General features: G+C 46.8%; 2 protein-coding genes across 3 annotated transcripts in view; both read right to left on the bottom strand.

Annotated features, from left to right (window-relative positions):
• The window catches only part of SASH3 (SAM and SH3 domain containing 3), a 13,546-nt gene extending 12,321 nt beyond the window's left edge, over positions 1-1,225 (bottom strand). For both annotated transcript variants that reach the window (XM_038588269.1, XM_038588270.1), the window contains exon 1: positions 958-1,225. In XM_038588269.1, the coding sequence (XP_038444197.1) occupies positions 958-1,014 (57 nt within the window). In that variant the 5' untranslated portion in view covers positions 1,015-1,225. The remainder of the gene's footprint in view (positions 1-957) is intronic.
• A 9,940-nt stretch (positions 1,226-11,165) lies between these two features.
• XPNPEP2 (X-prolyl aminopeptidase 2) lies at positions 11,166-39,170 on the bottom strand. Its single transcript, XM_038588268.1, has 21 exons — positions 38,907-39,170; positions 36,353-36,429; positions 34,741-34,851; positions 33,529-33,592; positions 32,484-32,588; positions 32,149-32,235; positions 31,084-31,230; positions 27,922-28,023; positions 27,141-27,222; positions 26,645-26,840; positions 25,838-25,927; positions 23,860-23,969; positions 23,024-23,101; positions 21,816-21,887; positions 19,543-19,603; positions 18,203-18,272; positions 17,598-17,702; positions 17,100-17,159; positions 16,546-16,622; positions 13,194-13,283; positions 11,166-12,581 (listed from the first exon to the last, which is right to left on the bottom strand). Exons 1-21 carry the CDS (start codon positions 38,953-38,955, stop codon positions 12,387-12,389), a joined length of 2,028 nt encoding a protein of 675 aa, XP_038444196.1. The 5' UTR covers positions 38,956-39,170; the 3' UTR covers positions 11,166-12,386.
• Between the last annotated feature and the right edge of the window lie 31,964 nt (positions 39,171-71,134).

The raw sequence follows: 71,134 nt of genomic DNA, 5'->3' as shown, positions 1-71,134 counted from the left end.
GGACTTGGTTCAAGCCTGCCTGGGGATGGTCCTAGGATCCTGTTGGATGTGTGGAATGTATTTTTTGATTGCCTGGGAGAGACCCATAATCAAATAAAAGAATAAGTCTAGAAATCCTCAAATCCAACTAGAGAAACCTAGATCTGGCAGTCTTCAATAAATCTTCTGGTTTGGCCTCTGCCCTCTGCTCCAGGACAGCTGCTTTTCCTCTTGGCCTTTAGAATCCCTCCACTGAATCTGTCCTCCTCAGCCCTCACTCTTCCTTCCCATCTCACCAGCTTTATTTCTCATTTTTCACAAGTAACTTCTCCTTGCCTGGACAGAACCTGCATGCCCCCTGCATCCCACTGTTTTTTCGGAGACCCGTTTCTTGAGTCTAGAAATCACAAGGGGCCCCCTCTCCAGGTTGTCCACCTCTCCCATGGGCCTGGGGTGCTGCAACAGAGCGGAAGCAAGTGGGCAGAGTCTGGCCGTGGCCAGAGGGCTGGGGCCCCAGGAGCATCATGGCGCCTATCTGGGTGGCCTAGCAGGGCCCCTTGAGCGAGATGGCTCCTGAGAGGCGGTGCTTGAGCAGAAGCAGTGGCAGGACCAGCGCAAGGGAGACAGAATGAAATAGTCCTATGATGCAACTTGAGAAGTGTATTTTGTGATTCTTGAATTCTAGTCTAGGATTCTAGCTCCTGATTTTAGGTCTCTGTACCATCATTGTAGGGTTGAATTCTGTAACTCTAGACTTCTAAGTGTCTATAACCCTGATTCTCTAGATTTTGAAAGTCTCTTCTATACTTTTGTTACTATGGTAACCTTGGGGACCCTAACCCATTGCCCTTGGGAGAATGCCCTTGCCTACAGACTCAACACTCCCCCTTTGGCTCTTCCCACTTCTGAGAGTCCTGGAGGGAATGGGTTGAGAGAGCAGAGGGAAGGGGAAAGTGAGTTTCCAGAGATGCTCCTCACCTTTCTCTTCTGAGTGGGCTCCTTCTCACTGGCGTTGGAGGGTTTGCGGCGCAACATGGTCCTTTACTCTGGTGACACTCCGTCCTTGCAATCCTAAATGTTGAGATGCCAAGTCCTCTTGCTCAGCCTCGCAAGCACCGTCCAGGGGGCACGGCATGGACCGAGCCTCTGGCTGCCACTCTGAGTGCTGCAGAGGCAGCCTCAGGGGTACAGGCCATGGACACCCAGCGGCAGCAAGCATACAGGAAGCCCTGCCACGTGACGTGCTCTTACGGCAATCGCAGCCCCTGCCGGCCCCTAGGGAGGAAGGAAGTCCTAGCTTCAGTCTCCAGAGATTCTGATACAGATGGCTCTTAGGTTGAACAAGCAGAGAAAAGTCCCTACCCTGATGTCTCATGTCAATCAGCACCAGTCCTTCTCATCTCCCTGGAGGTGACCAATCCACTTGACATAATATGGCCTATTCAAGCCTCTTATCTTGCTGACCAGAATCCAGAAGCCAGAAGTTGGGCTATCTCTCTCTGCCTGTTGGACCAATGCTCCTGGTCACCTGACATTGCTAAGTTGTCACTACCACCACTACCACCCCTATAGCCATGACCCTACAGTCATCCCCATTGTCACCAGCATACCTACAGTGAACACACTTGGCCGTCACCCCCACAGTCATCTCCATTGCAACTAGCACCCTCACCATCGTCAGCCTCATGGCTGTCACCCTCATGGGCATTCCAGCCAGTCACAATGATCTGACCCCCACAATGATCTGACCCCTCCAACCATCATCCTTACAATCATTACTCTTGTAGCCACCACGATACGTCCGTAGGGGTCACTGTGGCAGTCATCCCCACTTCTATCACCACCACTTGCTAGAGCAGCCACTCCTGCAGCCAACACCCCTCAGCCATCCGCCTCTATATACCCCCTCTGCTGTCACTGTCATGGCCATCTCCCTACAGGTACCATCCCCACTTACACCACCTATAGCCATCCTGGCCAGACAGTCAAGCCTGGGGTCAAAACCCCTTGGCTCTCCCCTCCCCGTATATTTATCATCACAACAGCCATCGCCATGAAAAAGACATTCTTTCACAAGCAGTTTCATACCATCAGCAATGTCCCAGGCAAGAGGCATTTCTTCAATGTGTGTGTGGTTTAGAATGTTCACTCCATGGGTTACCTGTGGCAGATATTTTAATAACTTCAATGATTTTCTTCTTATTACAGAAGCTATTCATGTTCTTCACATGTAATTGAGTGAATACAAATACACAAAAAGAAGAAAACTTTAAAATTCTCCATAATGATCTTCCATACTATTTGGATAAATATCTTTTTCTGTTTTTGAGCATTTAACTACCTCTCTGTCTCTGTCTCTATTTTACAAATATCATACTGCACAGAAAGCAGATCTGTTGTTTGAAGGGATGGGAAGCAGAGGGAGAGTTCAGAAAGGGCACAAGGATCCTTTTGGGGGTGATAAGTTCACTATCTTGGTTGTGGTGATGGTTTCATGCGTGTATACATATGCCAAAACAAATCACACATTTAAAAAATGTGCAGTTTATTGCAGGTTGATTATACCCAAACAGAGCCATTTGTAAAGTTTTAAAAATGAAAAAATTAAACACCCAAACTGTGTTGGTATCTGCTTGTCATCCTGAACACAGTATCACTGAGATTTTCTCAACCTATAAAATATTCAATTATGCCATTCATAATGGGTGCCCAGCAGCCCATGGTCTGAACCTACCATGATTATTTCAGTAGGCCCCCACCCATGAGCTCCGCTTGGCTTCATTTTTCTTTTTTAACTCTTCGTGGTATATGCTTAAGGTAAATATTCACAGCCACAATTTTTTCCTTTGGATAGACTTCTGCAGGGGGACACTGGGGTATAAGGTGTGCATCTTTTTAAGGCTTTCCATGGTGCGGGGCTTGTGAAATCCTGGGCTGGCCCTCCCCTGTTCCCAAGATGTTCTTGTGACTTCCTCCCCGCTGTGCCCCAGCCTGCCCCACGCCCTTTGACCATCCAGCCATCGAGGGTGAGCTCAGGGAAGCCACAGTCCTTCTCCCCCAAGCTGAAACCATACTTCCTTGGCTCCGTCCTCAGCCTGCCAGGCCGACTCTCAACTAGATCCTGCAGTCCAGCTCGCCCCCCGCCCCCCCCCACGGGCGGCCCAGGAAGGAGCCCCCCCTGCGGGGTAGAGGGAATAGGTGGGGGCAGGGGCGGTGATCCCGCGGGGCGCGGGGCGGGCTAGGGCCGCAGGGGCTCAGGGAGGGCACCCCGGGGCTTGGGCGGCGGGAGCGGTCAGAGCCGGAGGCCCCCCCCAGAACCTTCCGGGCCTGCACCACGACGGCGGCGGCTTGTCCCCCAACCGGCGTGCAGGATGTGCCCCGCTTCCTGTTTGCTCAGCACGGCCGCTAGCCGAGCTCACACACTAACCGCAGAGCCTTCAAAGGCAGCCAGCTAACAGGGTGCTGGGTGGCTGCCTCCCTGGGCCTGGGAAAAGGCGGCAGGGGTGGAGAGGAACCTCTAGCGAAGCAGAGAGGTGACGAACTCCCCAGGACAGAAGGGAGCAAGTGTGTTCAGCGCTGACCTTTTCAGATGTGCCTCCTCTGGCAGCAGCTACCCCCACCCACTCTAGGGGCCCAGGGCTCCTCCATCTGGACTCCCCTTCCCACAACTTATCCCCCAGTAGATTGCCCTGGCCCCAGTCCCCTGAGGTCAGTCTCCAGCTGGTTAATGGGCCCTAAACACCTTTTAAACAGGTTTCCCTTCTGGGCAATACATTAACATTTTATAGATTACTTTCCAGGTACACAGAGCCCTCAGCTAAAGAAGTGATCCAGATCAGTAGTGCAGTGAACAAGGCAGCCTCAAACTCGATAATGGGCTGGCAGAAAGGACAGGCACTTTGAAGACATGCAAAATAAATAGTTGTCAAAATCCCTTGCACCTGGGAGCTTAGGGCTAGGTGGGGGGGCAAGCTTACATTTGCTCAGCACTTGTTCTTTGCCAAGCACTACGTTAATCCCAATACAACCCTCTGAGGTTAGCAGTTTAAATTGGGATTATTGTTGCAAAGATGTGCTCAGTATAAGTATGGGGCAGGAAAGCCTTGATTTGGCAGCAATATTAAAGGATGTGTGTGTTTTGGGGTGGGAGGGTCCACAGAGAGTGCGATCCATCTGAACCCTCAGAGAGTAGGTAACAGGATTGCTAAAGACACAAAGGTTATTGTAGGCTGCATTCACATAGAGCAGCTCCCTACCTGCACCCCTGAACAGATTCTGATTTGGTAGAAGATCATGGGTGGCATGTTTGATGCATTTGGCACCCAGATATGTGTGTAAATGTCCCTTACTCTCTGAATGGGTACAATTCTAGTTTGACAGAATAAGAGTTTGGGTATTGAAGGATATCTATATTTGGATAAACCTCCCAAATGATTCTTATTCTCACCTCTCCCAACCACACACACACACACACACACACACACAAACACACACACCTAGTGGAAAATAATACTCTGTGTCAGGCAGTAGGAGTGAAGAGAAAGTGGAAGGCATCGGGAAGTCTGATTCCATGCATAAAAGCTGAATAGCTAATGCCGTTTAAGTGTGTTTGTGAGATCTATAGGAAGCCCCGTCAACCTGGGGAGTACCCAACCCCTGTAATATTTGGCTTAGAGGGTTGGGGTGGGGAAGCAAGTTGATTTTTAACAGCTGTCATGTAGAGGAAGGGTTGTATTCTGGGTGGCCAGGAATGATGGGAAACAGAGAAATGGAAGGTTTGGGTTCCTTCTGAGGAAGACATTTTCTTTTTTTTTTTTTTTTTTTATTGGTGTTCAATTTACTAACATACAGAATAACACCCAGTGCCCGTCACCCATTCACTCTGAGGAAGACATTTTCAATACTTATTGATATGTTTTGAGAGAGAGCAGAGAGCGAATGGGAGAGGAAGAGGGAGGGGGAAAGGCAGAGCGACAGAGAGAGAGAATGTTAGGCAGGCTCTACCCCCAGTGTGGAGCCACATACCGGCTCGACTTCACAACCCCCAGATCATGACCTGAGCCAATATCAAGAGTTGGAGGCTTAACAGACTGAGCCACCCAGGTGCCCAGACATTCTCAATATTTAGATGGTACTAGTTCAGCCCTGGGTAGGTAGTAGAGCTTCTTGTCTCTGGATATGTTCAAGCAGAGACCACACAGTCGCTTGGAAATACTCGGGCATTTCCAAGACCTTGGAAAGGCCAGCCCACGAGCAGAGTTCATGATAGTAATCTTAGGCGGGGAGGGTGAGAAGAGTAAAAGCACAGGTAGGGGAAGGGCAGAGGAGGGGATGAGCCTGGGCAGGAAGCATCCATTCCTCAGGCACACGGACATACATGCAGAGCTTGCAGCTCTAGGAGCATTGAGGAGTCCCTGGCAGCAGGGGCTGATGGGAGAGAAAGTCATCTCTGAATCTCTGAACTCCTGATAAGGTCTCGGTTTAAAAACAAAGAACACCTGCAGGCAGCTGTGGCAATGACCGCAAAGAAGAGGCTGGGCTTTGGTGCTCAGATAAAAACACAGACACTACTCACTGCAGGGCCTTTCTATGGGATACTAGGAGGGACCAGACTGTTCTGCCTAGGACTGTGTCCAAAGTTTACAAGGACTAAGGTCGCTGAGCAGTCTAAGGGACAATTGTCTAGGGAAGAGGAAGGAGCAGAAGTCACCGCTCAGAAGTGGGGTCAGGTAGAACTGGATTCAAATCACAGTATATCACTTACAGGCTGCATGACCTTGGGCGAGTGACCTTGGGCAAGGCGCTCTTATGGAGACAGTGATAAGGTGGGCCTTGTTTGGGGAGTGTGTGTGTGTGTGTGTGTGTGTGTGTGCATGTGTGTATGTGTAACCAGAGTTACCCAGATGACGGGTATAGGGAGAATACTGTCAGTTCAGTGCACAGTTCATGCAAAATGCTTGGTACCTGGTGGGGGACTGTATCACTTCACTTCAGGCCCCACCCACAGTTTCTCCTCTTGCCATGGCACCTGCTTTGACACTTCATCTGGACCCCACCTGAATCTCTGCTAGGTGACTCTGGCCCCTATTCCATGTGCCTCTACCTTGTCAAGGGCAGGGTCCCTCAGGCCAAGCCACTGTAGAACACAGAAGGTATGACAAGCGAGGGAATCCAGAACTCCTTGGGACCCCTGGGAGGGAAATGAGCTTTCCAGCTTCATGGCCTTGCCAAGGACCACTGGGGTTTTCTCAACCAGCCATCCTTCCGACTCGAGCTGCTCACTCAGTTCCTGTTTCACAAAGAAACGAGGAAGTGAGGAGGTGGGCCGGCCAGGGGCAAGGGCTGGCTGGGCATGGTCCGGAGCGCCTCCCACTCCTAGCTCCCAGTGCCTAGGACTGACGGAGGGCCCAGAATGGACTCGGGGAAGGCAGTTGCTATTGATTCTTTCAAATTTCCATATGTTTTTGGGAACCAGAAGCACTCAACCACTGATTTGAGGAAGTGCACAGTGAGTTGGTAAAATTCACTGCTGACGTGGTTTAGCTGGGTGAAGGCGGCCAGCTCCACCCCTTCCGTGGTCCCAGCTCAGGAACTCGAGCCAGCTGGCTGGCAAATGAGGTGAACTGACTGGCTTAGTTATTATTTTAAAAGTGAACCACTGAGACTGTGTATATATATAAGTATGTATGTATGTATGACCTCACCGAGGCTCTTTCCTATTCCAAAAAGGATTTATAGCATCACAAAATGTAGCTCAAACCATCATCACCACTGTTATCACCGCTGTGTGACCTGAAACAGGTCTCTTTTGGCTTCAGTTTTCTCCTTAGAGGCAGTAGGGAGTGACAGAAGAACATACTGAAAGCAAGAGATGAGCCAGCAGAATTGAGTCAGGATGCTGGGAATTTCATCCCTGCTGTGGCCACAGTTGGCTGTGTGACCTTGGGCAAGTCCTTCTCTCTCTGGGCTGCTGTTGCATTTCCCTATCTGTACATCAAAGGGATGAAACCCGCTTTTTCTTTTCTTTTTTTTTCCCAAGACTTTATTTATTTATTTATGAGAGACACGGAGAGAGAGAGGCAGAGACACAGGCAGAGGGAGAAGCAGGCTTCCTGTGGGGAGCTCGATGAGGGACTGGATCCCAGAATCCTGGATCACGCCCTGAGCCAAAGACAAACACTCAACCACTGAACCACTCAGGCATCCCAAAACACGCTTTTTCTTAGTCTTTGTTTTCTTTTTCCCCCCCACAAGAAAATGTAAAGTTTATTTCAAGAGTACTTATTATATTTCACTTACTTAAAGGCTAGGGGGATAAGTACCCTTTTCTCATAAAATCACACATCATGGGATTTCTACTGTTAAAAGTTACAAAACTCACCGGCCACACACCATTTGAGGACATGGTAATCTCTTATTATTTATAAGGCATAACTATAACAATAATTATGGTTTTTTACACTAATATGCCAAATCCATCTTACTCTTCTGCCATTTTGCTTGAGATAAAGGAACCCAAATACTTCTTTTTTTATATATATTTTTATTGGAGTTCAATTTGCCAACATATAGCATAACACCCAGTGCTTATCCCATCAAGTGCCTCCTCAGTGCCCGTTACCCGGTCACCCCCATCCTGCCGCCTGCTCCCCCCTTCCACTACCCCTTGTTCGTTTCCCAGAGTTAGGAGTCTTTCATGTTTTGTCACCCTCTCTAACTTTTCCCACTCATTTTCCCTCCTTTTCCCCTATAATCCCTTTCACTATTTCTTATATTCTCCATATGAGTGAAACCATATAATGATTGTCCTCCGATTGACTGCTTCACTCAGCATAATACCCTCCAGTTCTATCCACATTAAGGCAAATGGTGGGTATTCGTCCTTTCTAATGGCTGAATAATATTCCATTGTGTATGTGTAAATGTATGTGTGTGTGTATATATATATAAAACATCTTCTTTATCCATTCATCTTTCTTTTTTTTTAATTTTTATTTATTTATTCATGATAGACACAGAGAGAGAGAGGCAGAGACACAGGCAGAGAGAGAAGCAGGCTCCATGCACCGGGAGCCCGACGTGGGACTCGATCCCGGGTCTCCAGGATCGCGCCCTGGGTCAAAGGCAGGCGCTAAACCGCTGCGCCACCCAGGGATCCCTCCATTCATCTTTCGATGGACACCGAGGCTCCTTCCACAGTTGGGCTATTGTGGACATTGCTGCTAGAAACATCGGGGTGCAGGTGTCCTGGCGTTTCACTGCATCTGTATCTTTGGGGCAAATCCCCAGCAGTGCAATTGCTGGGTCGTAGGGCAGGTCTATTTTTAACTCTTTGAGGAACCTCCACACAGTTTTCCAGAGGGGCTGCACCAGTTCACATTCCCACCAACAGTGCAAGAGGGTTCCCCTATCTCCACATCCTCTCCAACATTTGTTGTTTCTGGTCTTGTTAATTTTCCCCATTCTCACTGGTGTGAGGTGGCATCTCATTGTGGTTTTGATTTGTATTTCCCTGATGGCAGGTGATGCAGAGCATTTTCTCATGTGCGTGTTGGCCATGTCGATGTTTTCTTTGGTGAAATGTCTGTTCATGTCTTCTGCCCATTTCATGATTGGATTGTTTGCTTGTGCTGAGTTTAATATGTTCTTTATAGATCTTGGAAACTAGCCCTTTATCTGATACGTCATTTGCAAATATCTTCTCCCATTCTGTAGGTTGTTTCTTAGTTTTGTTGACTGTTGCTTTTGCTGTGTAGAAGCTTTTTATCTTGATTAAGTCCCAATAGTTCAGTTTTGCTTTTGTTTCCCTTGCCTTCACAGATGTATCTTGCAGGAAGTTGCTTTGGTCATGGAGCTCCTAGTCCAGACTGGCTATGGAATTTGTAGGACCTGGTACAAGGTGAAAACGCAGGACGTCTTGTTCAAAAATTCAAAAGAAATTTCAAGATGGTGATAGCGGAAAACAGGGCCCTTCCGTTTTCTTTTAAGATTTTATTTATTTATTTATTTATTTATTTATTTATTTATTTATTTGAGACAGCAAGTGAGCACGAGTTGGGGGAGGAGCGGTGTTGGGGGCAGAGGGGGAGGGAGAAGCAGACTCCCTGATGAGCAGGGAGCCTGAGATTGTGGGACTCAATCCCTGGGCCCTGAGATCATGACCTGAGCCAAAGGCAGCCCCCCCAGGTGCCCCTGGACAGGGCTCTTCTAAGCACAAGGCCTTAAGTGACTACACAGGTCAATCCCCCAGAAGTTGGCTTTGCAACAATTTCCAACACAATTTTATAGGAAGCCCACGCAGGCTGCTTTTGGCTGGGGCTCTGTTTTCTGTGGCTGTCCTTGTAGCATGTCTAAGGCACTTTAGGCTCTCAGAAGCTGGAAAAACACAAATTAGATACTTGGTCAAAAGCCTGTCTGGTTTTGATGATTTATGTATAAAATTTGGATCCTGTTTTTTTTTCCTTACCTACCTCCAAAGGTGAGGCAAGAGTTGAACTCATGCTGAGCAAAGAATATCATTATCATCTCCTGTCTGCGTGGCTTCCTGTCTCAGAGTGCTGTCATATCCGGATCTTATAAGCCTCTCTCACCTCTACCATAACCTCATATGGAAGGTGGTATAGGTAGTTTACAGAAGAGATGACTGAAGACCAGAGAGGTGAAGGGGCTTTTCTGAGGGGGGCATTTATTTATCTTCAATTCCCAATGATGTCTCAAGTGCTCCTGTGGGCATTAGCCTTGCTGTATGCGTCCTGAATGTGTCCCTGCCTGGTGCCGAGGGAAGCCCTCCCAGCAGGCTGCTCAGTGTGCTGGCCATCTGGGGTCCAGGGAGGGAGGAGCTGGGGTGGCAGCAGCCCCCTCTGCCGTCGTGCTTCTGATGCCAGGGCTCCTAACCTCATGACGGTGAATTGGAAGGGGTGGTTAAGGGGAGAGATGTCACAGAATGCTGAGTTTTGCACTGAAGGGAGGAAAGGGGAGTACGTGAGCTACCCTGGGCTGAGAGCATGTGAGTGGGTCCCTGGGCCACCTGCTGTCTATGGCCCGCCTGAAGCCCAGGAGCGGGTATCAGGGATCAAAGGGAAAGATCTGGGTGGGCAGGCCCTGGGGAGGCAGGATGGTATGCAGAACAACAGTTGGGTCTGAATCCCAACTCACCGGCTGTGTGGTCCTGGCTGAGCCTCAGTTTTCTGAGGCATGTGAATGCCATATCACCTGGCCTTTTCTGAGAGAGTGGGTTCTGGAGTCATTTGACTGGTGTGAGTCCTGCTTTTATCATTTTCTTGCAGAGTGACCTGGAACGAGTTGGTTAATCTCTATGAGCCTTACTCATTTTCTTCACTTGTAAAATGGGAACAGTAAAAGTACCTTCTCAGAGGTTGTGGAGATTGAGTGGGAAAATACAATAATGTATTGGACACTTAACGATGTATTAAGAGGATAGATCTCATGTTTACTGTTCTTATCACAATAAAATTTAAAAAGAATTTAAAGTGCGTATACAGCACTGTGTCTCGTATAAACGAAACACTCAGTGAATGGTAGCATTGATGATGATCATGATCATGGTGGTGATAACTTTAATTTTTATTATTAGTAACTGTCTTTGTGTGGTGACCAGTGGGAGAGTAAATGAATCAGCAAGTTGAGGCCCACTGTTGGGTGCTGTAGGGTCTCAGTGAGGATGGCTCCCAGATGGGACCTTTGGATATAAGCATCCATGGTGATAACAGTCACAGGTCACCCTCACTCAGCAAACTAGGCCTAGTGGCCCCAGGTGGGGGCCTCCTCTGCCTGGCACCTTTACCCGGCACTCAGCCCTGGATACTTGATTCTCTCCTCCCCCTGATGGTGCCCAGTGGAGCATGGGTGCTGCATCCAACTTTCCTGGACTACATTTGACAAGACTCACAGCATGAGGCCCCCTTCCAGCCTCTCCAGAAGGCTGTGACTTTTAGCATGGGAGGTGGTTGGCTGGGCGTGGCATGCATGCTAATGAGTGTTCACACACGTATGTGCACGCATGCTCACACACACATTCTCAAGCACATGCTCTCCAGCTGAGCTTCTTGGAGCCTCACATCCCTCCCCCAACCTCATCCCCTCCCCTTCCTCCCCCACCACAAAAGCCACAGGTAACAGCAGTCCCCAGCAATACAGAAGACGCAATGCAAAACCCAGAGGCAGGCTTCGTTGCCATGCTGTTTTAAGCATCTAGCAGGATGTGAGCCCAGGTGGCTAACGGCAGGGCTGACCAAAGAAAACTCTCCCTCCCTCCCCTCTGCCCTGCCCCCAACAGCAGGCTCAGTGACTTTGGGAAGGGCTGGGAGGTATGCTAAAGGATTTTACATGGTGCTCCACCAGGTCCCAACCAAATACTGTGTGTCCTTGGAGACGTCCCACCCATCTGGAGCTCAGTCTTCCTGGAAAATGGGGAAAGTCTTTCTGGAAAATGGGGAAAGCAGACTCACACAGGTTCAGCCAGCCCACACAGGTTCAAGACCATCCAAGGATGCTGGAGGATTTGACAGCCTTGTCACTGTTAGCTGCATTTTGGATACTTAAAAGAGTTCCGCATGTGCTGGCAAGTCAGGGATAGTGACTGGGCCCTGCTGCTGAGGTTGTTATCAACTTTGGGTAGGGTCATGTTCCAGAATCCTCCCCATACTCCCTCCTACCCCATGGCCAAATTGTTATGGTTTCACTCCCTGTCCTGTCAATTGGCATGGAGCCCACCCAGGGTTTAGAAGTGATGAGCTCACATGTAGGGCAGGTTGCTGTCCATGCCCCTTGTCTGGCTGGCCTTCCTGGTGGCAGTATGCAACTAGAAGACTCAGCCACCTTCCCTTCCTCTCCCTCTCCAGTCACAGCAAGGAGCCTAAAGGCAGCCCTTGCTCTTTCAGCCTGTGGACTGCAGCCAGGAGGGCACTGGAGGGCCAAGGGCAGGTTGGGATGGTCAGAAGCAGCTTCAAGGGTGTGGAAAGACCAGCAAGTCGGGAGCCGGTAGGGGTAGGAATAGCTCTGACTATATCCAGCAGGTGGCGATAGGGTGGGGCTCTTCAAGGCCATGGAGTCCCTGAGAGTAGGGTACTGCCTTAGATTGGTTTTGCGTGGGGGTGGTGGTAAGACCCTCTGCTAGGTTATAGGTTGGGCTTACTGGGCTCACAGGAGGAAAGCAACTAGCCGGCTCTCCTATCCCAGGGCTGGGGGTCGGGAGCCCAGGGTGAGGTGTACAAGCCTGGAGGGGGCTTGCCTGGGGCCAAGAAGCCCTGTGTCCCTGGGGCTTAGTTCCGGAAAAGGAGGCTGAAGGCAGTGGTTTCCTGGGCAATGGGCTGGTGGGGGCTCTTGGGGCGTGAGTGGTGCTGGCTGAGGGTTGCTGAGCTAGAGGTTTGGCCAGCCAGTCTGAGCCTCTAGACACTCCAGCCGAGGATGATAAGAGAGGAGACCACCAACAGAGGAGCCAAAGAGGTAGTGCGCAGGGCCCTGGCAGACAGGGGCTCCGTGTGTCGCTGCAACCACTGGAACTCCTCCTGCAGCTGGCGCCGCTGCAGCTCTGGGCCCACCTTCTCGCGGATGGTCTGGTAATAGTGGTTCAGGTACTGGAGCTGCAAAGGGAAGGAGGGGTGAGGGCCTCCCCAGGCCGAGCTGCCAAGAGATGAGGTCTTGGTGCCAGCCAGTCCTGCCCTATGGTTCTCCGGCTGCCCACCCTGGCCCAGGTGCCCACAGGGAGTGCACAGATCACCATGGGTCACCAGCCGTCGTCAGGTCACAGGCATTCTCTGGGGCTTTTCAGAGGCAATTCACCACAGTGGCTGTTTAGTGTCACAGTGACCCTCGTGGTGTGGGTGTGGGTGGGAGTGACTTTCAGGCCCAGGAATGAAAGTTGGGCAAGCATTATTAATTCCATTTTACAGAAGAAGGGACCAAGGCTTATTTTAGGACTTGAGGAGGCAGAGTCCAGAGATTCAGTCTCAGATTCCCCAGGAGTTCACCACCTGGCAGGTTGGTATGACCAGAGAGTTCTAGAAGCTTTGGGGTCTCTGGTGGGTAGAGGAGGGATGACTCAGTGTGTGCCAACAGTGTGGATCCTCCCAGGGGAGGAGAAGTGGCAGAAAGTCTTGGGGTAGAGGGAGCAGAGGCAAGAGAGGTGCAGGGTTGGGAAGAAGGCAGTCAGGAGCTTATGGGCTGAAAGACGGCCAGTGCTGAATGTCACTTACGTGCTCGGGAGACAGCAGGCTGATATCAATGAGGTTCCGGTCATAGGGCACCAAAGACACCACTTCAAAGGTCAGGTAGGACCCTGGATACTGGGGTGCCACAGGGGAGGTGGCAAAGCAGGAGACTGAGTGAGTAGAACATGCTTGGCTGAAGGGAAGGAGGGAGTGCTCCACTCAGAAGCCATGGGCACAGGGAACTGACCCTTGTCAAGCCTGAGACTCCAGGTAGGTCTGAACCTACCATCCCCTCATCCACCTCCCCCCACCCGGGTCTGCCACTCAGCACCTCACCTCTGGTGCTTTTTAGGCTTGTCTATCTCTAAGTGTGTGCGTGTATAGCACCACAGGGGTTTGTTAAATACAGAGATTACAGGGTCCACCCCCCCAGACCACTGGAATGACAACCTTCTAGTACAGGCCTGGGGACCTACATTTAAAAGATAAGTTATTAGGTTTTCATATCCATTTAACCTATGTCCTTATCTATTTCTCTCTCTCTATCCAAACTGCTTTGTGTCTGTCAACTGATGTATCTATAGAGAGAAGTATAAAGAAGAATAGGCCATAATTCCCATTTCCCAGAGATCCCTTGCATGTTTGTGCTTTGAAAGTTCAAACTACAAAAAGATACCCAATAAAAATGGCAAGTCCCCTCCCTGCCCGGTTTCCTTCCTGAAAACATTTAAGACATATGTGGTAATTAACCATTAATTAACTGTTTCAATCCACACAAAACGGATCCTACCACATGCTTTTCTGCACCTTCTCTACACCCTGTTAATAGTAAATGTAGGAGAGCGCTGCATATTAGCACAGGGATAGCTACCTCACTCTTTTTTCTTTAGGATTTTATTTATGTATTCATGAGAGACGCAGAGAGAGAGAGAGGCAGAGACATAGGCAGAAGGAAAAGCAGGTTCCCTGTGGGGAGCCCAATGCGGGACTCGATCCCAGGACTCCAGGATCATACCCTGAGCCGAAGGCAGAGGCTCAACGGCTCAACCGCAGAGCCACCCAGGCGTCCCTACTTCACTCTTTTTTTTTAAGGGCTGCGTAAGGGCCCATAGTATGCAGATGATGATTTATTTCATCAGTGGTGGATACTTAAGCTGTTTCCACTTCATTTTTTACTATGACCATCGATGCTACAATCCACATCAATGTATCTTGATGGGACCTTCTGGGACTAGATCCAGAAGACACATATCTGGCAGAGGGATTGTTGGGACGAAAGGTGCAGGCATTTTAAATAGATATTTTGATGGATGTTGTCAAATTGCCCTCTAGAAAGATTGTATCAATTTGTACTTCCTCCAGCAGTACGGTGAGAGGGTGAGAGGGCCTGTTTCCTCATAGATTCACCAGTCTTGGGAATCATCAAAATCTCTCATTGTTTGCCAATCAGGTGAAACATGGTCATCTATTGTTGACTTGATTTGTGTTTCTTTAAGAATAAAGTCGAGCATCTTTGCATGCTTATGGGTCACTTGTATTGATCTTAGTGAGTTGCCTCTTCATGTCCTTTGCCTGTTTCTAATTCTGTTTTCCCTGCTTTTGTCTTACTGATTTGTAAAAAGCTCATGGTAAAAGAAGGAAATGCATGTTTTCCCTGTTGTGCATGCTCTATTTGTCATACATCTTTTGACTTTGTTTGTGGTATAGCTTCCATGTAAACATTTTTTAAAAAAGATTTTACTGGGGATCCCTGGGTGGCTCAGCGGTTTGGCGCCTGCCTTTGGCCCAGGACGCGATCCTGGAGTCCCGGGATCGAGTCCCACATCGGGCTCCCGGCATGGAGCCTGCTTCTCCCTCCTCCTGTGTCTCTGCGCCTCTCTGTCTCTCTCTCTATGTCTATCATAAATAAATAAATAAATCTTTAAAAAAAAAAAGATTTTACTTTATTTATTTGAGAGAAAGAGAGCCTGCGCACATGAGTGGAGGAGGAAGCAGCAGAGGGAGAGGGAGAAGCAGACTCCCCGCTGAGCAGGGAACCCCACGAAGGACTCCATCTCAGGACCCCGGGATCATGACCTGAGCTGAAGGCAGACGCTTAACTGACTGAGCCACCCAGGCGCCCTTCTATATAGACAGTTTCGCATTTAATTTATTAATCTTTTTCTTCACGGCTTCTGGGGTTTGGATAGAAAGGCCCATTTCCACCCTGCGATTATAAATGAATTAATATAGATTTTCTTCCAGATCTTTGATGGTTTTACCTTTAAATCTTGATCTATTTAGAATTTTATTTTGGGGTACCAGTCAGGTTCTTCACTTTATTTATTTATTTTTCACTTTAGTAGCCCCCCCCCAACGATTGGCCATTTGTTCCCCCTGCCCATTTATTAATCTTTCTTGTCTTCACTGTTTTGAAACACCAACTTTATTATGAATTAAATTCCCATTTTGTTTATAGAAATTGGGGAGGTGCCTGGGTGGCTCAGTTGGCTAAGCATCCAACTCTTGATTTGGGCTCAGGTCACGATCTCAGGGCTGTGGGATCAAGCCCTGCATCAGGCTCCACCTTCAGTGTGGAGCCTGGATAGGATTCTCTTTTTTCCTCTCCCTCTGCCCCTCTGTCACCTCTTAAAAAAAGAAATTAGAGGATGTATTTCTGGATTAGCTATTCTGTTCCACTGTTATATCCGTCTCTCCCATCTCTAGTGCCATACTGTTTTTGTTACAGCAGCTTCAAAGTGTGGGGTGATATCTGAAAAGGCTAGTTTCCCTTATTGATCTTCTTTTGCAGAGTTTTCATAACTACCTAGCTATTTTTGCATGCTTATTTTTGCAAGTAAACTTTGCCATCATTTTGTGAAATTACAAAAGCATCCATTTAGCACTGAAATTGAGGTTGTCTTGAATTTACAGATTAATTTTGGGAGAAATGACATCTCCATAATATTGAGGTGTCTCTTCCAGAGAGCACCATTTACTTAAATCTTTTTTATACCCCTCTGTAGCAATTTTCTCCACATAAGTCTTTTAAAGTTTATATGCAGATATTTTATCCTGTTGGTTGCTAATATAGGGCATCTTTATATCTAACAAGCTCTTCTGGTGATTACTCTGCACCTTGAGAACCAATGACTTAGGGCAGGGATACTGATTCATTTGGTCTAGAGTGGGACCTGGGCATTGGCATTAAAACCAAAAAGCTCTTCCGCTGATGCTGATATTATAATGTACAAACAGGTTTGAAAAACTCTGAGTTATGGGGTTTTTCTGGAGTGGAGGAAACTCCAAATAAATTCATGTCCATCAATAAAATGCCTCTTTCCTTTGACCTTCCAAAGTCACTGCCATGCAGTCACTGCCATGTCTACAGCTCTAGCCTGTCTCAGAAGCACTTTACCTTGGTCTTTGCTTCTACCACGACAGCCACATCTTCAATACGTATCCCAAATTCTCCATCCTGATAGTAGCCAGGTTCTAAGAGACACAGAGATGTTGGTGGTATTAAGCAGGAGGGGGATTCAAGCCCGTGTTTCCTGTACCAATCGAGGAGTGGCTGGAGGACCCAGCTGCCTGGCTGCCCCTGGCTCAGGCAGGCCCACCACGGACCACGCGGAGGTAACTTGCTAGGCCTTGTAGCCCAGCAGGGAAGACTTAAGAGCTTACTTCAATTGTCGAGGCACTCCCATCTCCTGGTGTGCTACTGTCCTGTTACCCCAGCATTTGACTGGAGACTCCAGAGTTTGGACTGCCAGGAACCAACTCCCAAGGGCAAAATAAGGTGTTTGAGCTGAAGGGTTTTAGGGTTTGGGTGGGACAATGTGCTTGGGGCTGGGAGTGCTGGACCCCAGAGGGTCCATGCTTGGCAAGCTCCCTGAAGGCTGGTGCTCCCTAGACTGCAGTTCTGGGCCAGTCTTAGGGTGGAGAGGGGGTAGAAGAACCCAAGAGCCGTACCAATGGAAGTGAACATGCCCTTGGCCATGGGGATGTTGCCAGACTGGAATCCCACTGGCCCTGGAAAAGGAGATGTAAGCATGGTATCAATTCTCCCATACTCACCAGCTTGGAAACTAGCAGGCTCTGGGGAGGACCAGATAACTGGGGAACCCTAGGGCATCTCTAGCAGCACTTGTCCACCACATCATTGTCTACCTGGGGCTGCTATGGGGACCAGACTGGCTCTGCTTTTTATTTCTCTGCCATCTATGCCAGCTAGCCCCTAGGCCTTGACCTGCCACTCCTATCTGAGGCCCTCCTGGATACCAAGCAGGCAGCAGGAAGGGCCAGTTGCTACCATTTCTCACTTACCCTGTGGAGCATCACCTCCTACCAGCTGGATAACCCTGGGTGAGTCACTGCATCTTTGTGGGTCTTAGTCATTACCATACCTGTGAAATGTTCTACGTCCTTCATGGGGGGGGGGACCCAGAGAAGCGTAGAAGAGACACCTACACTCGTGCACACACAGGAAGTTGCCAATGCCATGGCCTGTTCCATGACCATAATTAAGCCCAACATCCCACAAAGCTCTTCGGGCAAATATCTCCATCATTCGCCCTGGAAGAGAGATGGCCCCAGTCAGTTGGTTGAACCCTAGACTATCTGCTTTGCCCTTTCCTGCTCTCTTGTCCCAGAGCTAACTACCAAGATGGTACTTTTGGAGAATCACTCCTGGGAGGCAGTTTAGCATGTGCTTTTTCCAGCACATCCTACATTGTACCTAATTACCTGGACTGATGACTCTACTAGAGTTTCTCCCCATCTATCAAGAAATCTGCTTCCTCTAAGAATCCTTCCATGACTGTTGTAACCCACAGTGACCTCTCCCTCCCCTCTGAGGAGGCCATATGCCTGGGTTCAAGACGTGGCTCTCCCAACAACAACCCTCTGTGTGACCTTAGACAAGTTACTTTCACTCTCTGGGCTGGATTTTCTCATCTATACAATGGATGCAATGATAATAAAATTCCTGCCATGCTAGCCTTCCCAGGTGGCAGTCTGGGTCCAGTGAAATCAGGGTGTGAGTCTCTGGGTCCAGCCTGGTTTCCAAAACCCACCTGATGTACTAGCAGGAAAGACGAGTCTGGACAGATCAATATTTCCTATCAACACGCGGGTGTATGCCTCCTGATGAGGAGAGAGAGAGGTAACGTGGTGCGTAAGAGGAGAATCCTGGGAGTTTCCAGCTATGTGTGGGCCTAGGCCTACGGGGGGGCTGTGTTGGGGGAGGTGCAGGCTCACGTGTGGTCACCCCGGTTCTGGAAAATAGCCAGAGGCAGCTGAGGGGAACCCATCAAAAAGCTGGAGCTTGGTCCATATGATTCTCTTTGGCTGGTTCCCAAGGGACGCTTATAAATGGTGGTGGACTGAGAGCCAAACTCCTCAAGCTAGAATCCTGACTTGGCCGCTCACAAACTCTGAGACCTTGGGCAAGTTTCCTTATTTGTAACAGAATGATCACAGTACCAGCTCATGAGGTTGTTGAGAGGAGTTAGGTAGACTCATGGCATACAAGGTGCTTCAAATAGAGTAAATGTTCAAATACGGGTCAGAGCTATTATCACTATTATGATTACCCTTTGGTTTGCTTAAGGCCTTATGTTTGGGTTGGGGCTTCATAATCTGGCAGGTCAGCCTTGCTTGGCTGGGCTGGTTTACCTTGTGGATAAGGGGAGGGAAGTGGGCTGCCAGTGACCTCTTTGCTCCTTGGGGCAATGTGATAAATCCCTTTCACCACACACACACACACACACACACACACACACACACACACAGGCTTGTCATCTTGTGTACAACAGCCTGGGGCAGTGGACGCAACCCACTAAACTGTGAGCTCCTTGAGGCCTGGCCAGCTCTGGTTTTTTTCTCTCTTGCCAGCACCATGTCTGAGCCACAGTCTGCTTGCTGAATGCACGAATGTGGCCCCCTGTTCCCCACCCACCCAAAGGTCCCCGGGGCACATAGAGGATGTCCCAGCCTCTGCTCCAGGTGGGCCAGCCCTCACTGCTTTCTGAAAACCTCCAGCCTCTTTCTACCTCCACCTCTGAGACTGCCTGTGCTATTTCTCAGTGCCTGGAATGCCTTTTCCCCCTCCTTTCTGCTGCGTACAGGGCTAGGCACACAGACAGCACTAAGTAAATATTTGTTCACTGATTTACTGAAATGGAATGATGATGAACTGGGGCTGAGGCCCTGCTGGTGGCTTGAACTATCTATGGGTAAGTAGCTAGGAGCCCTGGGTTTTCTGGTTCTAACTTGCTGTGTGACCCCGGGCAAACTACTTAACCTCTCTGGGCCTCAGTTTCAGCCTCTGTAAAATGAAGGGCTCTTGCTGGAGTGATTGCTTGGATGTCCCTTGGGGAAAGGTGGGTAGGGGAATTCTGGGTCCAATGCTTACCTTTTGGAAAGCCGAGGGGGTCCCCCAGTGGACTGTTCTGGTGATGTCTGTGGTTCCATCCCTGCAGAGAAGGAAAAATCAACATATATAGCTCTGCTGAACACTTGAGGGTAGGGATTGTGGTCCTGTGCTTCCCATGTGTTTTCCACTGCGGTTCAAGTGGCAGGAGTGGAGTTGGGGGGAGGTGAGTTAGGGATAAAGGAAGAACACAGATGCCATTCTCAAGCTCCCATCTTCAGCATCTGTGCATAAAGGGACTCTGCACAGCTATTAAGTTCAAAATTGCTATGTTGTCTGAAAATCCTGATCTGCAACATACATAATCTGCCCCCAAACCTATTTTGGCCATTTTATAAAGCAGAGTTTCTTGGGTCAGTCTGGCTTTATTTATTTATTTTTTTAAAGATTTTGTTTATTCATGAGAGACACAGAGAGAGGCAGAGACATAGGCAGAGGGAGAAGCAGGCTCCATGCAGGGAGCCTGATGTGGGACTCAATCTTGGGACAAGGGATCATGCCCTGAGCCAAAGACAGACCCTCAACTGCTGAGTGTCAGTCTGGCTTTCAAAGGAATCTTTCTTCTAGGCTTTCAGAGAGGCAGGAGGGAGGGGAAGTCCCATTTTTACCAGCGGAGAAACTGAGGTTCAGAGAGATCATTATATTCTTTCTTACACATTCGCACGGTTATTTACCATTTCTAGAACACTCCTGCAGCTCCCTGGGAAGGGTAGCAGAGCAGGCCGCGTTATCCTTATTTCCCAGATGAGGCAATCGAGGCCATGAGCCATCTCCTTTCCTGAACCTCAGTGAAGCCAGGCCTGGAACAAATGCTGACTCTCTACACAGTCCTCTCCTTGTAAACATGGATCTGATCCAAGGACTTGCTTAGAGTCCCAGGGAACTGAAGCCAGAAACCAAAAAGTCTGACTTTCAACCACCAGCGGCAGCTGTGCCCTCAGATGGCCCCTGTGGCCACCACCAGGGAAGGGGAGGGGAAATATGGCCCCAGGGCCCTGGGGATTCCTCCTTGGGAGCAGGTCACAAGGCGTGGCAGACTTCTTTAGAAGGAGAGAAGAGGAAGTGAGGTGACCAGTTCCCCAGCCTCACCCTGATCTGAGCATGCCCCAATCCAGCAACGCCCCACAAATCCACTTCCTCTTTGCACGTTGGCCGTCTCAAGTACATAGTACATGCAATGCCAAGCTGGTGACGCTGTGCTCAGAACAAGAGCCATTCTCATTAGCACATTCACCATTTCCACAGGATAGAGAATGGGAATCAGTTTGAAATGACTCCTTGGTCCTCCATCAGTTCAGTACACTCCTTCCTCCCTGCACCAACCCTGTCCAAGCTTTCCATAATCCACTTGCTTCCTAGATGAGAAAGGGGAAAATAATCTATTGGTTCATCTTATCTCAACTTCTGTGTGAATGATTGGTCACACTTTTGGGAAAACTGGGGTTAGTCTATTTTGCATGGTTGTTCTGTCTGGGTGTTCAGGTTGTTCATTGTACAAGGGTAACACATCTAAAGTTGGGTCCCAGGCACTTTATGGTTATATACGAATTTCAATGAGAGCACACAGGTGGATATACAGATTGTGGAATGCTGGAGCAGGGGGACAGGGTCCTCCTACGTAGTTCTGCATGGTCATGTGCACACTCAGAAGAGCACTCACACATATCTACTCGCACACACATACCCATGCTGATAAGTGTGCCCTGTTTCCTGTGCTCCAGGCATTCCCTGAAATTGCTCTTCTTACCTGCCTGCTGCTCTTGGAGGCCTAATCTCACCCCCCCCACTCCAGCCAGACATGGTTACCTCATCTGTGCAGTGTGGGGAGAAGTGACTGAGGAGAATGCATGCTGCTGGTGGCATGGGGCCTGTGTCTGGGGTGTGCACAAGTAGGTGAGAATATGGGTGCGGTGTTTGTGCAGCCAGGCAGGGCTGCTAAGCATGGCTGTTCAGACTGTGTCATAATATGCTGGCTTCAAAAACATTTTACTTGAGCAAGGAGAGATGTTTTCTGATTCTCACAGAGGTGCTGCGTGGGCAGCCCCACTGTTTTGGCTTGTGTGTGTTTCCCACTGTGCAGGGGTCCCCAAGTGTGAAGATGGGAATGATGCTCAGGCTCATTCAATCATTCAATCCAGGGCTCTCCTTTTTCTCAGAGGACTCACACTTGGGAAGGGAAAGCTGCAGCCGGCTCTTGGGGGGCCTTGGGTGCCTAAGCTGAGGTAGTTGGCCAGGGCAGTGTGGGGAATACATACCAGTATTGCCCCCCGGAATCCAGCAGGTACATCTCATCTGAAGACAGCTTCCGGTGCTGCTCCTTGGTCGGACTAGGAAAGGGAGAACCACTGAGAAGTGAGCAGCCTAAGCCTGCACTGGGCAGGGTGGGGGTCCTGAGTGGAAGCAGGGGCACCCCCTCACCCCTTACTTCCCCACGGGCCCTGGGGGAGTGTTTGATGGATGCCACTAATGTCCTCAGTGCACATCTGTTGATCTGGTACCTCACCAATTAAGGTCCTGGTCCCCAGGAAAGAGCCCAGAATGCGGGAGCCTAGAGAGCTTCGGAGAGCATCCAGTGCCGCCATCTCCTTCTACACAAGGGACACAGGCCTGCAGAGTCTCAGGGGCTTGCAGGAGGCCATGTGGCTAAAGCTGAGAAGGAGCTGGGACTGGACCCAGATGCTTAGCCCCATTCTCTCTGTTTCTCTCTTTCTCTCTCTCTTCCTCTAACTTTCTGCAGCCTCTGGGAGCAGAGGGCCCTAAGAAGCCAAGACACAGGACGGGGTGGGGGTGGGGGTCCTCGAGGGTGGGGCTGGAGAGCAAGAATTGGTAGGGCCAAGGAGTTCCTCCCCTGTTACTCTCTAGTGGAGGAGAAGGGGCTGGGCCAAGGCAGCTGCAGGCTTGGGAGACTCCAGGGAGGGAATTCTAGGATAGAGCAGACTGGCCCATGGAGGGCATCTGATCTCTTCCTGCTGTGCCCGTGCCAGGCTAAGGCATTCTGGTCTGCTTGGGCCCCCAAATTCCATGAGGCAGTCCTGCAGGTGTCTGTTTTCTATGGAGCTAAACATCTGGTTAGCCTGCCTCTGGGCCCACCTTCGTTGGCTCAGGCTGAGTAAACAGGCCTTTTTGCCTGTGTATTTGAGAGCTTTAAGAATTAGCTAATATAAATAACTCACAGGAAGCCAAGGAAAAGCATTCAGCAGCAGCCCTAACTCCCTTCCAGATCCCTCAGCACTGTGTGCTCACAAAGTCTCAGTCTTTTGTGGTGAACAACCGTTTGGCCTTTCAATTTCAAGAAGACTCTGGGTCTCTGACTGAGCTCCGCTGCCCACCCGGAGCCTCCACAATACCCATGGCCTCAAACCGTAAATGTGGACCTGGGTCCCAGAGCACTCCGTCCTTCACACCGCCCCCCAGCCCCCCAGGATCCCACCGCACAAGCTCTAGAAAATTGCTTCTGAAGTACCTGTAGTGAGCCAAGGCAGCATTCAGGCCACTAGCAGAGATGGTTTCGAAACTGGGTCCAGAGGAGAAGTCTTCCTCTCTGCAAAGTACACGGCGGGAATGGTCAACAGACGGGTTCAGAAACTAGGCTGGGCCCAGGGTATCTGATCAGGGCAAATGATGCATGGCTGCCTCTTCCTCAGCCAGACTCCATTTGGCTCTCCTAGCCCCACCTCCTGGCACCATCTTCCCAGGCTCCAGTCTGTCAGCTACAGAGCATTCACGGTCAGACAAGGAGGGATTGTAGGCATTAATTATTCCCCCTCCACCTCCATTTTACAGATGGGACAATCAAGGCCCGTTGTCCCACAGTGAGTTTGTGGTAAAGCAAGAATGAAGAAGAAACCTAGCTCCTTATGTCTGAAAGCTTCCCCAGCCCCAGAGCAGCATCCTGCACCTCAAACCTACAGTTTGCTTACAGCCTGGGCCAAGCATGCCCTTAGGGGACTTCACTCCCCAACTGGATATTTTCAAGTGGTCCAGGAGCCCCACCTGGCCTGACCCAGCCTCCACCCTCCCTAGCCTTACTCCTGGGGTCTGGGGGAGAGGGTCTGTGCCCGAAGCAGACACTAGGGGGCAACTGATGGGTGGTGGCCCTTCAAGTTGTCCCGCTTTAAGCTGGGCCTGGGGACTGTCATCAAACAGGCCCTGCCCAGCTCAACTCCTTGTTCCAGAGAGGCCCCCAAATACAAGGAGTGCCTGACTTCCCCCCGAAGTAAGGAGACCAAGTCCTCCTCCTTGCCCCCGCCCCCCACTCTTAAAGATAGTCCGTCCGGAAGGTCGGAGGTGGTTCTTCACCCGCGGAACTTGTCCAGCAGCTCTGCCCCTGAGAACTCATCCACCGTGCCTTTGGGCACATTCTTCTCCAGCCAGACCAGGTAACGGATCACAGCCACGGCATCCCGCACCTGGGGCAGCAAGCAGAGAAGCCGGCTGACAAGTGCTCGCAGCCGGGGCTCTGGGAGCAGGAGATCAGGTGGCTGCCCTGGGAGCTGAGCTCTACACACGTGAGGCTTTCCCTGACTATTTGATAATATTAAAGGATTTTTGTTAAAATTTATATATGATCATAGTGTGGTTATGTTTTGAAAAGAGTTCTTATCTTTCAGAGATACTTACTGAAGTGCTATCATTTAGAGATACTAGTGTTGACAGAAGAAACTGTATGATATCTGGGATTTGCTTTAAAACCAGCCAGTGGGGATGCTTGGGTGGCTCAGTGGTTGAGCTTCCGCCTTTGGCTCAGGACGTGATCCCAGGGTCCTGGGATCCAGTTCCACATCAGGCTCCCAGCAGGGAGCCTGCTTCTCCCTCTGCCTGTGTCTCTGCATCTCTCTCGAATAAATAAAATCTTTAAATAAATAAATAAATAAATAAATAAATAAATAAATAAATAAGCCATCATGAAATAGGCAATATGGATGGACCTTGAGGGCATTATTCTGCCTCCCTCTCTCTGTCTCTTGTGAATAGATAAATAAAATCATCTAAAAAAATAATAAATAAAACCAGCCAGTGGCAGAGGGTAGGAGTGCGTAGGCAAGGAATGCAGTGTAGTAAACTAAATGGCCACAAGCTGCAAAGTGTTGAAGCCAAGGGAGGGTGGCTGGCGGTTATCATGCTATTTTCTCTATTTTTGTATATGCTTAAAATTTTCTCTAAGAAAAAGTTTTGTAAAATTAGGCGATTTCTTCTCATTTGAACAGAAATATCCAAAAGCCATCCTCTTGCCCTGGTGGGGAAATCAGGATAGCTAACACTTAATTTAACATTTGGGAATGTGCCAGGCAGTGATCAAAGATCTATCTATCTATCTACCTATGATTCAGTATAATTATATTTATTATATGTTATTGATATAATTATATAATTCTGTTTATATGTGTATAATCATTTATTTATTTTTATAATTTATTTATTTATTTTTTATTTTTTTATTGGAGTTCAATTTGCCAACATATAGCATAACACCCAGTGCTCATCCCATCAAGTACCCCCTCAGTGCCAGTCACCCAGTCACCCCCATCCCCCGCCCACCTCCCTTTCCACCACCCCTTGTTCATTTCCCAGAGTTAGGAGTCTCTCATGTTCTGTCTCCCTCTCTGATATTTCCCACTCATTTTCTCTCCTTTCCCCTTTATTTCCTTTCACTATTTTTTATATTCCCCAAATGAATGAGACCATATAATGTTTGTCCTTCTCCGATTGACTTATTTCACTCAGTATAATACCCTCATATATTTATATAATTTATATACTCACTATACATTTATATAAGTCCACATTTCTATTTATATGTCTATACTTATTATATGTATGTGAATGTATATATGTACACATATTTATATCTGATTATAAATTATATATTATAATTAAAATGTTAATTACATTTTACTTGTATAATTTATATATATTATCTATTATATAACATATATGTTAATTTGTCTATTTAATCCTCACCACAACCCTATGCTGTAGATTTTTGTTATGATATTCATTTCGCAGATGAAGTAACTGATGCCCAGAGAGGTAAAGTAACTAGCCAGGAGGTGGGTAGATGAGCTGGGATTTGAACTCAGACCTCTAGCCCCAGGGCCCAGGCTCTAGACCACAGTACCAGGCTTGGAATAAGGGAGTGAAGCACAGGTGGGTGTCCAGGAGCCTGGTGTCCACTTTTATGTTTCATTGAGCTTCTTCAGGTTTGTTGGCAGGGTCTCCTTCCTAACTCATCAGGCAAGGAGTTCCCAAAAGGCTGGACTGCCTGCCTGTGACTTACGTGGCTGGCCCTGAGGAGGGCCTGCTCCTTGCTGTTTTTCACTGCCTTGGTCACCATCACTGGGGAGTAGGTATCTTCTATGAGTTTCTCCTGTCATGGGCAGAGAGGAAGAGATCTGGGAGCATCTCCAGAGTACAGTGGGGTTTGGAAAGGTTTGGCAGGAAAGCCCAGCTAAGGGGAGACTAGATTGCCAGTAACTTTTCTTTCCTGTGCTTTCTGGCTCCCTAGGTCTCTCCCAGTCTTCTGTGTCCAGCTTAACCTTCCCTCCCTGCCTCCCTGCCCCTGGATCCTGGTAGCGCTCTGGGATGGATCAGAGCCTAGCCTCTGCTAGTCAATGGGCTATTCTAACAATGCGAGTTTTGTGCATGTGTATCACAACAAATACACATTTACTGAGTGCCTGCTGTGTGCTAGACACTGGGCTTTACATGTACTATCTCCTCTAATATCTTTGGAGCAACTCCTCTGAGGTCAGGACTCTTATGACCATTTTACAGATGAGGAAACAGAGGTCCAGACTGGCTAAGTCACTCGTCCAAGTTCATTACATAGTTCAGGACAGAACCAGGATTCAGTCTCAGGTTTGGTGACCTCAAAGCCTCTGCTCTACCAGGCTGTACTCTGTCTAGTCTCCTCGGTAATCTTTCTGTGGATAGACATCTGCTCCCTCTCTTTCCATCCGTTCCCAGGGAGCCCTAGCAAGGGGACTGAGCAACTGCCTCAATGGCTGGGAGGCTGTGGCCCCACTTTAGGTTGAGAATTATCAGGGCTGGAGTGGGAGACAGGGGGTGAGCTCAGCAAACCGACCAGAGGTATCACTTCATAGAGCCCATATGTAGTATAGCTGGTCCCGATCCAGATCTTCACGTCTCCAGAGGCATAGGTCTGGACACTGCCACGGACTTGGCTGTAATTTTCAATTTGCACACACATGGAGCCCGAGCAGCTGGAGTTCAGGTACTTCAGGGTCTCGGAGTCAAGGCAACTCTTGTTTACAAATAGCCTGCATGAGGAGGGAGGACCAGGAGGGTCCTGAGGGACAGGACAACGCGAAGGACAAGAGTCCTTTTGTTCCTGGAGGTCAGAGGAACCGCACCAAGGAGCCAAGCAGACCAAATTTGGAGTAGGTGGGAATTCAGGTCAAGGGGTCAGGAATAGCTGACTGGAGGCTTCCTAGAGGATCCTGTTGGGGCAGGCAGCAGGCTCTTGGGAAGGCTGCACATTAGAGCAGGGTAGGTGGGGTGGCAGGAGAGGGGTGGCAATTGGAAGAAGTCCCAGAGAGCAAGCCAAGGAAAAGCCGTACCTGATGGAGGAGTCTGTAAGCAGTGTGTAGGAATAGAAGAAGGGGTTATAAGGGATGTCACTGCCTCGAAGGTTGAAGAGCCCTGGGAAAGAAAATTGATGGAGACTTTTTGAGGCTGATCTGCCTGAGGCAAGTATATGTCACACCTTTGTCTCACAGTTTGCTTTGCCCACCCCCTCTCCCTCCCACCAAAGATTCCCAGCAGTCTGCCTGCACATCTGCCTTGAAATGTTTCTCAGGTTTTATTTTTTTTGGGGGGGGGCAGCGTCTTTGAGGCACTGATGAGAGCTGTGGACCCTTTGTCCCAGAAAAACGAAGATATCCAGCCAGCAATCAGCATAGTTTCGGTGGATTCCCAGTGGAATCTGAAGCTCAGAAACGGGGTCAGGTAAGAAGCCCTGAGCCACATTGGGATAGAATCGGGCTGCACTGGGTGCCAAAGCCGGGAGAATATGGATGCCCTGGCTGGGTGGCCAGGCTGATGGCAGGTGTTAGCTGGGCCTCTTTCTCTTTGTGAGAGAGCCTTTGCCTCTGTGCTCAGCCCATTCCTCTGATGGCCTGTGGGCTGGCTCCAGCTGGCTCTGGGCCTCCTGGTTTTCTTCTTCAGCAGACATGATCTCCTGCCCCCTTATTCTCCTAGTTCCCACAGGTCATGGCCATGGAATTCACGGACCCCATGGTTATATGGTGATTGAGGGGAGGAGTCCTGTGCTGCAGGGCCATGAGGCTTGGGGATTGGGGATACTCAAGTGCCCACCCGTGTCCACAAGTCCATACTCACAGGCTGTCTCATCGAGTGCCGACAGAAGGACGGCTGTTGGGCCCTTGCGATGCTTCTGCATCTGGCTGCGGATGTCAGATACCTTCTCCTTCCAGGTGCTCCCTAGAAGTAAAGGAGCCCAAAGAAAGCATAAGTGACAGACTTTCCCTCTGGCACTCTGTTCCTGATAGTGCTCCCTGGGGGCAATCGTTTTCCATTTCTTTCAAAGCAATAGAAAACTTTCTCCAAACAAACTCTGACTGTGTAGCACGACTCTTTGAACCTACTGTCTGGGTTCAAATTCTGTCCCTGCTATTACTAGTTGTGTGACCTTGGACAAATTACTTAACCCCTCTGTGTCTTATTTGGCATACCTATAAAATGAGGATGGATTATCATAAGAGTATCTATGTCTATAGGGTTGTTATGGGGATCAAATGAATTACTCTTTGTAATGCACATAGGATGGTGTCTTGGTGTATGGTAAGTCTGCTGTAACTTTCTGATCAATAAATAGGTGTGCAGAACACAGCTCCAAGAGAGCAGCCTTAGTCGAAGGGCAAAGGGTTGGTCATGTTCAAGCCTCTTTTTTTGAAATAACCTGGTGCCTAATTAACCACAGGTCCTTGAACATTGTCTTAATCCTTATTTAACCCATTTTACAGATATTGAGACTTCAGGGAGGAAAAGTGACCTGTGTAGGATTTCACAGCTAGTGAAGTGTAGAGCTGAGATTTCTACCCAGGTCTGTTTGATCACACAGCTCACCCTCTTACTTGATATGGACCCTGGACTATCTTGCTAACATGTCAGTCCACAGACTTGTCCTTAAACTCTGTGCCTCAGAGCTGTCCTTCCCAGGATGCTTGTACCTTGGCTCTAGTTTTCATCTTTTATCCCTACTCTCTGTAATGCACATGAAGAGTCTGTCCCTAGGCACGGCTCAGAATTTGCTGGCAGAAGGTACTAAACATTAAGGATCCCGGTTGGGCTCAGAGATTAGGCATGAGTAACTTAATGCTATTTAAAAAAACTTCATGCAAACAGGTAAAAACTATCCAACAAGAGCCAGAGATTTGGGTATGATACTGTTTAAGGATTATTTTATTTTATTGTAGTAAAATATACATACCATAAACTGTATCATTTTAATCACTTTAAAATGCACAATTCAGTAGCTTTAAGAACATTCACATGATTGTGCAACCACTACCACTATCTAACTCCAGAACTAATTCCAGAACATTCTTATCATCCCATAAGGAAACTCTGTAGTCATAAGGCAGCCATTCCCCATTCCCCTCAGACCCTTGGAAACCATTAGTCAGCTTTCTGTCTCCATCTCTATGGATTTGCCTCTACTGGATATTTCATACAAATGGTACCATGCACTATGGGGCCTTTTCTGGCTTCTTTCTTTTTTTTAATTTTTATTTATTTATGATAGTCACAGAGAGAGAGAGAGAGAGAGAGAGAGAGAGAGAGAGAGAGGCAGAGACACAGGCAGAGGGAGAAGCAGGCTCCATGCACCGGGAGCCCGACGTGGGATTCGATCCTGGGTCTCCAGGATCGCGCCCTGGGCCAAAGGCAGGCGCTAAACCGCTGCGCCACCCAGGGATCCCTCTGGCTTCTTTCACTTAGAATTATGTTATCAAGTTTTATGAACGTGATACATTTGCATGACAACAAGCAAAGGCAAATTTAAATTGTCTGATGCATACAGATATCTTTGATTAACTTTGCACAGTCTTCTCTTTGCCCTTTGCCCCCTTTAAAGACTATCTGTTGCTGGAGAGAATGTCTCTCTTGTCTCTGTAAGCTTAGGGACTCAAGAAGTCTTCTTGGACTTCCAATCCCAGTTTTGGCTCTTTCTTGAAGACTAGCCATCAATAAAGGCTCAGCATTCCATCACTTGTGGGCCATAAGGAATCCCACGTGAATTCTCCCTTGGTCCCTGGAAGCTTTCCCTTCTCTATCTCCTCTCCCTCCCAACATAACTGCGCCCTTCTTTATCTGAGAGGGATGTGTTTTATTTATGATGGCAGAGTCCTGGATAGCAAGTTTCCTTAAAAACTTTTTTGAGATGCCAAATGATTCTACGAGCTATATCAGAATGGATAAAGAAAATTGGGCACGATTTTAGCTTGTTTCATCAGCCTTGCTATTTTGAAATTCCCCTCTTGCTTTCTTGACTCCTTTTCAAACAAGAAATGTGCATGGACCTGCGTGCGGAGACGGGCCTCTTGGATTGCCCAATATTCTTAGGAATCCACATCCATTGGCTCTTTCAGAAATCCTAGGGAGGTAGGGGTGGTGGTGGCCAAGACAGTGATTCATCATCAGTAGCCTGGTCCAGTCAGGATTTTAGATACTACTTACCAGAATTGTAGAGAATGCTGTTCTTTTATGACATTTTTAGATGGTATCGATGACATCAATGAACATTATCGGTGTTAGAATTTTGGGTGGGGGGGGGGTCAGTTAACTTTCTTTTGTGGTCTGGCCAAAATCTGAACCCTAATTTGTACCATGGACTGACCTTGAATTTAGTTATATACTTCCTTTGTCAGCCTGGCTCACCTGACCCCAGTCATACCACAGGAGGGCCAGAAGTCAACAACCAGACAGACAATTCATATCATGTTTTTTCCTTCTCTTCAAAGGGGTAGGGTTCTTTTTTTTCTTTTCATCTTGCTCTGACTCCTTTGTTTCCTCTCTTCCTGTTCCCTCTTGCTTCAAATCCTAACACTACTTATTCCAGCATTTTCTAAATACGGTCTGAGGACCTTTGATTCAGGCTCTTTGAGATGAGGGGCCCCAGACATCTGCTTTTTATTTTTATTTTATTTTTTTTATTTATTTATGATAGTCACAGAGAAAGAGAGAGAGAGAGGCAGAGACACAGGCAGAGGGAGAAGCAGGCTCCATGCACCGGGAGCCTGACGTGGGATTCGATCCAGGGTCTCCAGGATCACGCCCTGGGCCAAAGGCAGGCGCCAAACCGCTGCGCCACCCAGGGATCCCGACATCTGCTTTTTAAATAAGCATCCCAGACTATTTGGGTGCACAGGAAGGTTTGAGAACCATTGCTCTGGTAATTCCCAGGACAAAATTTTCAGCCAAAGGAGCAGCAGTGGGGACCTGTGTACCTTCAAGCTGGGAAGAACGAGCTCAGGGAATCACCTGTGAATGCCTCCTTCAGGGCATAAATGGGCTGGCTTGGAAACAGAGGCTTCTCTGACCCCCATGCCAGGTCCACAAGATTGTCTGTGATGGACACCAGTTGTATGTTAGAGTTTTTGAGGGCCGTGTAATAACTCTTCCAGGAACCTGCAGAGACAGGAAGCCGTCACTTGTACCCTGCCTGTTTACACCTCCGCAAACACTGTGACTCAGGCAGAATTAGTCCTTGTCTCCTTGCCTCCCACTGTATTCCTGCAGCTTCTGCTGCCCAGAGCAGGTCCAAGCAGTCTGGTCCTCCTGGGGTATGTCCTCTCAGCCTCCTCTTTCTGCTTTTGAAGCCTGATTGCCCCGGGGCCCACCCAACACTGCCCATGGCCAACTGGCTAGGCTTATCTTTTTAATTGCCAGTGGCCAGGGGGCCCTCTTCTCAGGACTCTCCATTTTAAATGAGTATCAATACCATATCCCGAAGGAATGGTGATGTTCATGCCATTGGAAAGGCTGGTAAAGAAGCCAGTTCTGGGGGGGGGTCGTTTTTTGGTTCATGTTCATGAAGACTCCACCCTTAGGGGCAGGCTGGCCAGCTGGCTGGGGCCCCAGAGCTCAGGGAGCTGTATTCTTGGCAGGGGTAGGGGGACTATGCTTCTTTGCTCAGAAACCCACTGGTCTCCTTTGACCTTCCAAGCTGCCTTCTAGAAGAGGGCTACCAAATGATTCTACAGCCACAACTGGCAGAGAGCCCCAGAGTATAGAAGCTGGTTCTGGGTTCAAGAACATCCTGGTCTATTGTCTGCTAGATCTTAATTATTCCCTGAGTCTTCTAGGTTGGCTCTCTGTACTCATGACTTTTTTTTTTAAATCTGCATTCATTTTTTAAAATATATCTTCATTTCACAATCCATGAATCAATCTTTGTTGCAAAATATCCTGCAACTACAACTTCAGACACGCTATCTTTAGGGTCATCCTGCCTCTCCTTCTACCAAGGTATGCTTCTTTACATCCCAGAGGGGCTGAGTCACCCTCATGGGTGTGAACAAATACAGGAATGAGGGAATAACATACCAATGGAGAAGAGAAAGGGGTCGAAACCCACATGCCCTCCAGCGGGAACCTCAGCGAGGAGCCAGGTGACTATGGAAGTTATGTCAACTGAGAGGGAGACAAGAAGGAATGCGGAGTCACCTCTAGGGCCAGCACCAGGCCCTACAGTCAGACTTCTGTCTGTGACAGTCCCATCTTATCTGTCCTCCTTGATGTTAGCTTCAAAGTTTAGGGACAGCTTCAGATTTTCAGAGTCCCCCACAGAGGCCCACCATGGCTTTGCATGCATACTCTTACCTGTGCCTTCTAGAACCTAGTCCAGGCTTCAGAGCTTGGGGGATGTGCGCCCCTTTTACCTTCTTTATGCAGCTCCCAGTTGCAGTCCATTTGTCGCTCAGCCTGGGTCCAGTAGCGACTGTCGGTCCAGAGACCTGCTTTCCCCATGCTCACTACTGCTGTGCCTGGGACAGAACAGAGAAACTTGGAGGCATGGATGAAGGTGAGGAAGGTGGCCTTAGGGGTTGCATAGGTGAGATGGTGCTGACTCTGAGGATGTCCCAAGGGGCCTTTGGAAAGAACTGCTCTCCTTCACTGCAAGGGAGTGAGGTGGGAGACATTAAGGAGAGCATTGAGGGAAGCCAGCGTGGGCATCTCTGCTTTGTGTTGAGGGCCTCTCCTAAGGAGGGACAAATGGAGTTCACTTCTGGCAGTCAATGCTGCAGGTAGGCTCTCTCAGGAAAGATGGTGTGGTAGCCATCTAGACTATAGCATCAAGACTCAGTGGCCGATAGGGACATGAAACCAGGAGCTTAGCTGAAGACGCAGAGAAGCCAAACCCAGTGATTGTGGCCAGAATGGGTAAGGCAAGGGAGCTTGGAGCCCAGGAAAGGAATGTTTAAGGACCAGTGAGGGAAGCTTGGATTTCACTCAAGGGCCAAGATCAGGGTGTGAGGCCTCTTCAGAAACAGAGATCCCATAAAGGGCCTCTATTTGGTGTCTCATTTGGCTCACTGAGGTGACATCTGAGAAAGGACCAGCTAAGTAAAACTTGGTCCCCAAGTGAGAGCATGTGAAGGGAATTAGTGGGCCCCCAGTTGCTAGATGTGGAAGTAGCAGCTGTTCCGGAATTGAGGCCCAGAGTGTGCTAAGCTAGGCCTGGCTGCCGCAGGGGCCACAAGCACAGCAACAAAGCCAGGAGGGCCATCCGCCTCAGGCAGAAGTGTGACTGATGGGCTATGATGTGTGCCCTGGTGACCCTTTTCAGAGTAGTAGAGGGGAAGCAGAGCCTCTGGACACTAGGTCCTAGGGTCCTGGCTTCAGAGAACTGGCCATATCAGAGCCTCTGTGACCATGTCTGGGTCTCCCAACAGAAACAATAAAGAGCTGGGTAATGGCTCTCACCTGCAGACCCTGTAAAGCCTGTGATCCACGCACGCCTCTTGTCACGTTTGCCGATGTACTCACTCTAGGAAATCAATGGCACCATCGTTAGCTTTTTTTCATGGAGTTAGACATTCCTCTCCTCACAGAAGACCCCGCACTGCATCCTGGTTCTTTCTGTCTGGATGGATTCGACCAGTCCTACAAGTCCAGGCACACTGGGCACCTCTTCCAGGAAGTCCTCTATCACACCCCCAGATCTCAGGATCTCCCCTTCCTTTTGGACAACTGGATTTCTTGGAGTCTAAATCCTATAGTCCAGCACTGGGCAGAACAGTCAGAGAACCTTATCTCCCTGGCCAGAATGTAAACTCCGTGCAGTCTAGGATCATGTCTTTGGGTCCTTCTGGGTTCTTTCCTCCAGTTGTCCTGCCTCTCTCCAGGCTAGTACAGTACACTGGATACATCATAAATAATTTCTGCAGAGGGCTTCCCACATTATTGTATTTTGATCATAATAATCCCTTGAGGCAGATCTCAATATTTCCATTTAGCAGAAGAGAAAACTGAGTCTCAGAGAAGTTGAGGCACTTACTCAAAGTGGGAAAACAAATTCAAGCAATCTTATTAATACTGAAAATCCCCTCTCTTCCAAACTGGCTAGTACTGGAAAGGTGGATGGGATGGAGGTGGAACCAGTGGTGGGGAAAGGGTGGGCTGGGTGGGTAGGGGTGCTACTTTGGGAAAAGCAGTTCTTATTCAGACCATCTTGTTTCTTATCTGCTCCCCTCCCCCAATCTACACCCCAAACTCGTGTAGCCCGGGCCTCTGGATCATTCCAGTGCTCCACCAACCAGGTTAAGGGAAGGTTACAATGCTTCCAGTCCAATTCCTAGCCCACACTTTAACCTCAAAGGGCCAGAGTACTCTAAACTTTCATTATGGATCTGCCATCTAGGAATTGATCAAAATCGATTCTGAACTTGTTGATAGTTTCATTGCCTGAAGTCAAGGAGATCTAGTAGTGTCTTCTCTCCTAATGTAAAGGAATACATTCTCTCAGCTGCCCTAAAACTCCCATGTCCAAGCCCCTTACTTCCTTCCCTTTGCCTTTTGAATCCGTTGTCTGCCTTCATCTTCTGAGCCTTAATGGCCTCTGGTTTGTGGCTTGTCCCCATTGATGGTTGACCCAGGACAGCAGAGGGCAAGGGTGGGGGAGGAGCTGTCCCTCACCATGTGGGCATCCGTTTCGGGGATGATGTAGGCAGAAAGACTCTGGTTGTGCATCTGCTGGCGAAGGGCCGTGAGCTGCGCTGTGGTATTGACCGCAGTAACTGGAAGGTACTGACAGATGACAGGAAGACACCAAGACACACACAGAGACACACACTACTTAGAGAGAATGGTGCCTGGGTCCCAGCGTCCAATGGTACCACTGGTCTCTCCTTAGGCAGGTGTTATAGGGCAGGTAGGCTGGGTCAGCCTGGAGAGGAATGGGGTGGGGGGTGTTGGCAGCTGATGTCACAGGTTAGTCTACATTAAGGTGTCTGGGCCGAGCAGAGATGGAGGCATTGAAGAACTTGGAGAGGAATTCCTTGTGGCAATATGCAATCTGAGTCTGGGATGGGGGCATGGGTGAGAACTGCAGGGATCTGAGCCCTGGCACTGGGCCAGGCTAGAGGGACGGTCTTTCTCTGGATACCTTGGAGTCAGGGTTGCCAACTTAGCTAATCAAAATACAGAATATAAAAAAAAATTCAGAATATCCATCTGTCACATCTGAATTTCAGATAAGCAACATATAATGTTTTAGTATAAGTATGTCCCATGCACTATTTGGGGCATACTTATACTAAAACATATATTTATTATTTGAAATTCAGATGTAACTGGGTGCCCTGTATTTCATCTGGCAATCTTACCTTGGGGACTTTTTCAAGTTTCCATTCACTGGTCCCAAATGGCAGAGGAGAGTGAATAAGTAGCCCCAGCATTGTCCAGAAAGATCCCCCTCTAAGCTAGACATTTCTTAAAAGGCTGCCTTATCTTTAAAACAAACTGTGTGGGGTTTTTGTTTCGTTTTACCTTCTATTCAATGATATAACCATGTTTGTTTTCATATAAAAACAACGTGGATTGCCCACCCACCTGCCTGCCCCAGTGGTCTCATAAAGTTGACATTGCAAGCAGATGCACCCCATTGGCCCTAAGCCTTAGTGAACTGCAAGCAGGCCACAAGGTTTCACCTCTGGCCTGCCCCTGCCCGAGGAAGCTCTTTCTGATTGTGGAAAGAATCTACTAGTCTCCAGCTAGGATGCTGCCGCCTATCTTTCAGCTCCAATATGCTGGGCCTTCTTCCTAGTCACACCCTAGGGCTCCCTTTTGTCCTTTCCATACTTTTTTTCGTGGCTTTTCTAGCCCTCTGTCTTACTTCCTTCTCTCTTCTGTGCCTCCCTCCGCTTTGTTCCTTTAGAACTTTTGTTTTCTTTCCTCCCATCCTCCTCCTTGCCTCTCCCTAGCCTCAGCCAAAGGCTAGTTAGAGGCCTCCACCCTCTTTGGTGCCCTCCCCCTTCCCTGGGGCTGCCCAGGCCGGAAGTAGATAACCTGCTGTGGGAATGGGGGGGGGGCGGTGTGGTGGGGGGAGTGGGAGGGAGGGAGGGATGGGGGGTTGGGTGTCAGACACCTGAGACTGTGCTGCCCGCCCGGAGGGATGTTAATCAGAAACAGGGGCCCCAGAGTCCGGAAGTCAGGAGAAAGCCTGGTTAGAGGGAGAGACTAACGACTGAGCCATTGGGGGATGGGGAGGAGATCGGAGCTGGGGGGCGGGGCCGGGGTGGGTCCTTACCGGAGGGCTGATGGAACAGTTTCTCACATCCTCTCCTGTCAGGTTCACTGCTTTTGGGTGGCCCCAGGCACCCAAAGCTAGAAACCGGGGAGAAAAATCCAGGGTCACTTGGAGACCAGTGAGCTCCTAGAGAGCACAGGGACGTGTTTCCCCAAATCGCCCTCCCTGTCCCCCATCGGGCCTCCATCCTTTGAAACAAGCAGCGCTGTCCAACTCTATTTGAGGATAAAAATAATCACATTTCATAGGAAATTAGGTGGAATGGGATGGCACCCTGGGTCACAATCAAAGAAACCTGTTTCATCGACAAGTGATTGCCACTTTTGCAAGGGTTTTATTGCTCATTAAATCAATTTTCCCTTCTAATCTAATTGGGTCTTTTCAGGGTTTACCGAACCGTTGTGTGTAAATTAAATTTTTGTAATCAAATTTTCTTTGAAATGCTCTAGAGGATCTCGCTAAATAATCACCCCACCTTCATTTTACCCTTCTATAAATCTAATTTTATATATATTGGGTTTACTTAAATTCAAGGCCCACTTGTACCATTTATTACAATCCAAATCTCTGGCTGTCAGTCCAGGCCCATTTTAAATACATAAAACAAATCAATCCCAATCTGACACCGTCGCCTGGTGGGGAAAGGTAGCTTAGCATTTAAAGGTCTTCTACTTTGTACCAGACACTGAGCTCAGTAATTTATCTATAGTATCTTATTCTATACTTGCAACAAACCTGTGAGGTGGGTATTACCATTTATTTTCCTTTTTATAAGCTTTTATTTATTTATTTGACAGAGAGAGAGAACACAAGCAAAGAAAACAGCAGGCAGAGGGAGAGGGAGAAGTAGGCTCTCTGCTGATCAGGGAGGCTCTGTCCCAGGACCCTGGGATAATGACCTGATTGGAAGGCAGACAATTAACCAGTTAACCGACTGAACCACCCAGGCACCCCTACCCTCTATTTTCTCTAAGGGAGGAAGCTGAAGCCCAGATAGGTTTAGTAACTCATCCAAGTTTTGCCACAGTGAGTCAGTGGTAAAGCAGAGATTTGAACCCGGGCCATCAGAGTACAAAAAGTCAACCACGGAAGGGTGGTGCCCCAGAAAGGAGAGAGCATATGAAGACTTAGTTTCCAATTTGGGCTCTGCCGCAAATTTGGTGTGCCCTAAGGAGAGTCACCCAATATTCACAGGGCAAGCATTTCCTAAATACCTACTGTGTGCCAGACACTGGGCTAGTCCTCCAGCCTCTGGGCCTTCAAAGCCTAAAAAGCCTGTGGTCACTGATAGTCTTTTCCTCCAGCCCCTGCCTTTAGGGGAGATCTCAGAGAGTAATGGGGGCCTGGGCATGGGGAGACACTATGCTTTTACCTTCTGAGTGGGTTGAGCTACAGATAGGAGGGTGGCTGGGCATCTAACACTAGAAATGCCCTGCCTGGCTCTCTTGGTCTCATAAACTCAAGGGGGAGATGAGACCCATACTGTTGAAATAAGAAAATGATCCCATTTCTGTAGGAACAGATAGTTGGCAAAACAGTGATGCTAAGGTGCCAACGTAAGAAGCAAGACTCAGCCAACCTGTGTCCCTCTGGACATCCAGATTGCTGCTCTCTGAGGCCAGGACCATGGCTCCCAAGGGCAGGCTCTGCAGCTGAATCTCTCTGTGTTCCCTGGCCCAGAGCCTGGCACCGGGGAGGTGCTCAGGAATGGGGTGCTGCCTGAATGAGCGGAGGAAGAAGGGAAGGGAGGCCTCTCTGAGGCTGGAGGTGGAGTGGGGGTCGGGGGGCATCGAGCTGGGAGTCTAGTTGTGACCAAAGAGGCAAACAGCACCATAGGAGTGACAGGGACCGAACTTTAGCTAGGCTCCTCTGAGCCTCTTCTTTACTTGGACTTGACTTTGTTTATTTCCTTCGGTGTCCATCCTGTCCTTACTGGGCAAGGCGTCAGCCAGTCCTCAGTAAGAATCTTGCTAAGCCAGTTTAGAGACCATCCCCCCACCCTTAATACCTGATCACCTTTGCTATCTGATCACATTCCTCATTCTTCACCTTCAATAGCTGTTCACCCTGGCCTGCCTTCAGCGAGAATCCTCAGCAAGAACCCCCACCCCTGCTGTCTTCTCTTGGTAATATTCCATCCACTGTCCCCCTCCCCACCCCCCTACCCCAGTTCACTGATTGGGAGTCCTCAGTCATCTTTGCTGTGTTTAGAGTTGAGCTCTATCTTTTTCCCCTATTGCAATGCCCTTATTGCAATAGTTTTGCATAAAGTCTTCCTCACTCTCCACAAGTGCCAGAATCATCTTTTCTTTAACAGGTAGAAATGGAAAGGTACCAAGCCAGACTTGACCTGAGTCTGGAGGGCCCCCAAGGACTGGCCCTGGGATTCTTCTTTCTCAAGACAGAGAGGAGGACCAAGAAAAAAAGGGACAACCTGGGCCCCAGCCCTTACTCCAACCCTTTCTGAGCCCAGAGGGGAGAGGCCAGAGCTGCTCTCCAGCTGGACCTGCCCTCCCGGTGGCGGTGTGGGAGGGAGGGACCAGGATGCACATACCACAGAGGAAGACAAGCCAGGGGCAGCAGCCCCAGCGAGCCCAGGCCATGGGGTCTCCAGATGCTGGTGCTGGGTGGATGGAAGGGACGGGGGAGAAGGAGGAAGGGCTCTTTCCCTGCCCTCTTCCTCCAGGCCTTCCCAGGGCAGGAGCAGCCAGGAGGCTGGGGCCGGCGATGGGGAGGAGGCGTCCGGCCAGATGGATGGAGAGTCCCCCTCTGGTCTCTTGTATCTGAGGGCTCCGGGAGTCAAGAGTCCAGGTGGGTGGGGAAGTGTGGGCTCTCCCGAGCCCGCCCCGTGCAGAGTCCAAAGATCTCCAGGGCAGAGGAGCAGCAGCTGGTCTCAATCAGCCTGCTCCTCCCTGCCCCCCTCTTCGGCAGTCTGCCTCAGCAGCCATTCTGATTTCTGTCCCCCTCCTTCCAGCAAGCTGTTTCCCATTAGCTCCCCACCCTAGGCTCTGGCTCAGAGATGAATGTTGATCCTTCCTCCTCCTTTGAGCTGGCCTGTCTCAGAAAAAGCCAGTGTCCTCTGTCCCTCATGTTTAGGAAGCCCCACTGTGCCCCTAAGGGAAGTTGGTTACAGCCAGGGAGCAACGTTCTGCAGTTGGGGTAAGTCCTCACGGTAGAGCCTGCTGGGCAAGAGTGCTGCCAGCCACCAGCAGAGAGGAGGACCACCTTTCTCTTGTGGTGGCTGGGACGGCGGAGTCCCACTCAGCTGTTGGAGCCATTCCTGTGTCAGAGGGAATGAAGGTCCTGTTTGGGGGGTTTGGGGGAATGCCACTGAAGAGGGAAGAAGACTCAAAAGGGCAGTTTGGGGGCACCTAGAACACTGGGGAACTGGACATGCCCTTTCTGCCATAGCTTCTAGAACGAGGCTTTGGTTCCCCTGAAATATGGATCACTCCGAAGCAGCACGAGTCCCTTCAGGGGAAGCGAGAGTACAGAGCCAGCCTTGTCTCCACGGCCCCAGCATCTTCGGGCAGCTGGCTGCATCAGTGCCTCTAGAACGCTTGGCCAGAAAGCAATACGTCCGCGAGACAAACTGACCCAGTAGACAGGTACTTACCTAGTCTAGAGGGCCCCAGAAGTAAACCACCCGCTCCTTTTCGACTTGTTTTTAATGTATTTACACTCTGCTTCCATCCACCACCAGTTTAAGTTGAAGGTGGCTTTCAAATAACCCATCCAAATACAATAAAAGAGACCCGTTTGGAAGAGGGAAAGAGGGTCTTTACAGGACTCCTGCCAGAAGGGGAATTTTTATTTTTTTAAAGATTTTATTTATTTACTCATGAGGGAGAGAGAGAGAGAGAGAGAAACATGCTCCCTGCGGGGCAATCCCAGGACCCCGGGATCACAACCTGAGGCAAAGGCAGATGCTCAACCACTGAGCCATCAAGGCGCCCCAGGAGGGGAATTTAAACGAGTGAGGAGGTTCTGTGAACTCCACCTCCAGGCATAAAGGCAGATGGCAGAGCCCACAGCCTCAGAGGACAGACCAGGGACAAGGACCATGAGGACCCTGTGTGGTTCTGGGACTGCTGACGCTCCTGCTGTCTTTTTCCTGTTCCGCACCCCCCCACACATGCCTGCCCCTGTTCCAGGACTGGAAATGATGTGATTCCCAGAGACCAGAGGATTGGGGGGAATGTCCCTGCAAAGGCCCTTTCCTCCCCTGTGCACCGTCCTGAGGGCAAGCAGGGAGACTTGATGGGGCCGTGCAGAGGAGGGACCCCATGAGACAGCCTTTTAGGACAAACAGCCCTGCCTTTAGCAGTGGAGCCAGATTGCTGGAGTTTCGGTCCCAGCTCTGTCACCCACTGACTGCGTGGTCTCAGGCAAGTGGCTTCACTGCTTTGAGCTCACAGTTTCCTCACCTGTGAAATGCAGGGATAATAGGACTAACTTCTCAGCAATGAGATGAGGATTAAATGAGTGAATGTTTGTGAAGCTCTCAGAATGTGCAGGCCATAAGGAGTAAATGCTATGTCAGTGTTTGTGAAGGTGAGTACATCACCACAGCTAAAACCGGTGTCGTCTGTACCTTGTTCTCTCTGCCCCTGGCAGCCAGCACTGCTGAAATGGCAGTTAATATTATAGCAAAGATCAGCTGGGCTGAAGTGCCAACCCTGGAAGCAAATAAACCAAGCAGGTACCCCTCCCCCATCCTCTGGACTCTGCCCAGGGATGGTCTTGGAGGATACCAAAGCCACGCACGGTCCTCAGCCCTGCAGTTCTGTCCCTGGGGTCCCTGTCATGGTCCTGGTGGCAATGATGACCTCACCTGCTTTCACTCTCAGCTTGTCTCCTTATCTCGAAAGCAATGTCTTTACTCATCACTTTAGGGTACTTGAACCCAAGTTGGCATAAGGCCTGGGAAGAAATGATTGAGGGAGGGTGGGGAAGGTGAAGGGCCAGGAGTCCTTGTATGGAGTAGTATAGAAGAACCCTAAGTTGGTTGCTGGAGCCTTGCTGCGCAGCCTGCACTGGCAGCCTGAGTCGCTTTGTCTCACCCCGAGGCCTGGGCCTGGCTGAAAGGCCAAGTTCTGAAGCCGGGATGTCCCAAGATACTACAGAGGATGCAACCTTGAGGATGCCACCTCTTCTTGGCCACATTTTCTCCATTCATCAGAGTCTAGTTCAAAAGTCACCGCATCCACCACACCCTGACTTCCACCCCAAATTCCTCCCTCTATAGTGAGGGCTCCCATAACATTTTGTTTGAGCCTCTTTAAAAAGCTTTGTGTTGAGGTGCCTGGGTGGCTCAGTTGGTTGAACATCTGTCTTTCGCTCAGGTCATGGTGTTATGGTCCTGGGATCGAGCCCTGTGTTGAGCTCCATGCTCAACGGGGAACCTGCTTCTCCCTCTCCCTCTCCCTCTGCCCCTGCCTCTGCCCCACTCATGCTTGCTCTCTCTCTCTCTCTCAAATAAATAAAAGCTTTAAAAAAGATCCAAACACTTGTATTAACCCTTTGCTTTCTTGATTCTCTCCTCCCATGTCACACATCCCTAAGGGGCAGAAGCTTGCTTTTAAGAATTACTGCACATAATTCCAGCATCCAGGACAGAATCCAGTGGAGAGTGAGATCAATACAAGTTTGGTGAGTTGGTGCTGAATAAACCCCAACGATGTGTGGTCTAGCCTCCCATCCCGAACCTGATAGGAATGCCATTGACAGAGGTGATTCTCTAGCCCCCAGAAGGCTGCCATGGTGTTGTTGGGTGGCCCTTCTCTCCCATATGGCCTGTTTTGACAGAAAGCCAGCTCTGCTCATGTTGTGTGTATGCGCGTGCAGATGGGTAAATTTGGGGGTGGTCACAGCAGTGGAGGCAAGAGTCAGATTCCTGAGGTTGGTCTTGATTGTGAAGAGACCAAGAATCTCACCCCCCCACCAGCCCGCCCTTTGGCAGGACGGGTGATTATCTCCTCAGAGTGAGCGGCGGGCCTCCCTTGGCTACTGATGAGTAGAGGCAGCAGGCAGCTCCTTTCCTACAGGAGGCTCCTTCTCCTCAGGGAAGAAGAAGGTGCTTGCAGACTGGGAACTTTGTTAACAGGACAAGGTGCACCCGGCTGGAGCCCTCTGTGAGCTTGGTTCAGTTCTGTGGGCACAGACTGAGTCAGATCCTGAGCCTGAGCCAAGGGCTAAACTCAGGCAGCCCCATGACAATGACAATGACAATGACAATTTGTCATTTTCAATGACAAACCTGTGCTACCTCCTCAGAGGCCTCACGCCACAGGCGGATAGAGTCCCACTGTGGCTTACCAAGGTTCCAGTCGGTTCCACTGAAGCTTCTATTTGGTGGTCCTCGGGCACACTCCCAACCATCTGTCTTCTTTGGTAGCCTGCTCCCTTTTTACTTCTCCGTCAGCTTATGCATCTCTCCTCCCTTTGTCCACTCCAACCACACTGGCCTTCTGTCACTCTCGCTTACTCATCACGCCGGAGCTAGCCACAGGGCCTTTGCTTGTTCTTTCTTCTCCACCTGGAATGCCCTTCCTTCCTCTCTTGCCCCGTGAACTCCTTCTTCTTCCAGTCCCACCTCCAGGGTCACTTCGTCTGGGAAGCTTGCCTGACCCCTTGCAAGCTTGAGTCACTCTATTAGTCCACTTACTTTGGACCACACCAAAAGCAGCATATTGGGCTTTGTCATTGCTTGGGATTGCCATCCACTGATATATTGAACTCCAACTTCCCATTCTTGGGCCATATCCTCTTAACCTTCTTCTTTCGATAGTTCTCTCTCCCTAACTCCTATTATGCCTCTTTTTTTTTTTTACCTCACCAAAATTTCCCGTCACTGATCTTATGCTCTTCCTCTCTATCAGCATTCCCAGTCTCACTTCCCTCTCTATTTGGTCCAGGTAACATAACCCATCACCCCAACTTCCCTATTATTAGCACATTTAACTTTTCTGTACCTTTGTCCTCCAGCTACATCCATCCTGCCAATTTCTGTCTTCAAGTAAAGCACATCCCTACCTCAGGGTCTTTGCACACATGATTCCCACTAATAGGAATGCTCTTGTTCCAGATAGCAACATGGCTCACTTTACTTCATTCAGACCTCTATTCAAACGTTACCTCTACAGAAAGACTATCCCTGATGTTATGTGAACTGTGCCTCTGTCATTCTTTATCGTCTCATTCTGCTTTGTGTACCTTCGGAGCATTTACCTGATAATACATTATTATCTATTTGCCTATTTTTGTCCATATCTCTCAGTAGTATGCAAGCTCCATGAAAATAGGGACTCTGTTTGTTTTGTTCACTGCTGTATTGCAGAGCCTAGAAAGCTGCCTGGCACTTTAGGCACTTGTAACTATTTGTTGAATGAATGGGTAAGCCCCAGGGCATTTGAACTCTCTGTCTTCCTCACAGGAGAAAAGTATCATACCTCTGTGGATTGGAGTCACTCCAAATTCATGATGCCCAATGTCAGCAGGCCTCTTGATAATACTTGGCAATCTCTTTACTTGTCCTGGGTCAGCTCCCTTTTCTGCTGCCCTTGTAGACAATTCCAGGCTTTTACCCTGGTCCTCAGACCCCTAACCTGCCTGCATTCCATGACCGATGGACCTCCTACTTGTTTCTGACTTGGCTTTATTTCAAACAAGTGCACTGAAAACCTTTGCGCACAGAGGAAGATTTCTCTAGGATGCACATCTAGAAGTACAAAGTGTGCACTTCTCATTTCAGTAGATTCTGCCAAACTGCTATCTAAGAAAAGCTATTCTAACTCATACTAACATGGTATGAATAACTATTTCCACAAACTAATCAACACAGATATCATCAATTTTTAAGACTCTTTTCCAACTTGATGGGTGAAAATTGGTCTCTTCTTGTCTTTTTTGTATATGTGCTGCCGAAGCGAGCACTCCTGTTGTCTTTTTTGTATTTACCCTATTGTTACTAAAGGTTGACTACATTACTATATATTTTATTTACCTTTTATTTTTTCATCTCTGAATACCTGTTCCTTTCCTTAGCCCATTTTCCTGTTGGGTTATTTGTCTTTCTTATTGATTTAAAAAGATCTTTATATATTTTACACATTCCTCCATTATACATTTGACATATTATAACAAATATTTATATACCACGAATATATTCTCCCTTTTATCTTTGTCATAAATAAATAAATTTTAATAAATAATAAAATTTATTAATTTATGTAGTAAAAAATCTATCAAGATATTATTTTATAATTTCTAGGATTTGTGACCTACTTGAAAAGGAAATATTGGGATCCCTGGGTGGCGCAGCAGTTTAGCGCCTCCTTTGGCCCAGGGCGCGATCCTGGAGACCCGAGATCGAATTCCACGTCGGGCTCCCGGTGCATGGAGCTTGCTTCTCCCTCAGCCTATGTCTCTGCCTCTCTCTCTCACTGTGTGCCTATCATAAATAAATAAAATAAAAAATAAGTTTAAAAAAAAGAAAAGGAAATATTATCCACATTTTCTTATAGAATTTTTGATTTGTGAGTATGTGTGTGAAAGAGAGGGAGAGAGAGAGAGAATATGTGTTTAGCTCATTATTTCATCTGAAATTTATATTTGGATATGGTAAGAGATACAGATCCAACAGTATAATGGACTTCTTTTTTTTATTTTTAAAATTTTTTGGATTTTTTAATTTTTAAAAAAGATTTTATTTACTTATTCATGAGAGACACAGAGAGAGGCAGAGACAGGAGAAGCAGGCTCCCTGCAAGTCCCAATATGGGACTTGATCCCAGGACTCCGGGATCATGCACTGAGCTGAAGGCAGATGCTCAACTGCTGAGCAACCCAGGGTTTCTTTTTTAAATTTGGACAACTAATTGTCCCAACATCACTTATTGACTTGTATAGCTTTCCTCATTGATTTGCAATGCCTACATGGGGCTGTTCTAGACCCTGTTTTATTTAATGGATCTGTTTGTGGCAACATCACACTGTTTTAATTATTATAGTCTATGTTTTGTTTTGAGAGTTGGTAGTGCAAGCCTTCCTCCCCCTTTACGAATACTTCTTTGTTGGGGCACCTTGGTGGTTCAGCCAGTTGAGCATGCAACTCTTGGTTTTGGCTCGAGTCATGGTCTCAGGGTCCTGTGCTGAGCACGGAACCTGCTGAAAGATTCTCTTTCTCTTCCCTCTCCCCCCTCCCGCTCTCTCTCTCTAAAAATAAGGAGGGGGGGGGCCTCTAGTCATGCTCTAGAAATAAACAAATGGTAAAACAAAAGCAAAAACCAATGAAACAAAAACCCAAATACTTCTTTGTCATAATTGCAGTTTCTTCTTCAGCTCCTCAAGTTCTACAAAATGCTGTTCTTGATGCAAGTTGAGATTGCATTAAATGTATGAATTAATCTGGAGAGAATGTCTATCTTTATAAGACTGGGTCTTTTTTTTTTTCAGGAACATATCATATCTCTTCATTGATTCAGATATTTTATGCCCTTCTGTCAAACTTTCTATCCTGATCCTCACTCACTGTGGCCTGATTTCAGCCCCTATGACTCCACCGCAGGTGCTCTTGTTAGGATCAGCAACGACCTTTGAGGTGTTTTCCCTTTGAGAATGGGGGGCTATGTCTACTCCCTTTGAAGCTGGGTGGCTTTTTGTGACTGTTTTGACCAATAACATATGGTGAAAGTGACACCATGTGGCTTCTGAGGCTAGATCAGAAAAGTCGGTACAGTTCCTACCTTCCTTGCTGAAATACCCCTTTAAAAAAATTGAGGTGAAATTTACGTGATATAAAATCAACCATTTTAAAATGAGCAATTCAGCGGCATTTAGTATATTCATAGTGTTGTGCAACCACCACCCGTGTCTAGTTACAAAAACATTTCTATCACTCTAAAATGAAACCTCATACTTGTTTCCTCCCCCTTCTTCCTGCCCCTGGCAGCTACTAATCAACCTTCTGTCTCTGTAGAATGACCTATTCTGGACATTTCATATAAATGGAATCATACACTATGTGACCTTTTGTGTCTGGCTTCTTTCACCTGGTGTGATGTCTTCAAGGTTCATCCATGTCTTAGCATGGATCAGTACTTCATTCTTTTTATGGCTGAATCATATGCGGTTATATGGATATATCACAATTTGTTCATCCATTCGTCAATTGATGGGAAATTTGGGCTGTTTCTACCTTTTGGCCATTGTGAAGAGTGCTGCTATGAACATTCATGTATGAGTTTTTGTTTTAACACCTGTTTTCAATTCTTTGGAATATATACCTAGAAGTGGAATTGGTGGGTTGTAGGGTAATTCTGTGTTTAACTTTTCGAAGAATCACCAAACTATTTTCCACACCAGTTTACATTCGTACCAACAAAGTACAAGGGCTTCAATTTCTCCATGGCCTTGCCAATGCTTATTATTTTCCTTTTTTAAAAACAATAGCCATATAATAGGTATGAAGTGGTACTTTGTGGTTATGATTTGCATTTTCCTTTTTTAAAAAAGATTTTATTTTTTTATTTATTCATGAGAGACACCTAGAGAGGCAGAGACATAGGCAGAGGGAGAAGTAGGCTCCCTGTGGGGAGCCCAATGCAGGACTCAATCCCAGGACCTGAGCCACCCAGGCACCCCTGATTTGCATTTTCCTAATGACTAATAATGGTGGGCATCTTTTCAAGTCCTTTTTGTCCATTTGTATATCTTCTTCGGAGAAATGTTTATTCAGCTCCCTTGCCCATTTTAAAATTGGTTTGATTGTTGATTTGTGAGAGTTATTTTTATATCCTAGACACTAGGCCCTTATCAAAGACATGGTTTGCAAATATTTTCTCCCATTCTGTAGGTTATCTTTTCACTTTCTTGATAATCCCCTTTGTTGAACAAAAGTTTATCATTTTGATGAAATCCAGTTTATCGACTTTTTTTCTTTTGTCACTTGGCTTTTGGAGTCATATATAAGAATCCTTTGCCAATTCCAAGGTTATGGAGGGTTCTTCTAAGGGTTTTATACTTTTTTCTCTTATATATAGGTCATTGGTTCATTTTGAATTAATTTTTGTATAATGGCCTGAGCACTCTTGTGAGAAATCAATTGACCAAAAATTTAAGGTTTATTTCTGTGCTCTCTATTCTATTCCATTTGTTTTTCTGCCTGTCTTTATTCCAGTACCACACTATTTTGGTTACTGTAGCTTTGTAGTAAGTTTTGGAACCAGAAAGTGTGAATCCTACACCTTTATTTTTCTTTTTCAAGATTGTTTTGGGCATGAAGGCACCTTGTAATTTCACAAGAATTTGATGCTCAGCTTCGTCTCCACAAAAAAGGCCATTGGAATTTCAATAGGGATTACATTGAATTTTTAGCTCACTTTGAGCAATACTGCCATCTTCACAATGTTCAGTCTTCCAGTCCATGAGCAAGGGATGGCTTTCCAAGGTCTTTTTTAATTTGTTTCGGTAAGCAAAGTTTTGTACCTTTCAGTATATAAGACGACTTTCACTTCCTTAGTTATATTTATTGTTAGATATCTTATTCTTTTGCATGCTAGTATAAATGAATTTGTTTTCAGGCTCCATGCAGGGAGCCCGACGCAGGACTTGATCCCAGGTCTCCAGGACCACACCCTGAGCCGAAGGCAGGCGCTAAACCTCTGAGCCACCCAGGGATGCCCCAAAATGGTCCTTTAGAGAACCAAAGAACTGGAGCTCCAGTGGCTTGTTTGTTGTTGGTGTATGGAAACATAAGATCCTCACTTTCAAACCTTTGGCAGCCATGTAAGCAGTCCGCCTACCCGGAGACCTCCAGGCTACTAAGAAAGCTCAAAGTAGCCCATTTGAGAGGTGTTTTGGAGAGCCCCTGAGACCATATGAAGAGAGAGAGAGAGAGATGTTCAGGCAGCTCCCAGCTGTGCCAGCCACCTCCCTCCCCATAGTGTTTGAGCTTCAGCCACTCTGATTGCCACTCCATGAGAAACTCTGAGCCAGATTGCCTAGTCCACCAAATTCCTAACCCATAGAAATCATGAGAGATGATAGGATAATACACTGATTTTTGTTGTTTGAAGCCCCTAAGTTTTAAGGTGACATTTTTTTTTTTACTACATAGCAATAGAACAGTCTTTGAATGACAAAATCTAAAGGACCATTTTGGGGGATCCCTGGGTGATTCAGTGGTTTAGCGCCTGCCTTCAGCCCAGGGCATGGTCTTGGGGACCCGGGGTTAAGTCCCGCGTCGGGCTCCCTGCATGGAGCCTGCTTCTCCCTCTGCTTGTGTCTCTGCCTCTGTGTGTGTGTGTGTGTGTGTGTGTGTGTGTGTGTGTGTGATGAATAGATAAATAAAATATAAAAAAATAAAGGACCATTTTGAGGGCACTGACCCTTCTGTTGTAGTTAATCTGGTAGAACTGTTTCCTCCTTGAAACTTTCTCTTTCACTGACTTCCTTGACAGTCGTTCCTGGTTTTCTTCCTCTCTCCATGGCTGCTGCTTCTTAGTCTTCGACCCTCACTCCTTTTATTCTACCTTCTCCTTAAATATTAATGATCTGGCTTTGGCCCTCTTTCTTTCTCTTGCATCTCACTTTCCCTGGAAAATCTCCCATCTACAAGGCGATGCCAGCCCGGACCTCTTTCCTGAGCTCTCAACTCATAAAACCAATTGCTGACTGACCATGTCCACCTGGATATCTCACCCCCACCATGGCCAAAAGATATCTCTCATCTTTTCATTTCTGCCACAGCCCATCACGTTCCTCATCCAATCACCTCCAGTGTTCTATCTCAGTGATTGGCATTCCTATCCATGCAGTTGTCCAAGCCAGAATCCTGAGAGTTATTTCTGACTCTTCTCTCTCTTCTGCCTTCACATGCAATCGATCACCATATTTTGTCATATCCACCTCCTAAGTACATCTGAAGATCATGATGGGTATCTTCCACATCCGTATTCTCTCCTAATCAATGCAAATGCACACACAGTTTTTCCTATTCAGACGCATTGTATCCAAGCCACAGCTGGTGCGGTCCGTGAGTTTGGAGCTGTTGGCTTCACTGAAGAAGTTGAGCTGCTAGAGCCATCCAGCTCTCTCTAACTCCAGAGTCTGTGTTCTTCATCACTGGCCATGGTGTGGGGGCAGGTTTCGTAAGCAGAGAATGGAGGCAGACAAACCAGCCAGGGTCTGTGACAACTATCACATCTCTGCCACTCATTAGCTCTGTGACCTCAGGCAAGACATTCACTTTTCTGAGTCTCAGTTCATCTGGAAAGTGGAGTTAATAATAATTTCCTTTACTTGTAAGGTCGTTGCTAGGATTCAGTAAGATAATGCACGTGCAATACTTAGTATAGTGCCCTGAACACAGCAATTGCTCAATAAATGATTGCGGAATGTTGAAGAAGGAGACTTAGAATCTGGCTGGCTCCAGCAGCTCACCTTTGCTAAAGACAACAGCTCCACGCTCATGGACCACACCAGCTGTGGCTTCCGTATGTTAGATCTGAATATGGATGACTATGTGTGTATTTGTGTTGATTAGGGGAGAGTGTGAGTGTTGCTGAAGACATCGCATTTTATTCCCAATGTCAGGGAGGCAGATAGGGGCTGGAGAAACTGGTAGGTGCTGGGAAGTGGCTGTGACCTAACTGGAGCCAGCATGTCTGGATCCAGACAGCAGAGGGCAGCAGAGGTTGATGTGATTGCTGTTCTCTGGGTTGGTGTGTGTGTGGGGGGGTGAGGTGGGGTGGGGAAGAGAAATCTACAAGATGAACTTGGGGTCCTAATTCCAAATGCAAGTTCGGCTGGGGAAGCTGTCCAGAGCAAGGAGTACTCTTGGGGCTTTCTCTCCCTTAGGGCCTGGGATGAGGTGATTAAGGAAGTTTGGAGGCTTGGGGAGAGCAGAAAGGCTAGAATTTAGGGATGATAGCTGAGTGAGTTGCGATATTTAGAAAGTATATCTAGGAAAACACATCTGTCCTAGCCTTATGTATGTTTGGGCCTTCTCTCTTTTCTCAGAGTCCCAATGATCTTTCTAAGGGTAGGGTTATCAACTGGGGACCCTAAAGGGTGGACATATACCCTTATGAATGTTCGATGATGAATTTGTAGTACAGGTAAGGGACATGTCCCTAAGGTACGAATGCAAAAGGCCTCAGGTTCATGAGGACTCCAAGGCTGAGGGAAGGAGAAATGACTTGCCTAAAGTCACATAGTTAGGATTCAAAGTAAAAGTCAACACTTACTGAAACCTTCTGGGTACTGCTGAACACATTATATACAATACCCCACTTAGCCCTCACAATAACCTTATGAGGCAGAATTGGATGTTGTATCATAACATTTTACGAATGAAGAAATGGCAGCTCAGAAAAGCTCAGCCACTTGTCCAAGGTGCACAAGGTTGTAAAACCAGCCTGACTCTAGTGCCTGCACTATTAACTGCTGTATTCTTTGCTACTAGCCTAGACCCAGGATTGGGTCTCCAGACTCACAAATCAGGGTTGATTTTCTGTATTTTTTAAAGATTTTTTTTATTCATGAGAAACACACAGAGAGAGGCAGAGACATAGGTGGAGGGAGAAACAGGCTACCTGCGGGGAACCTGATGCAGAACTCTATCTGGGACCCCAGGATCATGACCTGAGCCAAAGTATATGTGCTGCCGAAGTGAGCACACGACCTGAGCCAAAGGCAGACACTCAACCACTGAGCCACCAAGGCACCGTGTTTGTTTGTTTTTTTATTAGTCTACATTGTGTTGGATGGAAAAACAGTGTCAGTAAACCAAATCCTGGTTCCAAATTAAATATAATAGCAAGGCAATTTGCTACTTTAAATGGATTTTCAGTTAATTCTTTTGTAAGGTAAATACCTCCATTTAAAAAAAGGAACCTCCTCTCAACCATAATTTACCTGCTTTGTGATGTTCCAATATTGTGTGAACCATCTGGGGGTGTGTGGTTGGTGAGCTTCCTACAGAGCATTCATGCCTATGTGTTCTGTGCTAGGGGTCATCTTTTCCCAGCCTGCTCTGGCTCTTTTCTGGGCTGCCCTCCTACATACACCATACTGTCAGTGTGGGGCCAGGGACAATGAAAGAAAGTTAAGGCAATGAGATTTGGGGGGGGCAATCTTCTATCTCGTTTTCCTGTACTATTGCTTTTGTTGACCAAACAACCATTCTTTTTATTTAATGTTTGTCCGCATGGAGGCATGAGTGAATACATTTATTTACTTAGCACTTTTTGAGCACCTACTATGTGCCAAACACTATGCTAAATCCTGGTGGACACAGAGATGAATGAGGTATGCACAGTTCCTGGCTTCAGGGAATTTTGAGTCTAGAAGGAAATCATTGCCTCTTGAATGCCACTTCGGGCAATCTCCCATCTTCTCCATCCCCTTTGCCTTAGCTTGAGCTCTCACTATCTGTCTCTTCCTTGAGTCACTGTGGCTGGTCTGCCAGTCTCTGCCTCCTCCCAACTCCTCCCCCAGCCTGCACATAGCAGACAGCAACAGACAGACTCCACCTTTGAAAACATCCCTTTCAACATGTCACATCCTTCCCCTGCTCAACCTGCTCAAAATCCTTCAATGACTCTCCATTTCCTGTCAAACGAGGTCCAAATTCCTTCACCATCTGGCTAGCGTCAAGCAATTCTATGAGCCCATCCTGCACTATCTTCCCCTCTCTACCCTTATTTCCTACCTGTCCTTCTGTTCTAGTAGGAAAGGTCTTTTCACTGTTCCTATACACTGCCATCTCCTTCCTAATTTGTCCTTGAGTTCTATCTCCTCGAATCCTATCTGTCCTTCAGAATACCATCTCCTACTGGAAGCTTTCCAGTAGACTGCCTCCTTCCTCCGCTCTTCCTTCCCTGTGATTGTGGGCCCAAATCCTGGCTGGTGTGAGGATCAAACAAGATGCCATCATGGGCAAATGCTTTGTATCACATGATGTAAGGTTGTCTTCATATCAGTTTTCATGTCTACCATTTGGTACCATATCTATCACTACTATTTCTGTCAGATAGTGGAGATCAATGGTTTACAGACATTAAATTCTCAGAACATTCTATGGAATAGATAATATCTAATATTAGGTCCATTATTTAGATGAGGAACTGAGGCTGAGAAGTTAGATATCTGGCCCAAGATCACACCTGTAGATAGGTCCATCTGAGGAGTCTGTGCTCTTTCAGGAGATGGTCCATCAGACTGAGCTTCGCTGAATCTCAATTCTGCTTTTGTTTTTTTTAACTCCCTGTAGTTCACCTCTATCTGACCTTTGAGGTTTTTTTACACTTGATTTTTCAAAGTTCTATTGCTATTTCTCCCGGTCATGACCTTATGTTCTTATTTTATCATTATTTTATTGTTGTAAGCCACTAGCAAGCTTTTGGGAAACAAGGTGAAGAAATTAAATACATGCAAGTAAAATGCACTTCTCCTATCTTCCCTCCCAGTGTCCAAGACAGAAGTGGGTGCCACGCTGGGCAAGCATCACCTAACCCTGAGCTCTGTGAGGCCTTGAGGAAAAGGCAATCCAAGTCAGCAGGCAAAAGCCAGTTCCTTCTGTGTGATAAAAGGGCACAGAGTCTGTGCCAGGTCCTCTAGCAAAATGTCAAACTGTGGTATGGACTCTATTTCCTTCCATGGTTTTATTTTTATTTTTAAGGAGCCATCAGGTGGTAATGGATGATTCATGCTTTACTTACTCTTCTTGTTTATTTCCCTTCCGCGACCTTCAGATTTTTTTCCCCTTAATGTTTGTTCCGGGTTTTGACAAAACACTAAGGTACTAGACTTGCCTTGATAACTTTTTTTTCCCTAATGTCTTCTTGGGGAAAAAAATGAAAGGAAGTGACAGTATTTCAAAACCATCTTTTATTCCATCAGTGGACAGATTGCACCTGCTACATCTAGGATCGCTCTCCGATCATTTCCTTTTTCAGTAAAACCTCATTAGAAGACACTCCATGAGTACCATGAGGAGGCTTAGGCCTTACCTGACACTACTTTGCCCACTCTTGGCGGAAAGAGCCATCTGAATAAATAGACTCCATATACTGTATTTCCATACCCCAGGCAGCAAATTTTGTCACTCCTTTGGAAGTACCATTTGCATACAAATGATTGATGCTGGGGATTCTTTTTTTTTTCATTAAGGTAAGTCTCGATTAGGCTACAATTTGTTAGCCTACTTGGAGTAACTGTGAATTATTCAAAGCAATAAAGTTTCATTTCTTTACAAGTAACCTATGATACAAATGGCTTACTAATTTGAAGGGCTACCTCCATTAGTTTGAGTAAGTGAGCTTAGACTACATTCAATAACAATTTATTGATTTCTTTCATCATTCAAATCACCCTTCCTAGGCAAGAATTCTTTTTAACAGCCCCAGCACTCTAGAAAACTAGAATAGTGGGCTCTCCCTCAGAGACAAAAATGTGGTGTCCACTCACCTGTCCTTGAATTGGGACCTTAGTCTTAGGGCTTCCTAAGACTGATACATCTGATACATCCACATGCTTGTAGTCTGTCCTCTGTGGCCAAAAGACATGGGCTGAAGGTTCATGGTCAGTATATGACTGGGTTGGAGGATTGCTTCTGTGTGATACAGCCCAAGTTGCTTTCTCTCTCAAGGTTTGAGTTACCTCATCCTGCAATCATGTACTCAGCCTGTGAAGAAGATTCAGGACAAAGGCCAGGGTCAGAACTAAGAACTAAGTGAAGGGGCTTTCCTTTTCTAATCCTTACTGCCTTGCCTGCTCATAGGTAGCCACTCTGCCCTACCCACTGAGCTAAAGGCACAAGACACTTGACAACTAGAAAAGACTAGAATTCTAGGATGAAGACATTGAGGAAGGTGGGGAAAGATACTGGATAATTCGTATTCCCTGCCTAGTACTTCTACATTTTCTGTAAAGTGTGGAAAGAAGGAGAAGCTTGCTTCCACAGTCACTGGTGTGGCAAGGAATTCTTGGATTCTGAATACATATTTGAAATGGGGGTCTTTCTTTGCTGTGAATTTCTCTCTGGGAGACTCTGGTCATGGCATGCTGCTGATTATGTTTCAGTGAAGTGTCTCTTCTTTGCCTATATGAAGGGTGGGGAGGAAAGGAGATGGGCTGGACTCCTTGGCCATGTTTGAGTTACCAAACGACAATAGAATTCCTGCTTAGAATGCTAGGGAAATGGGTTTCTCTGATCTCCTGGGAGGAATTGTAATCACACGTTTTGAAAAGCCTGGGGAATCTGTAACTGAAGGCTGTCTTTCATTTTGGACAGGAAGAGACAGACACGGAGGGTGAGAGTGATAAGTGTGAGGGCGTGAAGCACCACTTCCCCCTGCAGGATGCTGGAGCTGGTCTACAGAAGAGGAGGTGGTGGTGGTGATGGGAGAATCTACCCTATTTGACCTAAATGCTGGCAACCACCCTGTGAGGTCATTACCATTATTATCCTTGCTTTGCAGGTCAGGAAACTGAGGCACAGAGAGAAAGAGAGGTCACATGACTAGTGAATTGAAGAGCTGCAATGTGAACCCCAGATTGTCTGACTGCAGAGCCTCCATTTATGGTTATTTGGAAATACACTTGTGGAGAGATGGAGAAGAAGAGATGGAGGGGGGTATGGTAATACAGCACCTCAAGGGCCCTGGGGTGGCTTTGATGCCAAGAGGTAGCATAGTGTCGTAGTTAAGGGCATACTTCAGAGGTCCAACAGTGTAAGTCAGCAGTCTGGGTTCAAATTCCAGATCTACCACTTCCTTATTGTGTGACCTTGTGCCACTTACCTGACCTCTCCATGCCCCAGTTTCTTCATCCGTGGAATAGGGAAATTGGGGTAATCACAGTACCCACTTCATAGGGCTCTTGTGAAGATTGAATGAATCAATGCCAGAGAATGTTTAGATACCACTTGACCCTCAGTGAATGCTACCTACTTTTTTCACATCTAATGTAGCAAGGAAATGCATAAGCAGTAGGTCCACGGTTGGCTGGGAGCTCTTTAACCTCAGCTCCTCCCTAAAACCTGCTTGAGGGTCCCCGTGAGACATCGAGGCCATGCACAAGGCGGAGAGCACACAGTGAGTACTTGATTCCAAATGCATTATTACATTAGCCCCATGAAACTAACCCTAGGATAGTCCTCATTCTCCTGTTGCCTAGGATCTGAGAGGTCAGACAGTAAATGAGTGGGTCATTGGCAAGGGATGGGGAACACCTTTTACTATGCAAGGAATTCCACTTTTAACCAAGTGATCTCAGGTCCTGCTGACAGTGAAGAGGGAAAGAGGCCATGGCCTCAGATATCACTGGGCCCAGGTCTAGAGCCTCAAGAATCCAAGCCCTACAAGGTGGTACGGCTGATGGGGAAGAATTCAGCCTCCAGAGCCAGACCCACCTGGGTACAGTTCCAGCTCTAGCATATATCGTGTGACCTTGGGCAAGTCATTTTGTCTCTCTGTGCCTTGGTTTCCCCACATGGGAAATGGAGGTCCTATCTGGACCTTCCTCAACAGTGATATTGTCAGGACCAAGTGCGTGAACACCTGTAGAGAGCTTCAAGTAGCACCCAGCACGTAGGATGATTATTGTTGATTTATTTCCAGAGAAACCAGGAAGATGAATGAAAAATGAAGGAAAACCGTGGCTCTCCTTCCCACCCTCTCCCCTTCCCCAGTGGCTGGAAGACACTCCTGTCCAAATGGGAAATTGAAGCTAAAATAGCACAATAAAGGAAAGGAAGCGCGGGAGCAGATGGGCTCCCACTCGCTGTCCTGAGGAATGTGCTGACTGTTCAGGAACAGGCCTTTGGCGGTCACTTAACACAATCACGAAGCAAAAGGAAATGATCAAGTCTGTCATCAGGGTCAGTGCCAACTTATTTAAGAAAGTGGCAAGGCTGAAAAGGAGGATGTGGGGAATCGGAGGCCCCATACATTCCTGGAGCCAGTTCACAAAACCCCTGGGGCCGTAATGCAAGGTGAATGTGGCTGAAGAAGCCCCCTATCCATATGTCCTTCCCACGTCCCCAGGTGAGCAGCCTTGACCAGAGGCGGGGACTGGGGCCTCTGAGCCAGGTACCATAAGAGAATTGGTGTGGCTTGCATGGGGTGGGTCCAGTCGGGGCTCTGGTCCATTTGTTCTGGCAAACTTGTATCAAGGGCCCTCTCTGTCAGGCAGTGGGCTAGGAGCCATGGGGAATGCTGGGAAGAATGGTACAGATAAAGTCCTTGCCCTGAAGAATTCAGAAAGGATTGAAACACTGAGGGGTCAAATTGCTAGTCCTTTCACAGGGAGTTTACATGGAAAAAAGAGAATGTCTTGGAAGGATAATGCTTAACATGAAATAACCTCTACTGGTGGATTTAGCTGGGGTGTTGTTTTGTGGAGGATAGAGGGACTGTGACAGACTGTAAATTCGTTACAGGAAAGGCTTTTGCCTCCATCTATCCCTTGACCAGTCACTAGCATGGCTTTATAGCTAAAGAGACTTATAGGCAGGACATGTAGAATTAGATCCAACCAGCTTTGACTGAGTGCTTACTCTGTGCCAGGCACAGTGCCAGGTGCTCTCCCATGCTTGAATACCATAGAAAATGCATCTGAGGTAGATTAATGTAAATATCGAATGATACGGCCTAAATCATCAAAAGTCCTGTAGGTGTAATATGGCCCAGTGGTTCTCACAGTGTGGTCTCTGGACAGGTAACATCAACGTCACCTGGGAACTTTTTAGAAATGCAAATTCTCAGCTGCATCCCTTAGGCACGAAATCAGAAATCCCCATAATCTGTGGTTTAACGAGCCCTCCAGGGGATGCTGGTGCATGCACAAGACAACACTGCTGCTCTAACCTGGTGATCTTTAAAACCCTTTAAGATGAAATCAGAGAGGGAGGCAAACCATAAGAGACTCTTAAGTCTGGGAAACAAACTGAGGGTTGCCAGAGGGGAAGTGGGTGGCGGGATGGGGTACCTGGGTGATGGGCATTAAGGAGGGCACACGCTGTTATAAGCAATGGGTGTGATACCCCAACTGATGAATCACTGAACTCTACCTCTGAAACTAATAAAACACTATGTGTCAATTAATTGAATTTAGTTTTTTAAAAAACCCTTTAGCCCAGGGATCTGAGGTGAAGATTCTGGGGAAACTCCTGTGGAGGGGAAGGGGCTCAAGCAGTTCTATTTTCATCTGCCTTTCATGCTGAGCTACCACATCAGATTTTGTTTCAAGAAAGTGCTCCCAAACTGAAAAAGTTTGAAAAGTCTAACTTCATTCTACCCATCCTGCCCCATCCCCTATACAGATGGAGACACTGAAGCCCACAAAGGGAAAGGCTCCCGGAAGCAAGGATGGGACTAGAACTCAGGCCTCTAACTGTTGGCCCAGGACACTTTGAGGCATCTCTGGCATCCCCCACATGAGAGAGGAAACAGGAAGTCAAGCCTTGAGCTATATTTTTTTAAGATCCTGGGGGTAGTCTGCTTCTCTTTCTAGTTATGCCAGCAAAGGCCAGAGGTTTCTAAGGTTCTTGGAGGTAGTCCTGGTTTCCTCCCTCCTCCTGTGGCCCAAGGCTTGTCGTCCCAGATCATCTCCCAGCCAGCCTGACTTCCCCCACCAACCACCAACATTCATTCCAAGGTGGAACAACATGGGGATCTGCCTGAACTCCCAGCCTCTGCCTCCGTTCCCCAGCCTGGCATCTCATGCTCACCTCATGCCTGAGGCTCTGCCCAAGTCTCTAATGCCTTGGTCTCCATTCTCCACCCAACTCCACCCCAGGAAATGCTCTGTCATTGCCATCACATCAGGAACTGGGATCATTGCAAGCCTCTCTTGGAGGGGGTGGGTGGGTATCATTGCATCCTTCTCCCTCCCCAGCCCCCACCACTGCCAAGCCTATGGTCCCAGCAGGCGGCTCACGAGGCTTGGCAAGTGAGCAGGGGAGATGTTGGCGGGATTGAGGTCTATACCGCCTGCTGCCGATTTTGCCCAAGGCCCGAAGTCTCAGCTGGTTGGACTTCCCCGACTGCTGCCTATGCTTTTTCAGATGCCGGTATCACCTTTGACTTCAGACTTGAGCTGCTGCCAACCTCTTGTGTGTGTTTTTCCCTAAGGCAACAGCACTTGGTCATCTCCATGTGGAGGGGAAAATACAGTGGCTTCTGTGGGTGCCAAATGATAGCAATGAGGCTAGGGCAGGAGTCTCCAGAGGCTGAGCGTATGTGAACAAAGTCAAGGCAACTGTGGTGTGGAGTGTGAGTCAGCTGCTTGGCTCTTCACCTAGAGAGAGAGAGAGAGGAGAGGGAGACAGGGAGAGAGACAGGAAGACAGGAGAGAGACAGGGAGACAAGGAGAGAGAAACGGGGAGATAGGAAGACAGAGAGAGAGAGACAGAGAGAGAGAGTGCACGTGCACACATGGTGGAGGAGATGGATTCTGGAGGACAGAGAAAATGATAAGAAATTGGAAACATGGCCACTGACTGAAAGGCTAACATTTGCAGGCCAAGCCAGCTCATCTCCCCTGAAGAAGAGCATTTGAAACCCTAGCCAGGCACCCCCCCCCGCCCCCGCAGTCTGACATCTTGGCTTCTGTGCACCGACAAAGCAGGAATTTCACAGCTGATGGAAGCGAGCAGTGTCAGGGAAATAGCCCGGGCCTCTGGAGTCAAATGCATGGACATTCAACACTGGGCTCAGTCACTTGTTAGATAATCAAACGTGTGCCAGGAACTTCACCTTGAACCCTGATTTTCTCACCTCCAAAAAAGGAATGGTAATATTGGATTGAACCACATGAAAATGTTATTTTGTAAGTTAAGAAGGTTGAATATTGGCAATTTGATATTAGTTCAACTCAATAGCTCCCTTTCTCCCAGGAGTCTTGTGCAGATTAAATGAGATAATATAAAAAAGTGTCAGCACCTGATATGTAACAAGGACCCATTAAAGGACAGTGAGGATGATGGTGATGACAGTGGGTATCTAATGAATGCTGGCCATCTCCCAAATACAGGTCCTGGACAACCTGACATAAACATCCCTGACATAATCTGAGCGGTAAAAATGGACCCTTGACCAAATACTCCTCCTCTCTGGACTGGATCAGCTCTTAAAATTTCTTGCTTATAGGTCACTCTTTGTGGCAAAGACACTCTCCAACAAAACCTCCCATTAAAGAGTTCCAAAAAGGAACAGATTCAATCATTAGCTCATTGATCCACTCATTCATTCAGCAGTTTGTATTGAATCTACTGAGTGAGAGGCACTGTGCTAGGTGCTAAATTGAGGAAGATATGGTTCCACCCTGGAGGAATTTGCTATTTGGTATGGGACAAACCCCAAGAAGTGTACTGAAAGTCCATTGTTGACAAGTATCATAGTCATCAAAACTGTGTCCTAAGACTCATTGGGGTACTGGGGAGGGATCATCCAGCTCTGGGGGTTAAGGAAGGCTACACAGAAAAAAGTGACGTGCCAGATGGACCTTGAAAGAATTCCTTGGATGGAGAAGGTGTGGCTCTAGAAGGACATTTCAGGCAGGGGAAATTTAATGTGTATATGCACAAGATTGCAAAGGAGAGTGATTTGGATTGGTTCAAAGTTCAGTGATAGGGAATGGTTTGAAGTTCAGTGTGTCTGGAGCACGGGACAGAAAAAGGAGCATCAGGAGCTGAGGCTGATGGTGTAGGTCAAGATTGAGTTATGAAGTGCATTGTATGCCAACCTGAAGGGCTTGGGTGTGATCCTATAGGGAAATGAGAACTGACAGATAAAGGTTTCCCAGAGTATCCAGACAAAAAACCACCTGATTTTATCTGAAGTCGGTCCTGAGATAGAGTTTTTTTTTTTTATTGTTAGTAATTATTCTCAGCTTTATTGAGGTATAATTTATATACAATAAAAATGCACCCAGGGGCGCCTGGGTGGCTCAGTCAGGCGTCTGCCTTTGGCTTGGGTTATGATCCTGGAGTTCCAGGATCAAGCCCCATGTTGGACTCTCTGCTAGGTGGGGAGTCTACTTCTCCCTCTCCCTCTCCCTCTGCCTCTTCTCTCACTCTTGCTCACTCTTTCTCTCAAACAGATGGATAAAATTTTTAAAAGAAAAAAGTGCACCCATTGTAACTGTATAATTCAATGAGTTTTGACAAATACATATACTTATGGAATCAGTATCACCTTAGGCCTGGGTAAATGGAGCTCCTGCCCTGTGGCCTGCATCTTGTGATAGTGGTGGTGGTGGTGGTGGTTGGTATCCTGTGCTTTGTAACACCTTCCTCAAAATTTTCAAAGTTCCCTTTTAGTTCTTGGGAGCAGACAGGGCCAACTGCCCATAGTACAGAATGGGTCCCAGGTTGATATGGGACATGATTCATGTTTCTTCCCTTCAAGGCACTCTTTGAGCTTCTAGACTCTTCCTCCACCCTCCTTGGGGCCCATCAGGTGTTCCAAATAACTCCAGGACCCTTACCTATGGGACTCTTGGTTGGTACCTAGTTCTAAGAGGGCAGTGTGGCAAGTGGATTGCTCCACTAGCTAATGCAGTATTTCTTTGACACAGTTGCATGAAATTGGGTCACGAGAATGATACTGACACAGTGATTTTGGATGATTCAAATAGTGCCTGTAAGCAGGGGCCACATAAAATGCAGTTTCCCAGGTTCTGAGCCCTATGAGTGGCTGGATATGTTAAGACCACCCATGCAATCAAGATTTATACCATGTTCGTCATGGCAAAAGGTTACCTTGAAGAGTCTTGCAACCAATTTTACTCCCACTCCCCACCATTGACTACTATCATCTTTCTATCTTTCACTATTAGGTTAGTTTTACGTATTTTAGAATTTCAAATAAGTGGAATGGTACAGTATGTAGCCTTTTGTATCTGGTTTCTTTAAATTAGCATAAAACTTATGAGATTCTCCATTTTGTTAGCAGATTTTTTGTTATTGACTGTCCATTTTACTTATATACCATGGTATTTGTTGCATATTGCTACAAATTATAATGTATATTGATATACCATTGTATTAATATACCATTAGTCCATTATATAGATACACCACAATTTGTTTATTTATTCACCCATTGCTGGACACTGGGGCCATTTCTAGTGTGAGGCTTTCATAAATAAAGCTGCTCTGAATATTTATGTGTGAAGCTTTTTGTGGGCATATGCTTTAATTTCTCTTGGGTAAAAATACCTAGGAGTGGAATTACTGGGCCAAAACTTTGGCTTATATTTACTTTCATGAGAAACTAGCCAGATTTCCACAATGTTTGCACCAATTTATACTCTGATCAGCAATGTAAGAGAGTTCCTATTGCTTCATATCTACTTGGTATTGTTATTTTTATTTTTTTGGTATTGTTATTTTTAAAGGCTTCAGCTTCATTCTTGTGGGTGTGTACTAGTATCTCATGATGGTTTTAATATGCATGTTACTGACAACTAATGATGCTAAGCATCTTTTCATGTGTTTAGTGGCAATTTGTATGTCATCCCTTGTGAAATTCTTTGGGTATAATTTACAGACAATAAAATATGCCCATTGAAAGTGTGAAATTCAGTGAGTTTGGTCTTTTCAAAGTACCAGCTTTTGGTTTCACTGATTCTCTCTCTTTTGCTATTTCATTGATTTCTGCTCTTACCTTTATTATTCCCTTTTTTCTACTTACTTTGGCCTTAGTTTGCTTTTTTTTTTCTAGCTTCTTAAATTTGAAGCTGAGTCCATTGATCTGAAACCATTGTTTTCTAATAGATATTGAGTGCTATAAGCTTCCCTTAACTACTGTTTTAGAGGCATCCCACAAATATCTATATCTTGTTTCCGTTTTCTTTCATTTAAATATACTTTCCAATTCCTTTTTATTTTTTATTTTTAAAAGTATGTTATCTATTTATTCATGAGAGACACAGAGAGAGAGAAAGAGAGGCAGAGGGAGAAGCAGGCTCCATGCAGGGAGCCCAACGTGGGACTCGATCCTGGGTCTCCAGGATCACGCCCTGGACTGAAGGCGGCGCTAAACTGCTGAGCTACCCGGGCTGCCCTCCAATTCCTTTTTAAAAAGATTGTATTTATTCATCTGAGAGAGAGAGAACACGCGAGCATGAGTGGGAGGAGGGGCAGAGGGAGAAGCAGACCTCCCACTGAGCAGGGAGCCAGATGTAGAGCTCAATGACCTGGGATCATGACCTGAGCCAAAGGCAGATGCTTAACTGACTGAGCCACCCAGGCACCACTTTCTAATTCCCTTTTGATTTATTCTTTGACCTGTGGATTCTTTAGAAGTGTGTCATTTCATTTCTAAATATTTAAGGATTCTCCAACATCTTTTTGTTGTTGATTTCTAATTTAATTCTGTTGAGGTCAGAAAACATATTTTCTATGATTTCAGTCCTTTAAAATTTACTAAGCTTCACTTTTTAAAAAAATATTTATTTATTCATGAGACAGAGAGAGAGAGAGAGAGAGGGGGGCAGAGACGCAGGCAGAGGGAGAAGCAGGCTCCATGCAGGGAGCCTGACATGGGACTTGATCCTGGGTCTCCAGGATCACACCCTGAACTGAAGGTGGCACTAAACCACTGAGCCACCCGGGCTGCCCACTAAGCCTCGCTTTATGGCCCAGCATATGGTCTCTCTTGGTGAATATTCCATGTGTGCTTAAGAAGATTTCAGCAGATGTTGGGTATAATGTTCTATTCATGTCAATTAGATCAAGTTGATTGACAGTGTTGTTCAAGTCTCCTATGTCTTATTGATTTTCTGTTTACTTGTTTCATCAGTTACTGGGAGAGGACTGTTGAACTCTTCAACTATAATTGTGACTTTGTCTATTTCTTCTTTTAGTTCTGTCAGTTTTGGCTTTATGTATTTTGGAGCTTGTTTTTAGGTACATACACATTTAAGATTGTTATATTGTTCTGAAGAAGTGACTCTTTTATCATTATAAATGCCCTTACTCTTGGTAATAATCTGTGTCTTGAAGCTTACTTTTTTTTGAAGCTTACTTTAAAATTAATATAACCATCCCTGGTATATCTTTTTTTTAGTTTATTTATTTTGAGTAATCTCTGTCTCCAACATGGTGCTTGAACCCATGACCTTGAGATCAAGAGTCACACGTTTTTCCAACTGGCCAGCCTGGCGCCCCTTGCCCTGGGATATCTTTATCCATCATTTTAGTTTTAAACTACCTGTGTCTTTATACTTAAAAGATATTTCTTATAGATAGCAAAAAAAATATTTGAAGCTAATTTTGTTTCTCATACATTAGGATAATCTATTACTTTTAATTGTACTGCTTAGAGTACATTTACGTTTAATGTAGTTATTGATATTGGGTTTATATCATTCATTTCTCTATTTGTTTTCTATTCTTCCCATCTATAACTTCACCAATTTTCCTTTTTCTTCCCTCTTTTGGATTATTTCCTTTAGAAACTTTATTTTGAAATAATGTTAGATTTACAGAAGAGTTACAAAGATGGTACAGAGTGTTCCCATATACTTTTTATCTAATTTTATTTAATGTTAACATCTTACACAAATGTGGCATATTTATCAAAACTAAGAAATTCACATTGTTATAATATAACTAGATTATATGGAAAAGCCCAGTGGCTCAGCAGTTTAGTGCTGCCTTCAGCCCACGGAGTGATCCTGGAGTCCCGGGATCGAGTCCCACATGAGACTCCCTGCATGGGGCCTGCTTCTCCCTCTGCCTATGTCTCTCATGAATAAATAAAATAAAATCTTAAAAAAAACTAGATTATAGACTTCATTTGGATTTTCCCATTAATGCCTTTTTCTGTTCCAGGGTCTCATCCAGGATACGACATTTCAATTAGTCATCATGTCTCCTTAGATTTCCCCTAGCTGAGACAGCTTCTCAGGCTTTTCTGGTTTTTGACAACCTGGACAGTCTTGAGGAATACTAGTCGGTATTTGTAGAATGTCCCAATTTATGTTTGTATGGTGTTTTCTCTTGATTAGTCTGTGGTTGTGGATTTTGGGGATGGATACCACTGAGGTGATGTGTCCTTGTTACCCCATCCTATCAGGGGGTATGTGACATCAACATGTCTTACTGGTGATGTTAACCTTGATTGCTTGGTCGAGGTGGTGTCTGTCAGATCTCTCCACTGTAAACTCCTGTTTTTCCCTTTTCAAATTATATTTGTTATGTGCAAGTCACTAAATTCAGTCCACACTCAATGGGAGAGGAATTAAGCTCCACCTCCTAATGGGACAAGTATCGGGATAATTGAAATCTTTTAATATTCTATCTTCAACATCAGTTGTTTAGCTATAGCTAGTTATTATTATTATTATTTTTTGCAGTTGCTCTCAGGTTTTAAAAAGCCTTTTTTTAACATATCACAACCTACCTTCAAATACAATTATTTGACTTCATATACAAGAAACTTAAAACAACATACTTTGATTTTGTTCCTGTCATTTGTGATATTGTTGTAATACATTTTGCTTCTACATATATCATAAACCCTCAAATATATTGGTGTTATTTTTGCTTTAAATAGTCTTTTACATTTTTTGAAATAATTTATTATGGTGAAATTCACAGAACATAAAATTACCCATTTTAAAGTGAATGATTCAGTGACATCTAGTACTCAATTGTTGTTGGTTTTTTTTTCTTTTCAGATTTTATTTTAAGTAAGTTCTACACCCAATGTGGCACTCAAACTCACAACCTCGAGATCAAGAGTCATGAACTCCACTAAGTGAGCCAGCCAGGCACCCCATTAGTCAATTATCTTTTTTTTTAAATTTTTTTAAATTTATTTATGATAGTCACAGAGAGAGAGAGAGAGAGAGAGGCAGAGACACAGGCAGAGGGAGAAGCAGGCTCCATGCACCGGGAGCCCGACGTGGGATTCGATCCCGAGTCTCCAGGATCGCACCCCGCGCCAAAGGCAGGCGCCAAACCGCTGCGCCACCCAGGGATCCCTATAGAAAAATTTTAAAATGGAAAAGTAGTTTTTTAGTATTTACCCACATGTTTACCATTTCTGGTGTCTATCATTGCTTTTTGTACATTCTGAGTTTCCATCTAGGATCATTCTCCTCCAACTTGAAGAACTTCCTTTAAATTTCTTGTAGCATAGGTCTTTGATTACCTTAAAGACATCGCTCTGTTTTCTTCTGGTTTGCAACATTTTGGTTGAGAAGTCCATGATAATTTTTCTCTTGGCACCCTCATATATAATGTATCTTTTTTCTAGGGCTGGTGTTAGTGTTTTCTCTATCTGTGGTTTTTGGCAACTTTCTCCTGATGTGCCTCAGTTTAGTTTTCTTCATTTTTACCCTTTTTGAGATTTGTTGAGATTCTTGGATCTGTAATTAGTAGTTTTCATCAGATCTGTCAAAATTTTAGCCATTATTTATTCAAATATTCTTTTCTGCTTCCAACTCCTCCTGGAACTCTAATGATACATATGTTTATACTGTGTGATATTGAATCACAGGTCACTGAGGCTCTGTTAATTTTTTTAAATAACAGTTTTATTGAGATATAATTCACATGCCATACAATTTGCCCATTTAATGAGCACGATTCAACAGCTTTTAGTATATTCATAGATATGTGCAACCATCATCACAGTCAATTCTAGAATATTTTCATCACCTCCAAAGAAAGCCCCCCCTTTAGTTATTGCCCCATCCTTAAGCAACCATTAATCTACCTTCCGTCTCTATAGTTTTGCCTATTCTGGAAATTTCACATAAGTGGAATCATAGATTCTGGTCTTCTGTGTCTGGCTTCTTTCACTTAGCATAATATTTCCAGGTTCATCCATGGGGTAGCACACGTTAGTGCTTCATTACTTTTTATGGACAACTAATATTCCATTGTATGGGTGTACTGATCTTTGCTTACCCATTTATTTTGTTTACTTTTTATCGGCCTTTTTTTTTCCTCTGTGAGCCATTTTGAATAACTTCTTTTGCTATTTTTTCTAATTCACTGACCTTTCCTCTAGCATTGCCTAATCTGCTGTTATGCCCATCTTGTGAATTGCTGATTTCAAATATTATATTTTCCACCTCTAAAAATTCTATTTGATGTATATATACCTAGGTATATATAGTACCTCACTATATTCCCATTTTCCTTTAAATCTCTCAGCATATTTATAATATTTATAATAGCTGTTTTAAAAGTCCTTGTTTGTTGGGCAGCCCAGGTGGCTCAGCGGTTTAGCGCCGCCTTTAGCCCAGGGCCTGATCCTGGAGACCTGGGATCGAGTCCCACGTCAGGCTCCCTGCATGGAGCCCGCTTCTCCCTCTGCGCCTCTCTCTCTCTGTATCTCTCATGATTAAATTAAAAAATCTTTTGGGCAGCCCCTGTGGCGCAGCGGTTTAGTGCTGCCTGCAGCCCAGGGCGTGATCCTGGAGACCCTGGATCGAGTCCCACGTCGGGCTCCCTGCATGGAGCCTGCTTCTCCCTCTGCCTATGTCTCTGCCTCTCTCTCTCTCTCTGTGTGACTATCATAAATAAATAAAAATTAAAAAAAATAAATAAATAAAAAATCTTTTAAGGGCAGCCCCGGTGGCGCAGCGGTTTAGCGCCGCCGGCAGCCCAGGGCGTGATCCTGGACACCCTGGATCTAGTCCCACGTCAGGCTCTCTGCATGGAGCCTGCTTCTCCCTCTGCCTGTGTCTCTGCCTCTCTCTCTCTCTCTCTCTCTCTCTCTCTCTCTCTCTCTGCATCTCTATGAATAAATAAATAAAATCTTTTAAAAAATAAAATCCTTTTTTGTTAATTTATCATCTCTGCCATTTCTTGCTGTTACTATTGACTAATTTCTCCCCTTCCCTGTTTATAGGAAGCACATTTTCTTGTTTCCTTATATGTCTAATAATTTTTTATTGAATCCTAGATATTGTGATGCTTCATTGTCGAGTGTCCTTTAATTATGTTCTGGATGACAGTTTTACTTGCATTTCACCAGGAGCCTTTCCAGACTTTTAAGGTTCATTAGAACGGGTCTAGAGTAGCATTTATTCTAGGGCTGGTTTACCCCTACTGCTAAGATATGACTTTTCTCAGGGCTTCTACTGAATTCCCTGGGTTTTCTTTTTTCTTTCTGTTTTAAAAAAATATTTTATTTATTTGTAAGAGAGAGAGAGAGCAAGAGTGGAGGGGGAAGGGGCAGAGGGAAAAGGACAAGCAGACTCCCTGTTGAGCAGGAATCCTGATGTCCCAGACTCTGGGACCATGGCCTGAGCCAAAGGCAGACATTTAACAGACTGAGCCACCCAGGTGCCCCTGCCTTGGGTTTTCATAAAGTTTCTCTGGATCTTAAGAAACTAAAGGTCTCCCAAACCTGTGAGAGCTTTGGGAACTTTAGCTTACTGTTTTTTGGTAGTTCTTGCCTGTTTTGTGGAGTTTCTCCCTACATATATACAGCCTAGTATTCAGCAATCCTATCAAGAGGATCCCTATGTGGATTTCTGGAATTCTTTTTCTGTGTTGCTCCCTCTTTTCCAGAACTCTGCCCTGCAAATACCAGATACCTAGGTCCCCTAAACTCCAATGTCTTTCTCTTTTTTTTAATTAAAATATTTTTTTATTGGCAATGTCTTTCTCTTTAACTCAGGGAGACCACTATGCTTTTGTGGAGTCTCCCGGTGTCATACCATGGTCTGGAAAGTGCCTCAGGCAAAATCTAAGAGCTATCATAAACTTCATCTCATTTGTTCCTCTTTTCTCATGGATCACAGTCCTGCACTGACTGTTGGTCAATGTCTAAAAACTTCATATATATCTTTCATATATTTTGTTCAGTTTTCCAGGTTTTTTTGGTGGCAGGAGACAAAGTCTGATACAATTTACTCTAACGTGGTTGGAAGCAGAATTCACAGTAAAGATTTTTCAAGCAGGGGAGAGACATGATCATATTTGTTTTTAAGGAAAAGCTGATGGCCACCTGGTGATTCCTTGGATGCACAAGAGGTAAATACTGAGGCAGAAAAATAAATTTTAAAAAGGTTATTTAAGTTGTTTCTGAATGAGCTGATAATGGTCTTAACTAAAAGAGAGGCAGTGGGACTAGAGAGATGTGAAAACATTTGAAAGCTATTTAGGAGGTGAGATTGATGAGACTTGATAGATCAGATGTGGGTAGTGGGTGACGTAAAGGGCAGAATTCAGGATGACCCCCCCCAGTTTTCTGACTTGAACTACTAAAAGGATACTAGTGCCATTCACTAAGACTGGAGCAGGAGATTTTTTTTTCTTTTCTGGAGGGATGTGTTGCTTATTTGATGGATGGGTGGAGTGGAGATGGTGAGTTCAGTTGTGGACATGTAGAATTTGAGGTGCCTATGAACTACCCAAGTGAAGAGGGTATCAGATACGTAGATCTGGGATTCAGAGAGGAGATGGGGACTGGAGAAATAAATTTGGAGTTTATGACATATATATGATAACTGTGCCATGGGAATGGGTGAGACTGTCCAGGGAGAGGATGTCTAAAGAGAGGAGAAGGTGGTTCAGGACAGAGTCAATGGCCACAATGGGCTAGATGCTAGTCTAGGGAAGTTGTGTCTAGGGAAGTGGTGATGGGAGAGAAAATAGGATAGAGTAAGAGCCTTGTTGGTCTTCATCCATGGAGAATAAGTGCCAAGAGGGCCTGATGAGGAGGCACAGATCCTTGGGATAGGAGGACAAGTTGCTGGAAGAGAAGTGGTGGGGCCCCAGGACACATTCTCCTGCCTTCACTCTTCTTTTGACTCCTGCCTGCCCTCCTTGCCTCACCTCCAGGCACAGCCATTAACATTATTACAAAGAAAAGGAAAGCTAGAACAAACAAAGACATAATCAAAATGGAAATAGTTTCGAAACCCTAAAGCAGCAGAAAACCTCAACTGTTATTTTGTAGGCAACAGCAGCAGTTGCCACTCTGTCTCTGCCAGGCTAGCATTGTGAACTTGGCTCCGTGTCCTGCAGCTGGGCCCTGTGGACTGGCCATGCTCCAACCAGCCCACACATCTTCACCCCCACCTCTGGTGCTGGGAACCGTGCCAGGGCCTCCCCAGGCAGCCAACCATGTGGCCAGGCCCAGGGAGCAGAGTAGGAAGACTCCAGAGAAACTGGGATAGACAGAGAGAAGCAGGAAGGGGCCAAGGCTGGAGAGTGGCGGTAGGGATGCCTGGAGCCCAGTCCCATGTGCCCACCTTCAGGGTCCTCCCTGACTATTCTTGCCCAAATTCACTCCTGCTTCTCAGAACTAGGGAACTGACAATGGTGTCACCTTGCAGATCTTACTCAGATTCATCCTTTGTGGCCTATTGTTCTCCATTTGGATGCTGTCTTTCTCCCCAGCGGGCTGGGGGCTCCCCAAGGCCAGGGATCTGTGGCAATTACTATTGCTCGACTTCTCGACAGGCTACCCACCTTGGGAAAATGCCCTGGGGCAGGTCAAAGGAGAGCCTTCTTGGTCAGCTTGACTGTCAGTTTTGCTGTCAACTAAGATATGTGGCCTGCTGACTGATTTTGATGTACTGCAGAGTTCTGTTTAATGGTGAATTTCCCGGGGCATGGACAATAGCCATGGGGGAATCTGGTTCCCCCAAAGTTAATTTGCTCTCAACTTCTTAAGGACACAGCTCTTGGGTAAAGTGAGGTACATCTGGATTTCTTTTATGAATTCAAATGAAAAAATATTTTGACATGTTGGGAGTGAGTTTTCCAAGACTTCTACTTAAGGAAATTGGAGGCCTTTCAGCTGAGAGGGAGAGCTGGTACAGGTTCTCCTCAGCAGGGCATAGCTAGCTGTGTGAGTGCTGGAATCCCTTCTAGGCCATCAGAAAGGAGCCCATGCTCATCCTCCTTCCCCAGATTTGGGAAAACAGTGCTCTCTTGCTGGCAGGTCCTAGGCTTTCTGGGCTGCGGGGGGCGGGGGGGGGGGGGCTATGTATCTATTAGGCTACTTGTCCCCACCGACATAATCTTTCCTTGTGTCAGTGTGGGCCCTCTGAGAGGCAGATGTCAAGATGTGGTTAAAGGTGCAAGTGATTTATAAGGGGGAACGCCTGTGAAGGGTATAGGGCAGAAGCAGGGGTAGGCAGGGAAAGCTTTCCTACCACCGTGTGGGACTACACTTGAGACAAGAGAGGGGCAAGGAAGGAGTCCTGGGTAGGATGAGTCTCTGACTGCAGCACAGTTCTGAGGAAAGTCTTGGCCAGATTGATGGGAAATCCCTGAGCAAGTTTTGCCTGTCAGAGGAGTCCCATGTTGCAGGAACAGGCTGAGACTGGTGTCCCTGGTAGACTTAACCATTGGCTAGGAATAGCCTCTGGGGAAGCATGGCCTTGTGTGAACACCACCACGGATACAGAAGCAGAGCGGCTGGGGCTGTCAGTGAATTCAGCTCCTTGTGACAGACTCTCAGAAAGCAATTTGAGCTGTGCATCTTCATGCCCACTATATCAGCCTCGGAGCCTCCAGAGATCTCTACCTTGCCCCCTTGCCCCCTTGCCTGGGGCCAGTCCTCACTGGTTTGTTCCCAAGGCAATTGTTTCTTCCCTTTCAGCCAAACTCCAGGCCAGACAATCTGCCTGGGCCTCCTCAAGCTCCAAAGTAGCCCCCAGACCCCCACCTTGCTGGAGTGTCTGCTTAGAGCAGGTAAGTTGTGGGGACAACTGAGGAGAGACTGTGGGCTTTGATCTACCCAACCCTCAGGTGGTCAGTGCAGGTGGCAGAGATGTTAACAATACCACCCC

The sequence above is a fragment of the Canis lupus genome, chromosome X (assembly GCF_011100685.1).
Source record: "Canis lupus familiaris isolate Mischka breed German Shepherd chromosome X, alternate assembly UU_Cfam_GSD_1.0, whole genome shotgun sequence".
NCBI classification, from domain to species: Eukaryota; Metazoa; Chordata; class Mammalia; order Carnivora; family Canidae; genus Canis; species Canis lupus.
The sequence above is the reverse complement of the archived record's forward strand: the minus strand, read 5'-3'. Positions and strand labels throughout refer to the sequence as shown.

Bases quoted from the DNA above. Each gene is read 5' to 3' on its own strand.
- XPNPEP2 (XM_038588268.1), bottom strand. From the start codon at position 38,955: ATGGCCTGGGCTCGCTGGGGCTGCTGCCCCTGGCTTGTCTTCCTCTGT. The intron at 34,852-36,352 runs GTAAGGACCCAC...GTCATCTGTCAG, and splicing joins ACTGTTCCATCAGCCCTCCG to TACCTTCCAGTTACTGCGGT. The intron at 18,273-19,542 runs GTAAGCATTGGA...TCTCCTCATCAG, and splicing joins CCCCCTCGGCTTTCCAAAAG to GAGGCATACACCCGCGTGTT.